The following is a 70000-nucleotide window of genomic DNA, read 5'->3' on the forward strand; positions in this document are numbered from 1 at the left end:
CTGACTGGTTGGTTGGTTGGTTGGTTGGTTGACTGGTTGTCTGACTGGTTGACTGACTGACTGGTTGACTGGTTGACTGACTGACTGGTTGACTGACTGACTGGTTGATTGACTGACTGACTGACTGGTTGATTGACTGACTGACTGGTTGACTGACTGGTTGGTTGACTGACTGACTGACTGACTGGTTGACTGACTGGTTGACTGACTGGTTGGTTGACTGACTGACTGGTTGGTTGACTGACTGACTGGTTGGTTGACTGACTGGTTGATTGACTGACTGACTGGTTGACTGACTGACTGACTGGTTGACTGACTGACTGGTTGACTGACTGGTTGGTTGACTGACTGACTGGTTGGTTGACTGGTTGGTTGACTGGTTGGTTGACTGGTTGACTGACTGGTTGACTGACTGGTTGGTTGACTGACTGACTGGTTAGTTGACTGACTGACTGACTGACTGGTTGACTGACTGACAACCAGTCAGTCAGTCAACCAGTCAGTCAGTCAACCAGTCAGTCAGTCAACCAGTCAACCAGTCAGTCAGTCAGTCAGTCAGTCAACCAGTCAACCAGTCAGTCAGTCAACCAGTCAGTCAGACTGACTGGTTGACTGGTTTGACTGACTTTTTGGTTGACTGACTGGTTGGTTGACTGGTTGGTTGACTGGTTGGTTGACTGACTGACTGGTTGACTGACTGACTGACTGACTGGTTGACTGACTGGTTGGTTGACTGACTGACTGGTTGACTGACTGACTGACTGGTTGACTGACTGGTTGGTTGACTGACTGGTTTGACTGACTTTTTGGCTGACTGGTTGGTTGACTGACTGACTGGTTGGTTGACTGACTGGTTGGTTGACTGACTGACTGACTGACTGGTTGGTTGACTGACTGGTTGGTTGGTTGGTTGACTGACTGACTGACTGACTGGTTGACTGACTGACTGACTGGTTGGTTGACTGACTGACTGGTTGGTTGACTGACTGACTGATTGGTTGACTGACTGACTGACTGGTTGACTGACTGACTGATTGGTTGACTGACTGACTGATTGGTTAGTTGACTGACTGGTTAGTTGACTGACTGACTGGTTAGTTGACTGACTGACTGGTTGGTTGACTGACTGACTGGTTGGTTGACTGACTGACTGGTTGACTGACTGACTGACTGGTTGACTGACTGACTGTTTGACTGACTGACTGGTTGACTGACTGGTTGACTGACTGACTGACTGACTGACTGACTGACTGGTTGACTGACTGACTGGTTGGTTGACTGACTGGTTGGTTGGTTGACTGACTGACTGGTTGACTGACTGGTTGGTTGACTGACTGACTGACTGACTGGTTGGTTGACTGACTGGTTGGTTGGCTGACTGGTTGGTTGGTTGGTTGACTGGTTGGTTGACTGGTTGGTTAACTGGCTGACTGACTGGCTGGCTGACTGACTGACTGGCTCCTGTGTTTCAGGAAGCATTCAGAGCTGTCAGAGCTGAATGTGAAGTTGATGGAGGCCCTGTCTCTTTATGCTAAGCTTATGAATGAGGACTATGCCATGTACACAAAGCTACAGACCCAGCAGTACTACATGCATCAATCTGCCAACACAGCACAACAGGTAGGTCACTCTCATCTCTCTCTTTCTCGCCCTCTCTCATTCTTTCTCAAAATGCGGCCCACCAATGCACGGTAGAAAGATAAAAATGTATTGCTGCTTCCCGAGTGGTGCAGTGGTCTAAGGCACGGCATCTCAGTGCAAAAGGAGTCACTCAGTCCCTGGTTTGAATCCAGGCAGTATCAAATCCGGCTGTGATTGGGAGTCCCATAGGGCGGTGCACAATTGGCCCAGCATCTTCCGGGTTTGGCCAGGGTAGGCCGTTATTGTAAATAAGAATTTGCCTAGTTAAAATAAAGGTTCAATTAAAAACACATTTTATAAATGTATTTTAAACATTGTTGAACGAAGACAGTTTTGTCTAAGGAAAAGAGGGAAAGTTGGCTACAGAACCTGTATACGAAAGGCAGTGGTAACGTGGGAGGGTTGAGACGGCCTACTTTTCTTTAGCCTCCTCAAGGGAGAGAGAAACGTAGCAAGACTGTTACTTTACTATTAAACTCAATGCTGCTATTGTTTTTAATTTGGTAAATCAGCTTGTTTCTTAACCAGGCACTAGAAGGCTGGTGGTGACTGGTTAGCTACAGGGAAGTAATTACTGACTTAGCAGACCACCACCACCAGTTTGTGATAGTAGTAAGGATGAAATACAGCTATTTGACAAGACCACCATCTTCAACTTTTTAACGAGGTAACTTCTGGTCTATACGTTTGGTATTCAGAACCCTTGACTTGTTCCACATTTTGTTACGTTACATCCTTATTCTAAAATTAAATAAAAATCCTCATCAATCTACACACAATACCCCATAATGACAAAATGAAAACAGGTTTAGACATTTTTGCACAGTTATTAAAAACAGCTTATTTACATAGGTCTTCAGACCCTTTGCTATGAGACTCGAAATTGAGCTCAGGTGCCTCCTGTTTTCATTGGCCATCCTTGAGATGTTTCTACAACTTGATTGGAGTACAAATTCAATTGATTGGACATGATTTGGAAAGGCACACAGCTGTCTATATAAGGTCCCACAGTTGACAATGCATGTCAGAACAGAAACCAAGGTTTAAGGAATTGTCCGTGAAGCTCTGAGACAGGATTGTGTCGAGGCACAGATCTGGGACGGGTACCAAAACATTTCGGCAGCATTGAAGGTCCCAAAGAACATTGTGGCCTCCATCGTTCTTAAATGGAAGAAGTTTGGAACCACCAAGACTTCCTAGAGCTGGCCGCCCGGCCAAACTGACCAATCAGGGGAGAAGGGCCTTGGTCTGGTAGGTGACCAAGACCCCGATGGTCACTCTGACAGAGCTCCAGAGTTCCTCTGTGGAGATGGGACAACCATCTCTGCAGCACTCCACCAATCAGGCCTCGGAAGCCACTCCTCAGTAAAAGGCACATGACAGCCCACTTGGAGTTTGCCTAAAGGCACCTAAAGGACTCTCAAACCATGAGAAACAAGGTTATCTGGTCTGATGAAACCAAGATTGAACTCTTTGGCCTGAATGCCAAGCATCTGGAGGAAACCTGGCACCATCCCTACGGTGGAGCATGGTGGTGGTAGCATGCTGTGGGGATGCTTTTCAGCGGCAGGGACTGGGAGACTATTCAGACCCCTTGACTTTTTCCACATTTTGCTACGTCACGGCCTTATTCTAAAATGGATTACATTTTTCCCCCCTCATCAATCTACACACAATACCCCATAATGACAAAGCAAAATAAGTTTTAGACATTTTAGCAATTTTATAAAAATACAAAAACTGAAATATCACATTTACATAAGTATTCAGACCCTTTACTCAGTACTTTGTTGAAGCGCCATCTTGGGTATGATGCTACAAGCTTGGCACACCTGTACAGTGGTTTAAAGTACTTATATAAAAATACTTTAAAGTACTACCTAAGTAGTTTATTGGGGTATCTGTACCTTACTTTACTATTTATATTTTTGGCTACTTTTACTTCACTACATTCCTAAAGAAAATAATATACTTTCTACTCCAATACATTTTCCCTGACACCCAAAAGTACTTGTTACATTTTGACAGGAAAATGGTCCTATTCTCACACACTTATCAAGAGAACATCCCTGGTCATCCCTACTGCCTCTGATCTGGCAGACTCACTAAATACAAATGCTTTGTTTGTAAATTATGTCTGAGTGTTGGAGTTTGCTCCTTACATACACTTAGGTTGAAGTCATTAACTCGTTTTTCAATCACTCCACAAATGTCTTGTTAACAAACTATAGTTTTGGCAAGTCGGTTAGGACATCTACTTTGTGCATGACACAAGTAATTTTTCCAGCAATTGTTTACAGACAGATTATTTCACTTATAACTCACTGTATCACAATTTCAGTGGGTCAGAAGTTTACATACACTAAGTTGACTGTGCCTTTAAACAGCTTGGACAATTCCAGAAAATGATATGGCTTTGAAGCTTCTGATAGGCTGACATAATTTGAGTCAATTGGCGGTGTACCTGTGGATGTAGTTCAAGGCCTACCTTCAAACTCAGTGCCTCTTTGCTTGACATCATGGGGAAATCAAAAGAAATCAGCCAAGACCTCAGAAAAAAATTGTAGACCTCCACAAGTCTGGTTCATCCTTGGGAGCAATTTCCAAACGCCTGAAGGTACCACGTTCATCTGTACAAACACTAGTACGCAAGTATAAACACCATGGGACCACGCAGCCATCATACTACTCAGGAAGGAGACACATTCTGTTTATTTTTATTTTATTTCACCTTTATTTAACCAGGTAGGCTAGTTGAGAACAGGTTCTCATTTGCAACTGCGACCTGGCCAAGATAAAGCATAGCAATTCGACACATACAACAACAGAGTTACACATGGAATAAACAAAACATACCGTCAATAATACAGTAGAACAAAAGAAAACCAAAAGTCTATATACAGTGAGTGCAAATGTAAGTTAAGGCAATAAATAGGCCATGGTGGCGAAGCAATTACAATATAGCAATTAAACACTGGAATGGTAGATGTATGTGCAAGTAGAGATACTGGGGTGCAAAGGAGCAAGATAAATAAATAAATACAGTATGGGGATGAGGTAGGTAGATTGATGGGCTGTTTACAGATGGGCTTTGTACAGGTGCAATGATCTGTGAGCTGCTCTGACAGCTGGTGCTTAAAACTAGTGAGGGAGGTAAGAGTCTCCAGCTTCAGAGATTTTTGCAGTTCGTTCCAGTCATTGGCAGCAGAGAACTGAAAGGAAAGCTGACCAAACGAGCAATTGGCTTTGGGGGTGACCGGTGAGATATACCTGCCTGAGCGCGTGCTGCTATGGTGACCAGTGAGCTGAGATAAGGCGGGGCTTTACCTAGCAGAGACTTGTAGATAACCTGTAGCCAGTGGGTTTGGCGACGAGTATGAAGCGAGGGCCAACCAACGAGAGCGTACAGGTCGCAATGGTGGGTAGTATATGGGGCTTTGGTGACAAAACGGATGGCACTGTGATAGACTGCATCCAGTTTGTTGAGTAGAGTGTTGGAGGCTATTTTATAGATGACATCACCGAAGTCGAGGATCGGTAGGATGGTCAGTTTTACGAGGGTATGTTTGGCAGCATGAGTGAAGGATGCTTTGTTGCGATATAGGAAGCCGATTCTAGATTTAATTTTGGATTGGAGATGCTTAATGTGAGTCTGGAAGGAGAGTTTACAGTCTAACCAGACACCCAGGTATGTGTAATTGTCCACGTATTCTAAGTCAGAGCCGTCCAGAGTAGTGATGCTGGACGGGCGAGCAGGTGTGGGCAGTAATCGATTGAATAGCATGCATTTAGTTTTACTTGCGTTTAAGAGCAGTTGGAGGCCACGGAAGGAGAGTTGTATGGCATTGAAGCTCGTCTGGAGGTTAGTTAACACAGTGTCCAAAGAGGGGCCAGAAGTATACAGAATGGTGTCGTCTGCATAGAGGTGGATCAGATAATCACCAGCAGCAAGAGCAACATCATTGATGTATACAGACGAGAGTCGGCCCGAGAATTGAACCCTGTGGCACCCCCATAGACTGCCAGAGGTCCGGACAACAGGCCCTCCGATTTGATACACTGAACTCTATCAGAGAAGTAGTTGGTAAACCAGGCGAGGCAATCATTTGAGAAACCAAGGCTATCGAGTCTGCCAATAAGAATGTGGTGATTGACAGAGCCGAAAGCCTTGGCCAGGTCGATGAATACGGCTGCACACTAATGTCTCTTATCGATAGAGGTTATGATGTCGTTTAGTACCTTGAGTGTGGCTGAGGTGCACCCATGACCAGCTCTGAAACCAGATTGCATTGCGGAGAAGGTACGGTGGGATTCGAAATGGTCGGTAATCTGTTTGTTAACTTAGCTTTCGAAGACCTTAGAAAGACAGGGTAGGATAGATATAGGTCTGTAGCAGTTTGGGTCTAGAGTGTCAAAGGGGATGACCGCGGCAGCTTTCCAATCTTTGGGAATTTCAGACGATACGAAAGAGAGGTTGAGAGGACTCTGTCTCCTAGAGATGAACGTACTTTGGTGCGAAAAGTGCAAATCAATCCCAGAGTAACAGCAGAGGACCTTGTGAAGATGCTGCAGGAAACGGGTACAAAAGTATCTATATCCACAGTAAAACGAGTCCTATATCGACATAACCTGAAAGGCCGCTCAGCAAGGAAGAAGCAACTGCTCCAAAACCGCCATAGAAAATCCAGACTACGGTTTGCAACTGCACATGGGGACAAATATCGTACTTTTTGGAGAAATGTTCTCTGGTGTGATGAAACAATAATAGAATTGTTGGGCCATAATGACCATCGTTATGTTTGGAGGAAAAACCGGGAGGATCGCAAGCCGAAGAACACCATCCAAACCGTGAAGCGCAGAATCAAATCTAATTGTATTTGTCACATACACACATGGTTAGCAGATGTTAATGCGAGTGTAGTGAAATGCTTGTGCTTCTAATTCCGACCATGCAGTAAAATCTAACATGTAATCTAACCTAACAATTTCACAACAACTACCTTACACACACACGTTTAAAGGAATGGATAAGAATATGTACATAAAAATATATGAATGAGAGATGGCCGAACGGCATAGGCAAGATACAGTAGATGGTATAGAGTACAGTATATATTGTGGCAAAGAAGGGGGTCGAGTGATAAATGGCAGATATGTGAGGGCAGAACTAATAAACGGGCTCTGCCCGATCACTAAAATGGCCACCCGATCAGAACTACAGATCACAAAATGGCCGACTGCCAAAACTACAATTCCCAGAAGCAAGGGGAACCCTCAGAAGGTGGAGCCGACCCACGGATAAAAGGTCAAGAAAAACCAGGAAGAGAGAGAGAGGGTGGGAAGGATCTATGAACCATAGAGAAAGAGACAATCTACATTGGCTGCATTTACCGTGTACGAGCTGGACTGTTTTGGACTTACCTGTTGGCGTTTAGACCTGGACCTACCGAGAACCAGATTTGTGTACCGAACCCTGCTATCCTTGACCTTACCTGCAGCCTGGGTGGACCAGGACAGCGAAACAAACACACAGGTACTGTCATGTTCGAAAGAACTTTCATTCTGGGCTGACTTTGGTGACAGTTTCCCACTTAATTTGTGACAAACGCTCCTAACTTTGAAGAGGTTTGCCACAATACTTATGAGATGAGTAAGGTAGAGTATGTAAACATTATATAAAGTGGCTAGTGATACATTTATTACATACATTTTTCATTATTAAAGTGGCTAGAGATGAGTCAGTATGTTGGCAGCAGCCACTCAATGTTAGTGATGGCTGTTTAATAGTTTGATGGCCTTGAGATGGAAGCTGTTTTTCAGTCTCCCGGTCCCCGCTTTGATGCACCTGTACTGACCTCGCCTTCTGGATAGTAGCGGGGTGAACAGGCAGTGGCTCGGGTGGTTGTTGTCCTTGATGATCTTTTTGGTCTTCCTGTGACATCAGGTGGTGTAGGTGTCCTGGAGGGCAGGTAGTTTGCCCCCGGTGATGCGTTGTGCAGACCTCACTACCCTCTGGAGAGCCTTACGGTTGTGGGCGGAGCAGTTGCCGTACCAGGTGGTGATGCAGCCCGACAGGATGCTCTCGATTGTGCATCTGTGACAAGCCAAATTTCTTCATTCTCCTGAGGTTGAAGAGGCGCTGCTGCGCCTTCTTCATCACGCTGTCTGTATGGGTGGACCATTTCAGTTTGTCCGTGATGTGTACGCCGAGGAACTTAACTTTCCACTTCTCCACTACTGTCCCGTCGATGTGGATAGGGGGCTGCTCCCTCCGCTGTTTTTTGAAGTCCACGATCATCTCCTTTGTTTTGTTGACATTGAGTGTGAGGTTATTTTCTTGACACCACAATCTGAGGGCCCTCACCACCTCCCTGTAGGCCGTCTCGTCATTGTAGGTAATCAAGCCTACCACTGTAGTGTCGTCTGCAAACTTGATGATTGAGTTGGAGGCGTGCATGGCCATGCAGTCATGGGTGAACAGGAAGTACAGGAGAGGGCTGCTTTGCAGCATCATGTTGTGGGGGTGCTTTGCTGCAGGAGGAACTGGTGCACTTCACAAAATAGATGGCATCATGAGGTAGGAAAATTGTGGATATAGTGAAGCAACATCTCAAGACATTAGTCAGGAAGTTAAAGCTTGGTCGCATTGGGTGTTCCAAATGGACAATGACCCCAAGCATACTTCCAAAGTTGTGGAAAAATGGCTTAAGGACAACAAAGTCAAGGTATTGGAGTGGCCATCACAAAGCCCTGACCTCAGTCCTATAGAAAAGGTGTGGGCAGAACTGAAAAAGCGTGTGTGAGCAAGGAGGTCTACAAACCTGACTCAGTTACACCAGCTCTGTCAGGAGGAATGGGCCAAAATTCACCCAACTAATTGTGGGAAGCTTGTGGAAGGCTACCCAAAACGTTTGACTCAAGTTGAACAATTTAAAGGCAATACACTCAATTAGTATTTGGTAGCATGTAAACTTCTGACCCACTGGGAATGTGATGCAAGAAATGCAATCTGAAATAAATCATTCCCTCTACTATTATTCTGACATTTCACATTCTTAAAATAAAGTGGTGATCCTAACTGACCTAAGACAGGGAATTGTTACTAGGATTAAATGTCAGGAATTGTGAGAAACGGAGCTTAAATGTATTTGGCGAAGGTGTATGTAAACTTCCGACTTCAACTGTATATATAGATATAGATGTATATATAGATATAGATGTGTAGTATTCTGTGTTCGTTCCCCAAGGTGTACCCGGGTCAGTCTGCAGGGTCCTATGGGATGAGCGGTCCAGGAGGGGTACAGCAGGGATACCATGTTTCTCTGGAGCAGCTACAGACTGGCCAGCCAGCACCCAGGTGACTGTCCTAACAACCATTCACACACACCTAACGCTAAAGCGATCTTCACAAATGGAGCTGATGGAAGTCCGTTTGCATTGTGTTCCAAAAATTCAACCGCACAAATGTACGTAGAACTACATAGAGAGCGACGCTAACAGACATCCGTCAGCTCCGTTTGTGTAGACTTTGTAGATCCTTTTACCTGCTGTGTGTGTGTTCTAGTGATGTCCATATGTACATGGGCCAGCCTCCAGTCTACAGTCCAGCTGCAGAGGGCATGTCCTACCAGCCTCCAGCCAATCAGCCATCCAGCTACAGCTCCATCCCTGGCCAGAGCCTTCCACCCCCGCCTGACACACAGCAGCACCCCTACCCCGAGAAGGCTCTTCTATAGAAAACGCCACGCTACACGCCACACTACGCCACGCTACACACTACGCTACGCCATGCTACACGCTACGCCACGCTACATGCTTTGTTACGCCACGCTACACACTACGCCACGCTACGCCACGCTACATGCTTTGTTACGCCATGCTACACACTACGCTAAGCCACGCTACACGCTACGCCACACTACGCCACGCCACACTACGTGCTTTGTTACACTACGCTACGCTACGCCACGCTACATGCTTTGTTACGCCACGCTACACACTATGCCACGCTACAAGCTAAGCAACGCTACACGCTACACCACACTACGCCACGCCACACACTACGCCACACCACGCTACGCCACGCTACATGCTTTGTTACGCCACGCTACACACTACGCCACGCTACGCCACGCTACATGCTTTGTTACGCCATGCTACACACTACGCTAAGCCACGCTACACGCTACGCCACACTACGCCACGCCACACTACGCCACGCTACGCCACACTACGCCACACTACACCACGCCACACGCTACGCTACACGCCACGCTCACACTACGCCACGCTACACTACACGCTACGCCACTCTACACGCCATGCGCACACTACACCACGCTATACCACGCTTCACACTACGCCACACACCCACACTACAAACTACACACACCCACATTGCAAACTACACACGCCACACACCCACACTACAAACTACACATGCCACACACCCACACTACACATGCCACACGCCACACACCCACACTACACACGCCACACACCCACACTACACACGCCACACAAACACTACAAACTACACATGCTACACACCCACACTACACAACCACACTACTGCTCTCTCTGTCATTTCGTCTCTCTCTGTCATTTCATCTCTCTCTCTGCCATTTAATTTCTCTCTCTCTTTCTTTCTTTCTTTCTTTCTTTCTTTCTTTCTTTCTTTCTTTCTTTCTTTCTTTCTTTCTTTCTTTCTTTCTTTCTTTCTTTCTTTTTTTCTTTCTTTCTTTCTTTTTCTTTCTTTCTTTCTTTTATTTTTATATATATATATATATATATATATATATTTTCACCCTACAAGAGCAGAACCATGAAGCCCGTGTGGAGTGTCCAGCATATGAACAGACTGAGTGATGTTCCACATCATGAAGAGAGAAGCAGCAACTTGTTTAACTTTTCTTTTTTAAAGGAAACTGAAAATGTTATGCTACTTCATTCTTTCTTATCGTTTTAGAAATACTAAAGACTGAAGCCACTTTCAGGATGAGAAAATAGTGAAACATGCAGACATTGTATAAATGTACTGTACTGGTGATATATACTCACCCACACTCTACTGGTGATGTACTACAGTGCATTCGGAAAGTATTCAGACCCCTTGACATTTTCCACATTTTGTTACGTTACAGCCTCATTCTAAAATGGATTAAATTACTTTTTTTCCTCATCAATCTACACACAATACCCCATAAGGACGAAGCAAAAACAGGTTTTTAGAGATTTTTGCAAATGTATAAAAAATAAAATAGATACTTTATTTACATAAGTATTCAGACTCTTTGCTATGAGACTCGAAATTGAGCTCAGGTGCATCCTGTTTCCATTGATCATCCTTGATGTTTCTACAACTTGATTGGAGTCCACCTGTGGTAAATTCAATTGATTGGACATGATTTGGAAAGGCACACACTTGTCTATATTAAGGTCCCACAGTCGACAGTGCATGTCAGAGCAGAAACCAAGCCATGAGGTGGAAGGAATTGTCCGTGAAGCTCTGAGACAGGATTGTGTTGAGGCACAGATCTGGGAAGGGTACCAAACATTTCGGCAGCATTGAACCTTCCCAAGAACACAGTGGCCTCCATCATTTTTAAATGGAAGAAGTTTGGAACCACCAAGACTCTTCCTAGAGCTGGCCGCCCGGCCAAACTGAGCAGTCGGGGGAGAAGGGCCTTGGTCTGAGAGGTGACCAGGAACCCGATGGCCACCCGATGACAGAGCTCCAGAATTCCTCTGTGGAGATGGGATAACCTTCCAGAAAAACTACAATCTCTGCATCACTCAACAATCAGGCTTTTATAGTAGAGTTGCCTGATGGAAGCCACTCAGTAAAATGACAGCCCGCTTGGAATTTGCCAAAAGGGCTCTCAGACCATGATAAACAAGATTTTCTGGTCCGATGAAACCAAGATTGAACTCTTTGCCTGAATGCCAAGCGTCACATCTGGAGGGAACCTGGCACCATGCCTACGGTGAAGCATGGTGGTGGCAGCATTATGCTGTGGGGATGATTTTCAGCAGCAGGGACTGGGAGACTAGTCAGGATCGAGGAAAAGATGAATGGAGCAAAGTACAGAGAGATCCTTGATGAAAACCTGTTCCAGAGTGCTCGGACCTCAGACTGGGGTGAAGGTTCACCTTCCAACAGGACAACGACCCTAAGCACACAGCCAAGACAACGCAGGAGTGGCTTCAAGGCAAGTCTCTGAATGTCTTTGAGTGGCCAGCCAGAGCCCGGACTTAAACCCAATCGAACATCTCTGGAGAGACCTGAAAATGGCTGTGCAGTGACGCTCCCCATCCAAGATTGAGAGGATCTGCAGAGAAGAATGGTAGAAACTCCCCAAATACATGTATGCCAAGCTTGTAGAGTCATACCCAAGAACACTTGAGGCTGTAATCGCTGCCAAAAGTCCTTCATCAAAGTACTGAGTAAAGGGTCTGAATACACCGTTTTTGCTTTGTTATTAGGGGGTATTGTGTGTAGATTGATGAGGAAAAAAAAATTTGAATCTGTTTTATAAAAAGGTTGTAACATAACAAAATGTGGAAAAAGTGAAGGGGTCTAAATACTTTCCGAATGCTCTGTATATTGTACTGGTGAGATATACTGTACTTGCCATATGAAATAGTATAGTACATTTATACTCTACTGGTACTATATACTATACTAGTCATATGATATAGTACATATATACAGTACTGGTACAATATACTATACTAGTCATGATATAGTACATATATACAGTACTGGTGATGTATACTGTACTAGTCATATGATATAGTACATATATTCTGTACTTGTGACACATACTGTACTAGTCATATGATATAGTACATATGTGCTGTACTATATCATGTGACTAGTACAGTATATATACATACATACATACATACATGCATGCATGCATGCATGCATGCATGCCCAAAGGTATGTGGACACCTGTTTCTCGAACATCTCATTCCAAGATCCTGGGCATTAATATGGAGTTGGTCCCCCCTTTGCTGCTATAACAGCCTCCACTCTTCTGGGAAGGCTTTCCACTAGATGTTGGAACATTGCTCCAGGGACTTGCTTCAATCCAGCCACAAGCATTAATGAGGTCGGGCACTGATGTTGGGCGATTAGGCCTGGCTCACAGTCGGGGTTCCAATTCATCCCAAAAGTGTTTGATGGGTTTGAGGTCAGGGCTCTGTGCAGGCCAGTCAAGTTCTTCCACACCGATCTCGACAAACCTTTTCTGCATGGACCTTGCTTTATCCACGGGGGCATTGTCATGCTGAAACAGGAAAGGACCTTCCCTAAACTGTTGCCACAAAGTTGGAAGCACAGAATCGTCTAGAATGTCATTGTATGATGCCACGTTAAGATTTCCCTTCACTGGAACTAAGGAGCCTAGCCGAACCATTATTCCTCCTCCAACCAACTTTACAGTTGACACTATGCATTCGGGCAACCGTTGTTGCTCCTAGACGTTTCCACTTCACAATAACACCACTTACAGTTGACCGGGGCAGCTCTAGCAGGGCAGAAATTTGACGAACTGACTTGTTGGAAATGTGGCGTCCTATGACGGTGCTACGTTGAAAGTCACTGAGCTCTTCAGTAAGGTCGTTCTACTGCCAGTGTTCACCTATGGAGATTGCATGGCTGTGTGCTCAATTTTTATACACCTGTCAGCAATGGGTGTGGCTGAAATAGCTGAATCCACTAGTTTGAAGGGGTGTCCGCATATTTTTGTATATGTAGTGTGTGTACTGTACTGGTGATATGTACTGTACTAGTAATATGATATAGTATACATACTGTACTGGTGGTATGTACTGTACTAGTAATATGATATAGTATATATACTGTACTGGTGGTATGGACTAGTAATATGATAGTGTGTATATATAATGTACTAGTGAATGATATAGTATATGTACTGTACTAGTAATATTATATAGCATGTATACTTTCCTGAGTGTTTGTCTGTCCAGGTCTGATGGGGTGTGTGTGTGTTTCCCAAACAAAACAACAAGCAGCAATTGCCCCTGCTCTCCTGGACATGTGAGCACTGGCGTAGTCCCTGGGGACATGAAGTACACTACTCTAGACCAGAGCCTTATGAGGCAGCCCAATGAAGCTCGGTACAAAGTACTGAACTATGTAGGGAATAGGTTTCCATTTGAGATCCGCCTCCAGGGATCTGACTAATTCTGCTGTTGTCTTTAAGCTTCTCTTGCCAGTGTTAAATTGATCGTTTTTTTTATAGTGCGTTTTAATTTATATTTGATTATTGTTATGCTATTTTACATGCACAGTACTTTACAGAATTTGTCATGATAGAAAATGAATGTGATGTCCTTCCTGATTTTAGGTCTATATTTAAATAGCTCATAAGAAGTGTTCTCTCATTTTAACCCTTTAGATCCAGGAGCTGCTGTTCATCTCAATGTATTTATCTAACCTTACCTACCCCTTATAGACTGGCCTGTGACTGTATTTATCTAACCTTAACTACCCCTTATAGACTGGCCTCTGACTGTATTTATCTAACCTTAACTACCCCTTATAGACTGGCCCCTGACTGTATTTATCTAACCTTAACTACCCCTTATAGACTGGCCTCTGACTGTATTTATCTGAAGTAGAACCGAGCAATAGGTCTGTGGATGAAGGTTGTGTTTATACAACTAAAGAATCCTGTCACTTCAAGTCTGGGGAATGTCGTCTACTGTGTTGTCTTCTACTTCCTCCTAGCTCTGGTCCATAATGTCACTACATTATCTACTGCTCCCTAGCTCTGGTCTATACAGTCACTACTACCCCTAGCTTTGGTCTATACTGTCACTATGTTCTCTACTACCCCCTAGCTCTGGTCTATACTGTCACTACGTTCTCTACTGCCCCTAACTCTGGTCCATGCTGTCACTACATCCTCTACTGCCCCCTAGCTCTGGTCTATACATCCCTGATACTCGGAGCATGTAACAGACCTTAAGAGGATATAAAGGCCATTGGATCAACTGACAGTATAGTGTAGCATCAACCTTGAAACTTCATGCCTGGTTTAACTGTCATTTAATAGGATCTCTATGGGTTTACCTTTCAAACATGATAGTTGTAAAGGTTCTGTTAAATGTACCCAGCTGTTAATATTTACTCTTTTAACCATGCTTATTCATTGGTATTCACAATAAAACTAAAAGCCAAATGTCCAGAATATTGTGGTTTACTATATAATTTCTGTATGACTGGCTTTTCTTTTTACACTGATCGTGTTCTAGGTTGATAGGTAATGCATTTGACATTGATAATGTTCTAGGTTGGGATACATAATCTAGTTGACACTGGTAATGTTCAACAATATTTTCCCCCTTAGTACAATATGGGAGTGCTTCTTTTTGCGACCCCATAAGAAGTTGAGCGTGACTACCTTATTGCCTTGGGAAATCATATACTTTTATTACTGAGTCGTGTGACGCTGCACAGTGATGTGTAAGCAGTGTTGGTGAGCAGAGTCCACAGGAGGGTTCACTGGTTTCTGCTCCAGTCAGACAAAACAGGAGTAGTTTCAGTCCAGACTGAGAATTGAAAGGGTTTCAGACCAGACTGAGAATTGAAAGGGTTTCAGACCAGACTGAGAATTGAAAGGGTTTCAGACCAGACTGAGAACAGGAGTAGTTTCAGTCCAGACTTGTGTTGAGAGGTTGATAAAGGAAGCGGCTGGATCTAAACCCTGGGGGACAAGGGTTAAAGGCAACATGCCATCAGGGCGGATGATCAAGCTGGTGGTGTACGAGGTGTTACAGGTCGCTTGTCTCAGTGTTCCAATATTCGTGGTGATGGAGAGGTTTGCTTCCCTGATGCTCCATGTCAGAGGAGATCTGACTGCCTATTGGTTGGTGGTAGCAGCTTCCATAGCCTACGTTACCTCTGTATCTCTGCTGGTCTGGGTTCCACTCCGGTATCTTGTCCTCAAGCAGCGCACGGTGATCACAGACATCACGCAGTGGTGAGTACATTACATTAGACAGTGCATTTGGGAAGTATTCAGACCTCTTCCTTTTTTCCACATTTTGTTACATTACAGCCTTATTCTAAAATGTATTAAATACATTTTTTCCTCATCAATCTACACACAATACCCCATAATGACAAAGCGAAAGCAGGTTTTTAGAGATTTTTTGCAAATGTATTAAAAATAAAAAAACGTACCTTACATAAGTATTCAGGCCCTTTGCTATGAGACTCGAAATTGAGCTCAGGTGCATCTTGATCGTCCTTGAGGTGTTTCCACAACTTGATTGGAGTCCACCTGTGGTAAATGCAGTTGATTGGACATGATTTGGAAAGGCACACACCTGTCTATATAAGGTCCCACAGTTGTCAGAGCAGAAACCAAGCCATGAGGTCGAAGGAATTGTCCGTAGAGCTCCGAGACAGGATTGTGTTGTGGCACAGATTCTGGGAAGGGTACCAAAACATTTCTGCAGCATTGAAGGTACCAACGAACACAGTTGCCTCCCATCATTCTTAAATGGAATAAGTTTGGAACCACTAAGACTCTTCCTGGAGCTGGTTGCCCGGCCAAACTGTGCAAACGGGGGAGAAGGGCCTTAGTTTGGGAGGTGACCAAGAACCCGATGGTCACTCTGACAGAGCTCCAGAGTTCCCCCGTGGAGATGGGAGAACCTTCCAGAAGGACAACCATCTGTGCAGCACTCCACCAATCAGTCCTTTATGTTAGATTTGCCAGACGGAAGCCACTCTCTAAAGTAAAAGGCACAACAGCCCACTTGGAGTTAGCCAAAAGGCACCTAAAGGACTCTCAAACCTTGAGAAACAAGATTCTCTGGTCTGATGAAACCAAGATTGAACTCTGGCCTGAATGCCTAGCGTCACATCTGGAGGAAACCTGACACCATCCCTATGGTGAAGCATTGTGGTGAAAGCATCATGCTGTGGGGATGTCCTTGAGTGGCCCATCCAGTGCCCGGACTTGAACCCGATCGAACATCTCTGGAGAGACCTGAAAATAGCTGTGCAGCGACGCTCCCCATCCAAACTGACGCCCCTAATCAAATAAAATTGTATTAGTCACATGCACCGAATTTAACAGGTGTAAGCCTTACAATGAAATGCTTACTATATACTGGGGGGTACCGGTACAGAGTCAATGTGCGGGGGCACCGGTTAGTTGAGGTAATATGTACATGTAGGTAGAGTTATTAAAATTACTATGCATAGATGATAACAGAGTAGGGGGGGGGGCAATGCAAATAGTCTGGGTAGCCAATTGATGAGATGTTCAGGAGTCTTATGGCTTGGTGTTGATGACCGATTTGCACACTCTTGGCATTCTCTCAGCCAGCTTCATAAGGAATGCTTTTCCAACATGATGGATTTCCCACATGCTGAGCACTTGTTGGCTGCTTTTCCTTCACTCTGCGGTCCAACTAATCCCAAACCATCTCAATTGGGTTGAGGTCGGGTGATTGTGGAGGCCAGGTCATCTGATGCATCACTCTCCTTCTTGGTCAAATAGTCCTTACACAGCCTGGAAGTGTGTTTTGAGTCATTGTCCAGTTGAAAAACAAATGATAATCCCAATAAGCTCATACCAGATGGGATGGCGTATCGCTGCAGAATGCTGTGGTAGCCATGCTGGTTAAGTGTGCCTTGAATTCTAAATAAATCACAAACCGTGTCACCAGCAACGCACCATCACACCTTCTCCATGCTTCACTGTGTGAACCACACATGCGTAAATCACCCGTTCACTTGGTTTCTTTGCAGCAATTCGACCATGAAAGCCTGATTCACGCAGTGTCCTCTGAACAGTTGATGTTAAGATGTGTCTGTTACTTGAACTCTGAAGCATTTTTTTGGGCTGCAATCTAAAACATAATGTAATTATACATTACATTATACACTGCTCAAAAAAATAAAGGGAACACTTAAACACAATGTAACTCCAAGTCAACCATACTTCTGTGAAATCAAACTGTCCACTTAGGAAGCAACACTGATTGACAATACATTTTACATGCTGTTGTGCAAATGGAATAGACAACAGGTGGAAATTATAGGCAATTAGCAAGACACCCCCAATAAAGGAGTGGTTCTGCAGGTGGGGAGCACAGACCACTTCTCAGTTCCTATGCTTCCTGGCTGATGTTTTGGTCACTTTTGAATGCTGGCGGTGCTTTTACTCTAGTGGTAGCATGAGACGGAGTCTACAACCCACACAAGTGGCTCAGGTAGTGCAGCTCATCCAGGATGGCACATCAATGCGAGCTGTGGCAAGAAGGTTTGCTGTGTCTGTCAGCGTAGTGTCCAGAGCATGGAGGCGCTTCCAGGAGACAGGCCAGTACATCAGGAGACGTGGAGGAGGCCGTAGGAGGGCAACAACCCAGCAGCAGGACCGCTACCTCCGCCTTTGTGCAAGGAGGAGCAGGAGAAGCACTGCCAGAGCCCTGCAAAATGTTCTCCAGCAAGCCACAAATGTGCATGTGTCTCCTCAAACGGTCAGAAACAGACTCCATGAGGGTGGTATGAGGGCCCAACGTCCACAGGTGGGGGTTGTGCTTACAGCCCAACACCGTGCAGGACGTTTGGCATTTGCCAGAGAACACCAAGATTGGCAAATTCGCCACTGGCGCCCTGTGCTCTTCACAGATGAAAGCAGGTTCACACTGAGCACGTGACAGACATGACAGAGTCTGGAGACGCCGTGGAGAACGTTCTGCTGCCTGCAACATCCTCCAGCATGACCGGTTTGGCGGTGGGTCAGTCATGGTGTAGGGTGGCATTTCTTTGGGGGGCCGCACAGCCCTCCATGTGCTCGCCAGAGGTAGCCTGACTGCCATTAGGTACCGAGATGAGATCCTCAGACCCCTTGTGAGACCATATGCTGGTGCGGTTGGCCCTGGGTTCCTCCTAATGCAAGACAATGCTAGACCTCATGTGGCTAGAGTGTGTCAGCAGTTCCTGCAAGAGGAAGGCATTGATGCTATGGACTGGCCCGCCCGTTCCCCAGACCTGAATCCAATTGAGCACATCTGGGACATCATGTCTCGCTCCATCCACCAACGCCACGTTGCACCACAGACTGTCCAGGAGTTGACGGATGCTTTAGTCCAGGTCTGGGAGGAGATCCTTCAGGAGACCATCCGTCACTTCATCAGGAGCATGCCCAGGCGTTGTAGGGAGGTTATACAGGCACGTGGAGGCCACACACACTACTGAGCCTCATTTTGACTTGTTTTAAGGACATTACATCAAAGTTGGATCAGCCTGTAGGTGGTTTTCCACTTTAATTTTGAGTGCGACTCCAAATCCAGACCTCCATGGGTTGATCAATTGGATTTCCATTGATTCTTTTTGTGTGATTTTGTTGTCAGCACATTCAACTATGTAAAGAAAAAGTATTTAACCCCTGTGCGGCCTGTATGCGGGACGGACATCCAGCGAAAAATCCTATCGCCATTAGCATAACAAAATGTAATGCTTTTTTTTATTTATTTTTTTATTCAAATTATATCGTTTTATAGATACACCTCTCCTGAATCGAACCACGTTGTCCGATTTCAAAAAGGCTTTACAGCAAAAGCAAAACATTAGATTATGTTAGAGGAGTATATCGTAAAAGTAGCCACATAGCCATTTTCCGAACAACCACATGCATCACAAATAACCAAAAAACAGCTAAATGCAGCACTAACCTTTGACAGTCTTCATCAGATGACACACCTAGGACATCATGTTACACAATACATGCATTCTTTTGTTTGATAAAGTTCATATTTATATATAAAAACAGCATTTTACATCGGTGCGTAACGTTGACTAACTATTTTCCCTGAAATGCATCCGATGAGACAGCGCTACAATTTACTAAATTACTATTCGAAAAAATTTTTAAAATGTAATATTATCATTCTAAGATTTATAGATGAATATCTCTTGAAAGCACCTGTAATGCCAGATTTAAAAATAACTTTACTGGGTAATCACACTTTGCGATAAAAGGGGATGCCATACTCAGAACAATATGCTAGCAATACAGTTCCGCGCCATCTTGGAACAATCGCATATCAAATCTAGTCTTGTATACTATTGTCAATAATCCCTTACCTTTGATTATCTTCATCCTTAGGCACTTCCAGGATTCCCAGGTCCACAACAAATGTATTTTCGTTCGAAAAAGTTCATCCTTTATGTTCCATTAGCTTGTTGTTGTTAGCGCGTTCTGAAGGCTGCACCAAAAGCTCCGTGGCCGCGGGACTATTCTTTCAACAAAATGCATTTTTTTCTTATTTAGGTTCGTTCAAACATGTCAAACGTTGTATAACATAAATCTTTAGGGCCTTTTTCAACCAGAGCTCCAATAAGATTCAAAGGGGGACGATTGCATTGTCTTTATAAACGTTTCGAAAGGGGAGGGTAGCCAGGGGCGCCGGCGTCATAATGGTGATGGCCCTCTCCGTGTGACCACGTTCCACAGCGTGTCATTCTGTCAGTTTTCACAGTAGGAGACTCAAATCACTTTGTAAAGACTGGAGACATCTAGTGGAAGCAATAGGAAGTGCTCAATGAACCATAGCTCACGGTGTGATTAATAGGCAACGTGATGAAGTTGAGTCCGCAATTCAGAATTCCACTTCCTGTTTCGATCTGTCTCTGGGTTTTGACTGCCATATGAGTTCTGTTATACTCACAGACAGCATTCAAACAGTTTTAGAAACTTTAGGGTGTTTTCTATCCACAAGTATTAATTATATGCATATCCTAGCTTCTGAGTTTGAGTAGTAGGCCGTTTTAAATGGGCACACCGTCAAGAGGTTAATAAGATTATTTCTTTCATTCAGATCTAGGATGTGTTTAAGTGTTCCCTTTATTTTTTTGAGCAGTATATATTGTGTTATACATTATACATCACATTCATAAATTAGAACATTGCATTATACATTACATTTTACTTTATACATCACATACATTATATAGTATACATCACACTTTACATTATATAGTATACATCACACTTTACATTATATAGTATACATCACACTTTACATTATACATCACGTACATTATATAGTATACATCACACTTTACATTTTACATCACGTACATTATATAGTATACATCACACTTTACATTATACATCACGTACATTATATAGTATACATCACACTTTACATTATACATCACATACATTATAGAGTATACATCACACTTTACATTATACATCACGTACATTATAGAGTATACATTACATTTTACATTATACATCACGTACATTATAGAGTATACATTACATTTTACATTATACATCACAGACATTATATAGTATACATCACACTTTACATTATACTTTGCGTGACACATTATACATGACATATTATACATTATATTAGACATTACATTATACATGACATATTATACATTACATTATATTAGACATTATTTATTATACCTTATATTAAATATTACTTTATACATGACATTACATTATACATGACATTATACATGAAATTGTTATATACATTACATAATATTATACATTACATATTACATTATACATGACATTATGTTATACTGCACATGACATATGACATTATACGTCACACTTTTTATGATATATTACATTACGCATTACATTATACATCACACTTTGCATGATACAATATATTACATATCATATTATACATTTCATTATACATCATATACATTATACAATCATATTATACATTATTTTGCATATTACATTATACATCACATACATTATAGAGTATACATCACACTTTACATTATACATCACGTACATTATAGAGTATACATTACATTTTACATTATACATCACAGACATTATATAGTATACATCACACTTTACATTATATAATATACATTATACTTTGCGTGACACATTATACATGACATATTATACATTATATTAGACATTACATTATACATGACATATTATACATTACATTATATTAGACATTACATTATTTATTATACCTTATATTAAATATTACTTTATACATTATATTAAACCTTACATTACATATTACGTTATACATGACATTACATTATACATGACATTATACATGAAATTGTTATATACATTACATAATATTATACATTACATATTACATTATACATGACATTATGTTATACTGCACATGACATATGACATTATACGTCACACTTTTTATGATATATTACATTACGCATTACATTATACATCACACTTTGCATGATACAATATATTACATATCATATTATACATTTCATTATACATCATATACATTATACAATCATATTATACATTATTTTGCATATTACATTATACAGTACACATTACATTATACAGTACACATTACGTTATACATATATTATACATATGATATTATACATTACATTACATTATACATATCATATTATACATTACATTATACATATCATAATACATATCATATTATACATATATTATTCATTATATTATACATATCTTATTACATTATACATATTATACATTACATATCATAATTCATTATACATATATTATACATATCACATTATGTTATACATATCATATTATACAAATCATATACATTATACATATTATACATTACATTACAGTAAACATTACATTATACAGCACACATTGCATTATACAGTGGTGGCCAAAAGTTTTGAGAATGACACAAATTTTAATTTCCTCAAAGTTTGCTGCTTCAGTGTCTTTAGATATTTTTGTCAGATGTTACTATGGAATACTGAAGTATAATTACAAGCATTTCATAAGTGTCAAAAGCTTTTATTGACAATTACATGAAGTTGATGCAAAGAGTCAATATTTGCAGTGTTGACCCTTTTTCAAGATCTCTGCAAACCACCCTGGCATGCTGTCAATTAACTTCTGGGCCACATCCTGACTGATGGCAGCCCATTCTTGCATAATTAATGCTTGGAGTTTGTCAGAATTTGTGGGTTTTCACAAGTTCTCAATGGGATTAAGGTCTGGGGAGTTTTCTGCACATGGACCCAAAATATCGATGTTTTGTTCCCCGAGCCACTTAGTTATCACTTTTGCCTTATGGCAAGGTGCTCCATCATGCTCGAAAAGGCATTGTTCGTCACCAAACTGTTTCTGGATGGTTGGGAGAAGTTGCTCTCGGAGGATGTGTTGGTACCATTCCTTATTCATGGCTGTGTTCTTAGGCAAAATTGTGAGTGAGCCCACTCCCTTGGCTGAGAAGCAACCCCACACATGAATGATCTCAGGATGCTTTACTGTTGGCATGACACAGGACTGATGGTAGCGCTCACCTTGTTTTCGCCGGACAAGCTTTTTTCCAGATACCCCAAACAATCGGAAAGGGGATTCATCAGAGAAAATGACTTTACCCCAGTCCTCAGCAGTCCAATCCCTGTACCTTTTGCAGAATATCAGTCTGTCCCTGATGTTTTTCCTGGAGAGAAGTGGCTTCTTTGCTGCCCTTGACACCAGGCCATCCTCCAAAAGTCTTCGCCTCACTGTGCATGCAGATGCACTCACACCTGCCTGCTGCCATTCCTGAGCAAGCTCTGTACTGTTGGTGCCCCGATCCCACAACTGAATCAACTTTAGGAGATGGTCCTGGTGCTTGCTGGACTTTCTTGGGTGCCCTGAAGCCTTCTTCACAACAATTGAACTGCTCTCCTTGAAGTTCTTGATGATCCGATAAATGGTTCATTTAGGTGCAATCTTACTGGCATCAATATCCTTGCCTGTGAAGCCCTTTTTGTGCAAAGCAATAATGACGGCAAGTGTTTCCTTGCAGGTAACCATGGTTGACAGAGGAAGAACAATGATTCCAAGCACCACCCTCCTTTTGATGCTTCCAGTCTGTTATTCGAACTCAATCAGCATGACAGAGTGATCTCCAGCCTTGTCCTCGTCAACACTCACACCTGTGTTAATGAGAGAATCACTGACATGATGTCAGCTGGTCCTTTTGTGGCAGGGCTGAAATGCAGTGGAAATGTTCTTTTGGGATTCAGTTCATTTGCATGGCAAAGAGGGACTTTGCAATTAATTGCAATTCATCTGATCACTCTTCATAACAATCTGGAGTATTTGCAAATTGCCATCATATAAACTAAGGCAGCAGACTTTGTGAAAATTAATATTTGTGTCATTCTAAACTTTTGGCCACAACTGTACATATCATATTATACATTACATATTACAAGACATATTACATTATAAATATCATATTATACATTACATTACACATGACATATTTCATTATACATTACATTATACATCACACTTTGCATTATACATTATACATATCATATTACACATTACATTACGCATATCATATTATACATTACATTACGCATATCATATTATACATTACATATGACATATTATACATTACATTATATATTATGCATATCATTTACATTACATTATACATATCATATTATACATTATATATTATGCATATCATTATACATATCATATTACATATCATATTATACATATCATATCCATTATATTATACAGTACACATCACATTATACATATTATATTTTACCTTACATATTACAATACATATCTCATTATACATACAGTGAGGGAAAAAAGTTTTTGATCCCCTGCTGATTTTGTACGTTTGCCCACTGACAAAGAAATGATCAGTCTATAATTTGAATCGTAGGTTTATTTGAACAGTGAGAGACAGAATAACAACAACAAAAAATCCAGAAAAACGCATGTCAAAAATGTTATAAAATTATTTGCATTTTAATGAGGGAAATAATCAGACGGGCATGTATATGTGCTTTCTTGAGCAGGGGCACCTTGCGGGCGCTTCAGGATTTCAGTCCTTCACGGCGTAGTGTGTTACCAATTGTTTTCTTGATGACTATGGTCCCAGCTGCCTTGAGATCATTGACAAGATCCTCCCGTGTAGTTCTGGGCTGAATCCTCACCGTTCTCATGATCATTGCAACTCCACGTGGTGAGATCTTGCATGGAGCCCCAGGCCGAGGGAGATTTGACAGTTCTTTTGTGTGTCTTCCATTTGCGAATAATCGCACCAACTGTTATCACCTTCTCACCAAGCTGCTTGGCGATGGTCTTGTAGCCCATTCCAGCCTTGTGAAGGTCTACAATCTTGTCCCTGACATCCTTGGAGAGCTCTTTGGTCTTGGCCATGGTGGAGAGTTTGGAATCTGATTGATTGATTGCTTCTGTGGACAGGTGTCTTTTATACAGGTAACAAACTGAGATTAGGAGCACTCCCTTTATGAGTGTGCTCCTAATCTCAGCTCGTTACCTGTATAAAAGACACCTGGGAGCCAGAAATCTTTCTGATTGAGACGGGGTCAAATACTTATTTCCCTCATTAAAATACAAATCAATTTATAACATTTTTGACATGCGTTTTTCTGGATTTTTTTGTTATTCTGTCTGTCACTGTTCAAATAAACCTACCATTAATATTATAGACTGATCATTTCTTTGTCAGTGGGCAAATGTACAAAATCAGCAGGGGATCAAATACTTTTTTCCCCTCACTGTATCATTTTATACATTACATTATACATTACATATTACATTATGCATTACATATTGCATTGTACATCACATTTTGCATTATACATATCATATTATACCTTACATTATACAATATACCTTACATTATAGGTCAGACTTTGCATTATGCATTATACATTACATTATATTATATATTATACATTACATTGTGCATCACACTTTACATTACATATTACATTATATTATACATCACACATGACACATTACATATTACTTTATACATTATTCAATGTACATAACATATTATACATTACATTATACCTTACATTACACTATTATACATTATATTATTTATTACATTATACCTTACATTATACATTATATTATATTACATTACATTATACCTTACCATAAATTGCATTACACATTACATTATACATATAATACAGTACATATTACATTATACATCACACTTTGTATTATACATTACATTATACCTTACATTATATCTTACATTTGACATTACATTATATATTATACATTTATATATTACCTTGAATATTACATTACATTATACCTTGCTATACATTACACGTTACATTATACATATTATACACTACATATCATATTATACACTACACATCATATTATACATTACATATTATACACTACATATCATAATATACATTACATTATACAGTACACATTACAATATACATGACATTACATTATACATGACATTACATTATACATGACATATTACATTATATTATACATGACATATTACTTTATACATTATATTATACATTATTCATTGTACATAACATATTTTACTTTATACATTACATTGTACATGACATTGTGCATTTCGTTATACTTTACGTTATACTTAACATTATAAATTACATTATATTACATACATTACATTATACCTTACATTACATTATACCTTACATTATACCTTACGTTACGTATTATATTATACATTGCATTATATACCTTTATTGTATACCTTACATTACGTTACATTATACATTATATTATACCGTACATTACATTATACATTATATACATTACATTATACAGTACACATTACATCTTACTATACATTAAATTATACATTGCATTATACATTACATTATACATGACATTACAATATACATCACACTTTGCATTATACATTACACATTACATTATACATGACATTACATTATACATCACACTTTACATTATACATTACGCATTATATTATAGATTATTCAATATACGTTATACATTACATTATTCATTATACATTACATTATATATTACATTTTCCTGTGTAGCTCAGTTGGTAGAGCATGGCACTTGCAACACCAGGGTTGCAGTATTGGAGGATTTGGGTTGTAGTATGTAGTATAGTATTTGGGTTGTAGTATAGTATTTGGGTTGTAGTATGTACTATAGTATTTGGGTTGTAGTTTGGCCTATGTCATTGACTAACATGCTGTTTTTCAGGAGACCAACAACATTGGCCTATGTGATTCTGTGCACGTTACCATGCTTCTCTATTCTGATCGCCGGTTCCAAGGTAAAACAATTTTTTTTTAAATATATAAATGTCAGTGCATGTGTCACTTGACTTTTTGACTCTCTCGTGAGTGGAGTATGTGTGCACAGTGACCACACACACACATTTACATTTACGTAATTTAGCAGATGCTCTTATCCAGAGCGACTTACAAATTGGTGCATTCACCTTATGATATCCAGTGGAACAACAGTACATCTATCTTATTTAATTTTTACTTTTATTTTTGTATTTTTTTTTGGGGGGGGGGGGTTAGTTTATCCTATCCCAGGTATTCCTTAAAGAGGTGGGGTTTCAGGTGTCTACGTAAGGTGGTGATTGACTCCGCTGTCCTGGCGTCGTGAGGGAGCTTGTTCCACCATTGGGGTGCCAGAGCAGCGAACAGTTTTAACTGGGCTGAGCGGGAACTGTGCTTCCGCAGAGATAGGGGGGGCAGCAGGCCAGAGGTGGATGAACGCAGTGCCCTTGTTTGGGTGTAGGGACTGATCAGAGCCTGAAGGTACGGAGGTGCCGTTCCCCTCACAGCGAGCTTCAACTGGAAGCCAGTGGAGAGAGCGGAGGAGCGGTGTGACGTGAGAGAACTTGGGAAGGTTGAACACCAGACGGGCTGCGGCGTTCTGGATGAGTTGTAGGGGTTTAATGGCACAGGCAGGGAGCCCCGCCAACAGGGAGTTGTAGTAATCCAGACGGGAGATGACAAGTGCCTGGATTAGGACCTGCGCCGCTTCCTGTGTAAGGCAGGGTCGTACTCTGCGAATGTTGTAGAGCATGAACCTACAGGATCGGGTCACCGCCTTGATGTTAGCGGAGAACGACATGGTGTTGTCCAGGGTCACGCCAAGGCTCTTAGCACTCTGGGAGGAGGACACAATGGAGTTGTCAACCGTGATGGCGAGATCATGGAACGGGCAGTCCTTCCCCGGGAGGAAGAGCAGCTCCGTCTTGCCGAGGTTCAGCTTGAGGTGGTGATCCATCATCCACACTGATATGTCTGCCAGACATGCAGAGATGCGATTCGCCACCTGGTTACACACACACACACACACAAGTACAGGGTGTGACGGGGAGTCAGGTACTCACTAACAATCCTAAATACAACAGGTTGACTATTAACCTGATCCACGGTGGAATGAAGTAGGAATTCAAACACAAGGTTATGTCATTACATTTTCACCCTAACCGTCTCACCCTAACCGTCTCACCCTAATAACCAACACTTGGTCACAAAATATACCAGCTACATTCCTGTTTCATAGCATCTCCTTCGCTGATGTTCAGGACATTCAATGAGATCTTACTGGGTGTTATGACAGTTATATGGAATGTTGTATAATATGGAATGTTGTTTTAGCACTGCCAAAATCTTTAACTTCTCTTTCTCAATGAAGACGTTTTCCTGACAGTGTCTCTATGAAGACTTTTTCCTGACGTTTTCTATAGCTAGGTATAGGTTATAGGTTTCCACCAAACTGAGTTGTTGCAGATGAAAATCAGTGTGATGATGTAGTGCACACAAAATATACTTTTTTTGCGTAAGTTTTCATGTACCGAAAAAAATCTAAAGTTCAATGTGTTTATTGCATTTTCAACTCTACCATTTGCTTTTGTCACAAAAACTGTTGCATTAAATAGATAAGTGAGAATATTTTTCTTTGTCAAACGGCAATCAAGCATGGGTCATCATGTCACCAGAATCAGCCCTTGAATATTTATTGGAAAGGAGCACCAAGCTCATGACCTTTCACCAGCCTGTGAAGTTCATAAATTATTTCATCTGTAGCCTAATAAACTCTTTTCAGAGTTGTAGTAGGAGGACCACACACCATATCATCACATTACTCCATATGATGCTTATTAAATCAATATTTCCGCATGGTGTTTCCACTGCCATTTCTTGCAAAAATGATTTACAAAAATATCCCACCATGTCGAACGAACGAAATATCTGTCAGCATTTATAAAACTGTACCAAAACTTTCTGTTTCCATCAGACTTTTATGGTATGACATTACTTGAATAAAAATTGGATGGAAACTTTAATAACTCTACCTACAGTTGAAGTTGGAAGTTTACATACACTTACGTTGGAGTCATTAAAACAAATTTTTCAACCACTCCACAAATTTCTTGTCAACAAACTATAGTTTTGGCAAGTCGGTTAGGACATCTACTTTGTGCATGACACAAGTAATTTTTGCAACAATTGTTTACAGGCAGATTATTTCACTTATAATTCACTGTATCACAATTCGAGTGGGTCAGAAGTTTACATACACTAAGTTGACTGCCTTTAAACATCTTGGAAAATTCCAGAAAATGTCATGGCTTTAGAAGCTTCTGATAGGCTAATTGACATCATTTTAGTCAATTGGAGGTGTACCCGTGGATGTATTTCAAGGCCTACCTTCAAACTAAGTGGCTCTTTGCTTGACATCATGGGAAAATCTAAATAAATCATCCAAGACCTCAGAAAACTAATTGTAGACCTCCATAAGTCTGCTTAATCCTTGGGAGCAATTTCCAAATGCCTGAAGGTACCACGTTTATATGTACAAACAATAGTACGCAAGTATAAACTCCATGGGACCACGCAGCCGTCATGCCGCTCAGGAAGGAGACGTGTTCGGTCTGCTTGAGATTAACGTAATTTGGTGCAAAAAGTGCAAATCAATCCCAGAACAACAGCAAAGGACCTTGTGAAGATGCTGGAGGAAACGGGTTCAGAAGTATCTATATCCACAGTAAAAAGAGTCCTTTATCGACATAACCTGAAAGGCCGCTCAGCAAGGAAGAAGCCACTGCTCCAAAACCGCCATAAAAAAAGCCAGACTACGGTTTGCAACTGCACATGGGGACAAAGATCATACTTGTTGGAGAATTGTCCTCTGGTCGGATGAAACAAAAATAGAACTGTTTGGCCATAATGACCATCATTATGTTTGGAGGAAAAAGGGGGAGGCTTGCAAGCCTAAGAACACCATCCCAACCGTGAAGCACGGGGGTGGCAGCATCATGTTGTGGGGGTGCTTTGCTGCAGGAGGGACTGGTGTACTTCACAAAATAGATGGCATCATGAGGCAGGAAAATTAAATGGATATATTGAAGCAACATCTCAAGACATCAGTCAGGAAGTTAAAGCTTGGTCGCAAATGGATCTTCCAAATGGACAATGACCCCAAGCATACTTCCAAAGTTGTGGCAAAATGGCTTAAGGACAACAAAGTCAAGATATTGGTGTGGCCATCACAAAGCCCTGACCTCAGTCCTGTAGAAGATTTGCCGGCAGAACTGAAAAAGCGTGTGCGAGCAAGGAGGCCTAATGTACAAACCTGACTCAGTTACACCAGCTCTGTCAGGAGGAATGGGCCAAAATTCACCCAAATTATTGTGGGAAGCTTGTGGAAGGCTACCTGAAACATTTGACCAAAGTTAAACAATTTAAAGGCAATGCTACCAAATACTAATTGAGTGCATGTAAACTTCTGACCCACTGGGAATGTGATGAAAGAAATAAAATCTGAAATAAATCATTCTCTACTATTATTCTGACATTTCACATTCTTAAAATAAAGTGGTGATCATAACTGACCAAAGACAGAGAATGTTTACTAGGATGAAATGTCAGGAATTGTGGAAAAACTGTGTTTAAAGGTATTTGGCTAAGGTGTATGTAAACTCCCGACTTCAACTGTAGTCGTGGCCAAAAGTTTTGAGAATGACACAAATATAAATTTTCACAAAGTCTGCTACCTCAGTTTGTATGATGGCAATATGCATATACTCCAGAATGTTATGAAGAGTGTTCAGATTAATTGCGATTAATTGCAAAGTCCCTCTTTGCCATGCAATTGAACTGAATCCCCAAAACATTTCCACTGCATTTCAGCCCTGCCACAAAAGGACCAGCTGACATCATGTCAGTGATTCTCTCATTAACACAGGTGTGAGTGTTGACGAGGACAAGGCTGGAGATCACTCTGTCAAGCTGATTGAGTTCGAATAACAGACTGGAAGCATCAAAAGGAGGGTGGTGCTTGGAATCATTGTTCTTCCTCTGTCAACCATGGTTACCTGCAAAGGAAACACGTGCCGTCTTCATTGCTTTGCACAAAAAGGGCTTCACAGGCAAGGATATTGATGCCAGTAAGATTGCGCCTAAATCAACCATTTATCGGATCATCAAGAACTTCAAGGAGAGCAGTTCAATTGTTGTGAAGGGCGCCCAAGAAAGTCCAGCAAGCACCAGGACCATCTCCTAAAGTTGATTCAGTTGCGGGATCGGGGCACCAACAGTACAGAGCTTGCTCAGGAATGGCAGCAAGCAGGTGTGAGTGCATCTGCACACACAGTGAGGCGAAGACTTTTGGAGGATGGCCTGGTGTCAAGAAGGGCAGCAAAGAAGCCAATTCTCTCTAGGAAAAACATCAGGGACAGACTGATATTCTGCAAAAGGTACAGGGATTGGACTGCTGAGGACTGGAGTAAAGTCATTTTCTCTGATGAATCCCCTTTCCGATTGTTTGGGGTATCCGGTAAAAAGCTTGTCCGGAGAAGACAAGGTGAGCGCTACCATCAGTCCTGTGTCATGCCAACAGTAAAGCATCCTGAGACCATTCATGTGTGGGGTTGCTTCTCAGCCAAGGGAGTGGGCTCACTCACAATTTTGCCTAAGAACACAGCCATGAATAAAGAATGGTACCAACACATCCTCCGAGAGCAACTTCTCCCAACCATCGAGAAACAGTTTGGTGACGAACAATGCCTTTTCGAGCATGATGGAGCACCTTGCCATAAGGCAAAAGTGATAACTAAGTGGCTCGGGGAACAAAACATCGATATTTTGGGTCCATGTGCAGAAAACTCCCCAGACCTTAATCCCATTGAGAACTTGTGAAAACCCACAAATTCTGACAAACTCCAAGCATTAATTATGCAAGAATGGGCTGCCATCAGTCAGGATGTGGCCCAGAAGTTAATTGACAGCATGCCAGGGTGGATTGCAGAGGTCTTGAAAAAGGGTCAACACTGCAAATATTGACTCTTTGCATCAACTTCATGTAATTGTGAATAAAAGCCTTTGACACTTATGAAATGCTTGTAATTATATTTCAGTATTCCATAGTAACATCTGACAAAAATATCTAAAGACACTGAAGCAGCAAACTTTGTTGAAATTAAAATTTGTGTCATTCTCAAAACGTTTGGCCACGACTGTACATATGCATATTACCTCAATTACCTCGACACCGGTGCCCCCGCACACACTCTGTATCGGTACCCCCTGTATATAGCCCCGCTATTGTTATTTACTGCTGCTCTTTAATTATTTGTTGTTCTTATTTCTTAAATGCATTGTTGTTTAAGGGCTTCTAAGTAAGCGCTGAATACCTGTTGTATTTGGCGCATGTGACAAATAAGATTTGATTTGAAACGTGGTTACAGAAGACATTTTCTCTGTTGATGCCGGTGGACAGATACTCTGAGCTTCCTTAACCCTAACCCTTGAACTCTATCCTTAACCCTTAACTGTCTCTAAGTTGCTCCATGCAGGTGCAGGTGGATAAAGGATCACAGTACAGATAGGACCACTTCTCTGAACTGCCTTAACCCCTGACATCTAACCCTAACCTTAACCCCTAGCCCTAAACCCTAACTCAATCTCGCTCTACGTTGGTCCATTCAGGTGCAGGTGGATAAGGGACCACAGTACAGACAGGACCACTTCTCTGAGCTGCCCAACTCTCTTGTGCTCTTCTCTCTCATCTGTGTTGATATCATCGAGAGGATCCGGCCGTGCAGCCTCACAGGGCAAGGTACCATTGTTACTACCTCACTGGGCATTGTACCGTTGTTACTGCCTTGACTGGGCATGGTACCATTGTTACTACCTCACTGGGGCATGGTACCGTTGTTACTGCCTCACTGGGCATGGTACCGTTGTTACTGCCTCACTGGGCATGGTACCGTTGTTACTGCCTCACAAATTGATCAGAAACTTGGTGTAGACATTGTTAATGTTGTAAATGACTATTGTAACTGGTAACGACTGATTTTGAATGGAATATCTACATATGCGTACAGAGGCCCAATATCAGCAACCATCACTCCTGTGTTCCAATGGCACGTTGTGTTAGCTAATCGAAGTTGATCATTTTAAAAGGCTAATTGATCATTAGAAAACCCTTATGCAATTATTTTAGCACAGCTGAAAACTGTTCTGATTAAAGAAGCAGCAAAACTGGCCTTTAGACTAGTTGAGTATCTGGATGAAAACTGTTAAAACTGTTGTCCTGATTTAAAGAAGCTATACAACTGTCTGCCTTTAGACTAGTTGACTATCTGTAGCATCAGCATTTGTGGGTTCGATTACAGGCTCAAAATGGCTAGAAACAAAGCAGTTTCTTCTGAAACTCATCAGTCTATTCTTGTTCTGAGAAATGGAGGCTATTGCATGCAAGAAATTGCCAAGAAACTGAAGATCTTGTACAACGCTGTGTACTACTCCCTTCACAGAACAGAGCAAACTGGCTCTAACCAGAATAGAAAGAGTGGGAGGCCCCGGTGCCCAACTTAGCATGCTGACAAGTACATTAGAATGTCTAGTTTGAGAAACAGATGCCTCACAAGTCCTCAACTGGCAGATTCATTAAATAGTACCCGCAAAACACCAGCCTCAACGTCAACAGTGAAGAGGCTACTCCGGGATGCTGGCCTTCTGGGCAGAGTTCCTCTGTCCAGTGTCTGTGTTTTTTTGCCCATCTTAATTTTTTATTTTTATTGGCCAGTCGGAGATATGGCTTTTTCTTTGTAACTCTGCCTAGAAGGCCAGCATCCCGGAGTCACCTCTTCACTGTTGACACTGGTGTTTTGCGGGTACTATTTAATGAAGGACTTGTGAGGTGTAGACTGACTAGTTTCAGAAGAAAGTGCTTTGTTTCTGGCCATTTTGAGCCTGTAATCAAACCCACAAATGCTGATGCTCCAGATACTCAACTAGTCTAAAGAAGGCCAGTTTTTTTTATTGCTTCTTTAATCAGGACAACAGTTTTCAGCTGTGCTAACATAATTGCATAAGGGTTTTCTAATGATCAATTAGCCTTTTAAAATGATCAACTTGTATTAGCTAACGCAACGTGCCATTGGAACACCGGAGGGATGGTTGTTGATAATGGGCCTCTGTAGATATTCCATTCAAAATCAGCCGTTACCAGCTACAATAGTCATTTACAACATTAACAATGTCTACACTGAATTTCTGATCAATTTGATATTTTAATGGACAAAAAAAAATAGGCTTTTCTTTCAAAAACAAGGACATATCTAAGTGACCCCAAACTTTTGAAAGGTAGTGTATATTTCCACATTGAGGTTGGAATGATAGTGTGAAATTGATGATAATTCCCCTTTACTGTTAGGCGGTCTTTTCAAACAGCTCTGTTTTTGTGGGATGGAGTTTTGGCCTGCCTGGTGACATCACCAGGCGGTACATTAGTTAATAGACCAATAACAAAGATGGTTCCAAACCTTTGCCAATAACAGCTAGTTTTCAGTTTTCCTCTCCCCACTCATACCACTCCCAGACAGTCCTTGGGAAATTGCTTGTTGCTAAGAACTATATTTGACCATTTTGATTGAAAACGATCACAGTAAGATACTAAATTCTTACCCAGATATTTTTATTTCACCTTTATTTAACCAGGTAGGCCAGTTGAGAACAAGTTCTCATTTACAACTGCAACCTGGCCAAGATAAAGCAAAGCAGTGCGACACAAACAACAACACATGGAATAAGCAAACATACAGTCAATAACACAACAGAAAAAAAAATCTATATACAGTGTGTGCAAATGAGGTAAGGCAATAAGTAGGCCGTAGTGGCGAAGTAATTAGAATTTAGCAATTAAACACTGGAGTGATAATGTGCAGAAGATGAATGTGCAAGTAGAGATACTGGGGTGCGAAGGAGCAAAAATAAATAAATAACAATATGGGGATGAGTTAGTTGGATGGGCTATTTACAGATGGGCTATGTATAGGTGCAATGATCTGTGAGCTGCTCTGACAGCTGATGCTTAAAGTTAGTGAGGGTGATATGAGTCTCCAGCTTCAGTGATTTTTGCAATTCGTTCCTGTCATTGGCAGCAGAGACCTGGAAGGAAAGGCGGCCAATGGAGGAATAGGATTTGGGGGTGACCAGTGAAATATACCTGCTGGAGCGTGTGCTACGGGTGATTGCTGCTATGGTGACCAGTGAGCTGAGATAAGGTGGGGCTTTACCTAGCAAAGACTTATAGATGACCTGGAGCCAGTGGGTTCGGCGACGAATACGAAGCGAGGGCCAGCCAACGAGAGCATACAGGTCACAGTGGTGGGTAATATATGGGACTTTGGTGACAAAACGGATGGCACTGTGGTAGACTGCATCCAATTTGCTGAGTAGGGTGTTGGAGGCTATTTTGTAAATGACATCGCCGAAGTCAAGGATCGGCAGGATGGTCAGTTCTACGAGGGTATGTTTGGCAGCATGAGTGAAGGGGTCTTTGTTCCGAAATAGGAAGCCGATTCTAGATTTAATTTTGGATTGGAGATGCTTAATGTGAGTCTGGAAGGAGAGTTTACAATCTAACCAGACATCTAGGTATTTGTAATTGTCTGCATATTCTAGGTCAGACCCGTCCAGAGTAGTGATGCTGGACGGGCGGGCAGGTGCGGGCAGCGATCGGTTGAAGAGCATGCATTTAGTTTTACTTGCATTTAAGAGCAATTGTAGGCCACGGAAGGAGAGTTGTATGGCATTGAAGCTTGTCTGGAGGTTAGTAAACACAGTGTCCAAAGAGGGGCCAGAATTATACAGAATCAAACATTATTTGATAGAGATAAAAAGACAGCTGCATTGGACCTTTTAGAAATGACTAAATCCAAATGGAAACTGTAGTACCGTAATTTCCGGACTATTAAGCGCTCCTGAATATAAACCGCACCCACTGAATTTAAAAAATATATATATTTTGAACATAAATAAGCCGCACATTTCTATAAGCCGCAGGTGCCTACCGGTACATTGAAACAAATTAACTTTACACAGGCTTTAATGAAACACAGCTTGTAACAAAAATACATAGGCTTTAACGAAACACGACTTGTAACAAAAAATAAAAAATTAGCAGTAAGCTTTAGTTGTCTTTTTGCACTGAGTCAATTCCTCACGCTGCTGTTTCCAACGTCTTATCGACTCATTAAGACCAAGCTCCCGTGCAGCAGCTCTATTTCCTTTTCCAACAGCCAGATCAATCGCCTTCAACTTGAAAGCTGCATCATATGCATTTCTGTGTTTTTTGCCATGATGAGGGTGACAAAATGACTACCGTAATCAGAATGATGGGAAGTTTGAGAGCGCTCGATTTAATCTAAACAGTAAACAAAAAAGTTGTTTGACCTTAACCCATTCGGCAATTTCATTGGTCTAATGAAAGCTTCATGCCGCCAAAAAACTGAGCACGTCACAGAATGTGTTTTTTTTTTTTTTTTTTTTTTAATTAAGCGGGAAAAATCCATATATTAGCCGCATCATTGTTTAAGCCGCGAGGTTCAAAGCCTGGGAAAAAAGTTGCGGTTTATAGTCCGGAATTTACGGTAATGATGATGGACCTACATTCATATTGTTTCTTGACTGTGTCCAGCTCGCTGAAAAAGCTCAACAGTCAGAGAGCATCGAGAATTCCCAAAAGAATGGATTGAGATGATTTTTTTTCCACACTTTGTCAACGAGGAAATATAACACATTTTCAATGTGGCCCTCCAGACCTCATTGAAGACCGAATGCGGTCCCTGGGCAAAATGAGTTTGACACCCCTGATGTAGACAATATTGCCATAGTCTGTAACTGGTAAGAGTGTCGACTGAATGATCTGTTTTCTGCTATTTGATGAAAGGCATCAATTCTATAAAATAAGTATTCTTCTAAGCAGAGACACGATCAATGTGGGCACCACTGATACTACTATATAATGATGTCCTGTTGTCTCCTCCAGCAGACCGTATGGAAATGGGTCTGGACATGCCGGGTCCTGTTCTGACCCACCTGGAGCAGGTGAACAGCGTGTCGGGCCAGCTATACTATGAGAGGGGGCAGAACGGGGTGTTGGGGAACGGTTCGGCTACAGGGAGGTGGAGGGACCAGGAAGCAGTCGGCTCACGACCAGCCAGCGCGACCTACCTGTACTCCTCGTCACACTCCCACTCTGGCCCGCTCCGTGTCCTGTGGTCCCAGGATATGAGGTCAGAGGTGTTTGTTCACAGCTTCCTGTTCTGGATGGATGTGGTGGAGCTGGTGCGCGTGGCGGGGATTCCAGACGTGTTTTACTCTGGCTGGGTGTTTGCTGTCTACATCCTGGCATTTCTGTCCTGTCTCCGTCTGGCAGTGACGCCTCACAGCGCTTTACTGCCATCAGCTGGCTTTTTCCTGCAGGACCTGCCTTTCCTGCTGCTGCGCCTCGCTCTGATCTCTGTCCACGGCTACATCACACCGCTGCTTTACCCAATGAAGAACCTGTTGGTCTGCCTGACATTCACCTACTTCAACTTCCTGACCAAGCTCCGCCTCTTCCGCAGAGAGAGCATGTTCTAGTCTTGCCCACCAGCCAGCTCTCTCTCTGTCGAGACGTCTGGTTTCACAGCGCCTCAGAACTGGACTTGACTGGGAGTCTATGGCAGGAGCAGTGAAAACAGGAGTGGTGTAAAGTACTTTTTGGGTATCTGTACTTTTCTTTAATATTTATATTTTTGACAACTTTTGCTCCACTACATTCCTAAAGAAAATAATAAAATTTTTACTCCTTACATTTTCCGACACCCAAAAGTACACATCACATTTTGAATGCTTAGCTGCAGAGGATAATTGTCTAATTCACACACTTATCAAGAGAACATCCCTGATCATCCCTACTGCCTCTGATCTGGCAGAATCACGAAATACAAATGCTTCGTTTGCAAATTATATCTGAGTGTTGAACTGTAAACCTGGCTATCCGTAAATTAAAAAAAAAAACAAGAAAATCGTGTCTGGTTTGCTATTAATAAGGAATTTTCGATTATTTATACTTTTGATACTTAAGTACATTTAATACCAAATAATTTTAGACTTTTACTCAAGTAGTATTTTATTGGTTGACTTTCACTTTTACTTGAGTCATTTTCTATTAAGGTACCTTTTTACTTTTGCTCAAGGATGAAAATTGGGTACTTTTTCCACCACTGGAAAACAGTCAGTTTTAATTGGCTGATCGCTCAGTCCATCACCATCTAGCAGAACCCTTAGAACCTCCCCCCTACATTGTGGAGTTCAATGTGCCAAGCAGAGCAAGTGATTTAAACAACGAAGTGAGTTAGGAAAATCTGAAAGTATGCATCTTTTTTCACATATAAACTGTATATGCCCGAACACAGAATCAGTTGAGCTTCCCAAAAATAATATGGTTAATGTGATCGAACACGTCGCCATTTCTCAAATTCCCATAATACAGCTGTAACCGGCTCGCTCCCTCTCACGCCTCGATTTTAACTACACCCCTTTCAAGTCTTTGTAGCACAGTGTTACCAGGCTCTATATGTCAGGAAATCGAGCCTGAGGACAAGGTTAAGCATGTTCTAAAGAGGTTACATCAGGATTCACTGAGTTATTGGTTTTGATACCATAGTTGAGGAAGACATTAGGGCTAGCCCATGTCCCCTGGTGCTAGGGAGTGGACATTATTTATAATAAGTGTTACATGGGGAAAATTGGACCTCTCTGAAATGAAAATGGATGGCCCTGCCTGAACCCTCCCCTATACCCAAAATAATAATTTAAATGAAATGGAAAGCAGAGAACATGTCTACAATTTACCCTCACTTCTTGGACAGACCAAAACATGTTGTTTTAAAAACTGTTCTTTGTCCTGTAAACTTTACATGGCATGGCGATGATAGTGCATGGGGTTGCAGGTCAGGAGTTTGTGGGTTTGCAGACCACCGTAGACAAGAGTAGGGGGGGAAAGATTTAATTTATAGTAGAAGCTATCAAATTAATCTATCATCGTATTTGCAGCACCGAGAAAGAATTGCGTTTCATTAACATTTCATGCAATTCTATGTAATTTAACATATTAGCATAATCTTTTTGTAATACCACAAATTACTGAAATTACAGACTGAGAATGGACAGAGATAGGCCTATGTGTTCATCTTAACATATTTCTCCAATGCCAAAGTGTCTTGTTTGCAACAAAATGATCCCCATTTGAAAATAGTTAAATCTGAGACGTCATTAGGAATCTGAGCATGGTACTTTCAAAAGTTAAGCCTACCTTTCCGCCCCTGACAGAGTAGACCTACCGATTCAGAAAATGTAAGCTTTAACTGCTGGCTACTCTTCTTCCGTGGCTTAACCTAATGAGAGAAGGTAATACGTGTTTCCCTAAAAATGGTCTGGGTTAAACATCTTCTATTGTATAGATAGTCACTATCTTAATCAATTGATAGTGACAGAATTAGATTACTTCCCAAGCAAAGTCAGCCTCTGAATGTCAAAGAAATGAAACAATGATATCCCCATAATGTATCACAGACACGTCTTTCCCAGGTATTTTACAGCTTGTTTCTTGTATAAGGTATTGCATACCCCCTAGAGTTAGCCCATATAACTACAAACTACAATACAGTGAGCCATCACTTTTTAGATGTAAGTTACGTATTTATTCCTATTCCATCGTACTCCATATTTGTTCATATTACATGACTGGAGAGAGACTTTAAGGATGTTAACATTTTTCCAAAAGGACTTTGTGGGTCAATTACAACCAACACTCAACACCAGGTGATCTCCATTAAACCAATAATATGCGCTAAGATTACCCGCCCAGCTGATCTCAATTTCAATCACAATTGGCCACTATTACCACTCCCTAAAGCTGATGTCCATGTTAATAAAACACCCACATCCACAGAAATCCACTTATTCAAGCTGAACGATGATGGCCAGAGCTTACCCATGGTGTTGTACAATGATTTACATCAACAATCATTTTTGTCTGAAGTATGATATAGTCTACCATTCAAAAGTTTGGGGTCACTTAGAAATGTCCTTGTTCTTGAAAGGAAAGCACATTTTTTTTGTCCATTTAAAATAACATCAAATTAATCAGAAATACAGCGTAGACATTGTTAATGTTGTAAATGACTATTGTAGCTGGAAACGGCAGATTTTTTTTTTTTATGGAATATCTACAGAGGCCCATTAACAGCAACCATCATTCCTGTGTTCCAATGGCACGTTGTGTTAGCTAATCCAAGTTGATAATTTTAAAAGGCTAATTGATCATTTGAAAACCCTTTTGCAATTATGTTAGCACAGATGAAAACTGTTGTCCTGATTAAAGAAGCTATACAACTGTCTGCCTTTAGACTAGTTGAGTATCTGTAGCATCAGCATTTGTGGGTTCGATTACAGGCTCAAAATGGCCAGAAACAAAGGACTTTCTTCTGAAACTCGTCAGTCTATTCTTGTTCTGCCCAGCTGAGCACGAGGACAAGTACATTAGTGTCTAGTTTGAGAAACAGATGCCTCACAAGTCCTCAAATGGCAGCTTCATTAAATAGTACCCGCAAAACACCAGTCCCAAGGGGGGGCGCCAATCCGGACAGGAAGATCACGTCAGTGACTCAACCCACTCAAGTGACGCACCCCTCCTAGGGACGGCATGGAACTATACTAGAGTTTACTGTACTCAAGTTTCTTACAATTCACTGGGTCTATATTCTTATGATAAATATTTTTGATTACCAGCCTTGCTATTTTCAATGTTCCTGATACATCGATATTTCATTGGGCCAAGAGTAGAGAACCTAGATGCGCAGCTGTCTGGTATCTAACTCGTTTGACTCAATAAAAGCGGAAGTTCAACTGATCTGCTGGTTTATTTTTTGGGTTTTTTGGTTCCAAGCAAGTTAACATGCAGGTGCATGTAATTTCTTCAGAAGTAGCATTTGAAGAAATCCAGTGCTAAGCAGCAGCTGCCCAATAAGTTCTGCGTGTATGGCCAAATCTATTGAAAACAGGATTTACTTTGTTGTACTATTTTAAATATTACATCAATGTCTACAAAGTGATCCTCAGAGATGTCTTTACAGCAATGTCGTACTTCTTGAATTTGTTCTTAACTGACTTGCCTAGTTAAATAAAGGTTTAAAAAAATAATAATTAAATGTGGAAACAGATGGATTGGGATAATATTAGAAACAGATGGTCAGATCACTGTACTAGAGTAATGTCATGTGTAATGTATAATTAAGCAATAAGGCACGGGTGGGTGTGGTATATGGCCAATATACCACGGCAAAGGGCTGTTCATGGCACGACACAACACGGATACAGACCTTAGCCGTGGTATATTGGCCATATACCACAAAGCCCTGAGGTGCCTTATTGCAATAATAAGCTGGTTACCAACCTATTTAGAGCAGTAAAAAGAAATGCTTTGTCATACCCGTGGTATACTGTCTGATATACCACAGCTATCAGGCAATCAGCATTCAGGGCTCAAACCACCCAGTTTATAATGTAATTTATGATCTGAGTGGTTCGAGCCCTGAATGCTGATTGGCTGACACCCGTGGTATATAATACCGTTGTCGTGTCTTTGGGGGTACCATTAAACGGAAGATATGTTTATCAATTAGCTCCCTGTAATTATTATCACGCGATTAAACTGATTAATCGTTTAATTGTAATTAACTAGGAGATCGGGGCACCAAGGAGAATATTCAGATTACAAAGCTATAATTTTCCTAATATAACTTTCCTGTACTATAATATTATATTCTATTATAGTATAGGCAGATTATATTAGGAAAATTATAGCTTTGTAATCTGAATATTCTCCTTGGTGCCCCGATCTCCTAGTTAATTACAATTAAACGATTAATCAGTTTAATCGCGTGATAATAATTACAGGGAGCTAATTGATAAACATATCTTCCGTTTAATGGTACCCCCAAAGACACGACATTTGGAGCCCCCGTGCGAGGAATCTAAGATAGAATTGGACTTTGCTGTGAAATTCTATATATCAATTGTGCAAACAGAATTGTACAAACAGCCTGCTATGTAAACAAAGTGATTGTGCATTTTCCATTGAGAGAAGCTATTTAGAGTAGCTCCGGTCTTATGTCGATAGCAGTGAGGAATAAATTCCAGATTTAGTCCGTTAGGCCAAACGGTACTATTTCTGTCGGTCAATATTAACTTCTAGAGTAAGGTTAGAAATTAGAAGTTAACTGTCCGGTAAACCGAGCCGAATAATTTGCCTACCGCACTAAAACAGTGTGGGCAGACCGTATGCGTATCGATATTTAACCTGTTAGGGCTAGGGGGCAGTATTTACACCGCCGGATAAAAAACGTACCCGATTTAATCTGGTTACCACTCCTACCCAGTAACTAGAATATGCATATACTTATTACATATGGATAGAAAACACCCTAAAGTTTCTAAAACTGTTTGAATGGTGTCTGTGAGTATAACAGAACTCATATGGCAGGCAAAAACCTGAGAAGATTCCTTACAGGAAGTGGCCTGTCTGACAAGTTCTTGTTCTTCTTGACTCTCTTTATTAAAAACTGAGGATCTTAGCTGTAACGTGACACTTCCTACGGCTGCCATAGGGTCTCAGAAGGCGGTAAAAAGCTGAATCATGGCTTTGCAGGCTCTGGCTGAAAAAAAGTAGCGCGTTTGGGTAGTGGCTGGTTACAGTACTGTGAGACTCAGGCTCGTGCCCGCGTCGACCGAAAGCTTTTACTTTCCTCTGTTTAGCTAAATGGACATTCCCGGTCGGAATATTATCGCTTTTTTACGAGAAAAATGGCATAAAAATGGATTTTAAACAGCGGTTGACATGCTTCAAAGTACGGTAATGGAATATTTAGATTTTTTTTGTCACGAATTGCGCCATGCGCACGACCCTGATTTACCATTTCAGATAGTGTCTGGGACGCACGAACAAAACGCCACTATTCGGATATAACGATGGATTATTTTGGACCAAACCAACATTTGTTATTGAAGTAGCAGTCCTGGGAGTGCATTCTGACGAAGACAACAAAAGGTAATCAAACTTTTATAATAGTAAATATGATTATGGTGAGTGCTAAACTTGCCGGGTGTCTAAATAGCTAGCCCGTGATGCCTGGGCTATGTACTTAGAATATTGCAAAATGTGCTTTCACCAAAAAGCTATTTTAAAATCGGACATATCGAGTGCATAGAGGAGGTCTGTATCTATAATTCTTAAAATAATTGTTATGCTTTCTGTGAACGTTTATCGTGAGTAATTTAGTAAAATGTTAGCGAATTCCCCGGAAGTTTGCAGGGGGGTATGCTAGTTCTGAACGTCACATGCTAATGTAAAAAGCTGGTTTTTGATATAAATATGAACTTGATTGAACAAAACATGCATGTATTGTATAACATAATGTCCTAGGGTTGTCATCTGATGAAGATCATCAAAGGTTAGTGCTGCATTTAGCTGTCTTCTGGGTTTTTGTGACATTATATGCTAGCTTGAAAAATGGGTGTCTGATTATTTCTGGCTTGGTACTCTGCTGACATAATCTAATGTTTTGCTTTCGTTGTAAAGCCTTTTTGAAATCGGACAGTGTGGTTAGATTAACGAGAGTCTTGTCTTTAAATAGCTGTAAAATAGTCATATGTTTGAGAAATTGAAGTAATAGGATTTTTAAGGTTTTGAAAATCGCGCCACAGGCTTAAACTGGCTGTTACGTAGCCCATAGAGGTTAAGTACCGTGTCTCTCCGGTCAGCATAAACGCTAGCAGAATATGCTGAATGGGGTTAAGGTGAGACATCACTAGAAAACCCACCCTTTCCTATTTTGGTGCTTGGAAGGATACTCCTGAACCAAGTAGCAATAGCTTAGCATTACGGGTAAGCTAACAGAGAGGGAACATTTTACCCTCCACCGTAACACGTTTAAAATTTCTCCGCTAGCGCGACGGAAGTCCGACCTTTGTACTTCCATTTAATTTCAGCATTCTGCACCCTGGTGGGGAAGAATTGCCAGTACATCTCTAGGGGAAATTCAAACGTGGAGCACGGTAACATATCCAGACAATCACAATTGACTGGATATGGCGTCTCATTCAATTTAACTAACAAGTGAAATTGCCAGATTTACCTTTTCAAGTGGATCTTTCAAATAATATCCAAAATTGATTGGGCGTCTACAATGAGACATGATTAACTTTTTCCAAACTTAACTTAGATGAAGCAATGCTCTCAGGTTAATTGAAAGTTAATTCCCAGATAGCCTATACAGGTTTGATATATCATAAATAGATTAATCAGTAAAATCTGCTTTAGCAAGGCACAGTCAGTAAAACCCCTTTACTGACGTTCAGCCCCAGGGAGGAGCGTACCCTAGTGGTGAAGGGTCCCAACATTTGAACTACGGTTTACACTTATGATATCCAATCAATGGAGATTGTATGGATTATCGTCTCATTCAATTTATTTATTAAATTGTCGAACATACCTTTCTAGGTTCTTCCAATTAAATGAGACAACTTAAACTTTGCATATTAACCAGGATGAAGCAACCTCTCAGGTAATTCAAGTTTAATACCCAGATAGCCTACCCAGGTAGGACTAATCATTGGCATTGATTAATTCAATTTGCTTTTGCAAATTCATTCACGTCCAACTTCCACAGTACTGTACAGTACTGATGGTTCATTAACGTCTATAAATAGATTAAAATCGTCTTTGCAGCTCCCCACATTCCAAAATTTTGGAAAATGAGGAAAAAAATTTTCCTTTCAAATGTTCTAATAATGTGCAGGCTATCAGAGGGGGTGGTCCCCACTCGCCCGCTAATTAGTGAACCTCCACCCGTAAATGGATTGATCTCTGACCTCAGCAGCGATAACAACCCTAATTATGCCATTAGTGGAAAAGCAGACAACAATGTTTTCCAAAATCAACCATCGGGCGCAGGCCTCGTAAAGGTTCTCTCCAGTCTAGCTCTGATGTCTTGCCATCCGAGATTGCCATCTGTCCAATACCGCAGTGCACAGCTGAAGCACGAGCAGGTAACGGTAGACATAAAGGGACAGGTGGAGAGAACCGGGAAACCAATGACCAATGCAGACAAGGGAAAAATTCTGCTAGCTATGGAACTGCGTTCAAAAACTGAACAATTAAATGTAATTGCAAAAACGTATGACGATGAACAAGCACAAGCTCTTCAACAAAATCGTTTTCTACAGGAACAAAATCATATGCTACAGGAACAACTCGATTTAGCCAAAACTAAATACGATGATGTCCACGCCAAACTAGATAAATCTGAAGAGTTATCTACAAACAGGAGCGCTCAACTTGACAACATGCATGCTGTTTTGTTGAATGTTACTCAAAATAACACGGTACTCCTCAAAGCGCTGCAGACCAAAGACGATCAGTTAATGAACACAATGACAAAGTTGGATGATAAATCAGCAGAACTTATTGAAGTCGCTGACCAAATGAATGATGAGAGAACTCAGGTGATGAGGTTGGAAATATTGATTTCTAAGCAAGCAGAGGAAATCTCATCACTGAATCTCTCGCTCCGTACTCAAGACCTCTATCTGCAAACCGTGACAGATAAGTTTGAGACCGAAAGGAGCAGGTGTGACACTCACGTGTCCAAAATCGGTACTCTAAGCGCTCAAGTGGACTCTGCAATGCAGCAGAATTCCACCCTTAGGTACCATCTGGAGGAAATCCAGAATGGTCACGCTCTACAGCGCGACTACCCATCCAAGCAACCGGAGCCCTGTACTCACAGGAGTGAAGACAATAGGTTTCAGACCTTGCCTCCCTCATGTGTCCCTCAGTCTTCTCCTCTTGGCCCTTCGGCACTGAGTAATATTGTGCCTCTTGGCCAACAACAACAAGGCTTGGCTTCCTCTCTTGGCCTTTCGGCCCCAATTTCTCCACAGGATGAAGCCAACCCTCTCCGCCCGCTTGGCGCAGAATACCTTGACAAACTCGTCAAGAATTTCCCCACCTTTGACCCCGTTCCAGGTCAGCCAAATGATACTGAGACGTTCCTAGCTGACATAGAGGACGCGTTGGGTGGCTACCCGAATGCTACGGGTTCTGACAGGGTTTACCTGTTGAAGCGAACGTCGAATAGACACGTGACGAGGTTCATTCGCCTACAACAGCAACACGTGCTAAATGACTACGCTAAACTTGCCACAGCTTTGAAATTAGAATTCAGTGGTTCTGCGACTCGCAAACACGATAGCTCACTGGCTAACACCGTCAAACAAGCTCGGAACGAACACCCACAAGCTTACTATCATAGGCTTTGTTCAGCTTACTTTGGCCTACTCACAGAAACAGGAATGGAAGAGCTGTTACCATTCAAACAAATGTTTCTGTCAAACATGTATCCCACCTTCATTACCTACTTGGGCCCTGCAGCCCACGTTGGCTTGCCTATCTTACAACTCAGAGAGCTTGCAAGCACAGCTTTTGAGGCATCAAAAGTTCACAACGCTAAGAGCCCTGACCATTCAGTTTTGAAGTTTAACCAGGAGCACTCACTCCAGTTAGAGGGTGCATTATCAGGAATTGGAGCGTCGAGAGATGACGCACAACAACAGTTTCTACCATGAAACCATGATTCCAATAACCTCCGCGGTCGAAATAACTGTAAAATACGTAGCCATCAACATGACTACCGCTACAATCGACCCGTTCGCTACGTTCCTGCACCCAACCCACCAAAAGTGTCAGAGCACAAGGGTAACAAAGGGTTGAAGGACGATCAAAACGTAGACCAATGTTCTCCAGAAGTCCCACTACGGGAAGAACTTAAGCGAGAACAATTTGAGAAAAGGGTAAAAGATAAGTCACAAGGACTAGACGGGGAATTACCGGACACCAGGTCCACAGGAATTAACACCCATAGCATGGACGTTAAAGTTCAAATTTCTCCCGCTCTCATTCAAGACCCTATCCAGGGCCCGCTTGATCAAGAAACAAGCCCCCGGGCTCTGTCTATAGACTCTGATACAAAAGTTGCGAAGAAAAAGGGCAAACGCTTCGTTAAAGCCAAGCCCACTCAAAATCGGAAAAGTCAATCTGCTTCCATCTTGAACAGACATGGCACATCACGTCGTTGCGAACGACCACTCCACTTTGTGGGGAATATGTCCACTAACCACGAATCTAAACGGCCATACCTGGAAACAGTCCTGGAGGACTGCTTAGCTTGTCATGCGCTAATTGATTCGGGTGCGACAATATCACTCATCTCTCAAACATTGTTTGATGATCTCAAAAGGGCTTTGAAGCCAACTAAACGTTGGTTAAAAGTGGAACGATGCGACACTAAACTTCGAGGGGTCACTCAGACTACCTCGCCTCTCACATTGAGAGTCATGCTGAAACTACACTTCCAGGACGTATCGCTCGTTCACCCTGTGTATGTTACCAGCCTCGAAACTGTAACCCTGCTACTTGGAGCAGACTTGATGGATCGGTTACTCCCATTGATGGATTGGAAAACCAACCAGCTATGGTCACAGGCCACAGTGCCTTCTCCACTGACCACACCGTCTCCCCCTAACGCTAGCTGCAACGCAGTCCTTCACGAGGGGTATCTGTCAAAAGCACCCCTTGAGAAAAAGACGTTTAGAAACCTCTTGGTACAAAATCCGATCCACGGAGATAGTACGATATCTCGACACATTCCATCAGCCAACCTGATTGACCATTCTTTTCATGATTTCGAGCCAGCTGTCTCTGTGAATAAGCAACTTCCCTCCTCCTTGCAGTCATGTAATACGGTAGTTGAGATGAACTTTTCTTTCCCTTTGGACACTTCCGCAAGCACTGCGGCCGTCCCAGCAAGAAAAACATTGATGCGCAGAGTATACTCTGCTTCCGATGATACACCTTCCGCTTTGTTGGGGACTGTCACCCCTTACAATGACACTAATGGCGTCAGTCCAGCAACTGACCCGATGACTCCCACTTGTGAAACACTTTGCGATATCACAGACCGATATCCTCGTCTCAGTTCGCAGGTAATGAAGAGGTTGCCACACGCGGACGCGGTGGTGACTGACATGCCTCGACAGCCACTGAGCGTTTTGAAGCACAAACACCAGGAGATTTGGTTGAAAGGTTACAGCCATTCTCATAACAACGCGGCCGCTGACAACTCGTACATAGGGTCCGACCTTTTCATTTGCGCATCGGACACCAACACCACCCGCTGGTGGGGGGGTCCCGAGGCACAAAGGGGGGGAATAGTAGCCCAGACCCATGATGAGCCTCATCGAGGCCGGTGGGGGGGGTCAAGACTACGGACAACACCGTACGAGGCCGCCAGAGCATAAATCAAATCTAGTTGTAAACTCTCCTATGAGAACAGTGAGGGGCAGACAGGCCCCTAGATGGGGATTATCTTAGAAGACATCTAAGATAGTACTGAGGTGTACCACACTGGTTGTAAAGGAAGTCCAGTGGACTTGTCCACCTCCAAAACAAATGGCAACAATAATCATTCTTTGCCATGCGTAGGTTCAACTACAATACAACTAGTAAAATGCTCCAATCATGTGTCCAATCTGCTAAATGACTTAAATGTAATGTAAATGTAATGTGTTCCGGTAGATAATATTTCAGAATAATCGGTAGGATAACTGGTCCCCTTGAATACCAGTACCAATACCGCAGTCAGTCCAGCAACACTCAGTAAGAGGATTAGTAACCTCAAAGTTAAATTGCTATTGATAATAGCGACATAGGAGTCACTCAGAGTGCAACACGTGGAGGGGAATCTCCAGTGCACTCTTCCAATGGTTAACACACATGTCACTAATAAATAGGACCCTCCATTCAGGAGTAAAATTATTAGAAGTCATGAACCATGATCACACCACGTATGACTGGTCCAATACTTAAAGAGTACTTCCGTCGTGAGGTTAGCTCCTCCGTGGATAACATAGCTATGAAATAGACTTCATACCTATCGCCACTACAATAGTGGAAGACAGTGACTTGTAGAAAAACTACTACAGACTCCCTTGATACCAATTCTGACTGACCTCCAGGCATTGACCTGAAAATTACCTGACTACGTCACTCATTCTGAACAAGTTGTAATCTGCCCGGATACTTGGTTTTCTTCCCTTGACATGCACGCTTGTGTAAGCATAAGCGCACATGCACAACGGAACATCCAATTAGGATTTATGCTAGGATCACTTAAGGGCCCAAGCAATATACCAGCCTTAGTAAAGTTGAACATTTACTTCTAGGCCTTTGACTCTACAGCACTCACCAGTTTTCTTCCCAGAAGTCCGTAGGTCATACCTGTAGACTGCCCAAAACTGGTGCATTACAGCTGTAGACTTATCATATAGTTATCAACTTAGGATAGCGCCTAAGCAACACACCAAGTAGGAAAACCCTAGATATGGAATTAGAGACAATGCCATGATAATCATTTTGCCAGAACATTGGACGGAAATAGAATACAGTCCAATTAGATGATTTTTTTTTTGTGTGAGAACTATATTTTGTATATTTTTGTTTTGTTTATGCTTTCATTCCTTTTCGGTTCAGTTCCTTTGACACTTAGGAAGTGATAGAGCCATAAACAAAGTCCCCATACAACCATCACTTAGTGCCACAACGCCGCTCATTGGGGAATGAATGTAATTATATATATTTCATGAGTGTGTGTGCGTTGTTAACATCTGCCTAAGTTACTGCCCAGATCTTCCAGTCTGGACGACGGGTCCAGAACCGCGACCCCAAATCCGGACACCCACAGCCTATCCTTGTGGCGGCATGCCCGCTGTCAGAGAGACTACCAAGGTAAACCACCAGAGGGGGGGACCGCAACGGCGATCACCAACCAGGACATCCCCTGGCCCTTCCTGGGGTACTTTACAGCTTCCAGGGAACCTACCAAGGTACACCAATTGAGGAGACCGCAACGGCGATCACCAACCGGACATCAACTGCCCATCCTTGTGGTGGACGGCTCCGCTTTCAGAGAGCCTACCAAGTTCAACCACCAGAGAGGACTGCAACGATGATCTACCAATGGGACATCACGTGGTCATGATTTTATGTTGATTTGTAACTTGCCGGATAAACAAGATCCAAACCACCAGGGGGGGTATGTCATGACGTTGGCCTCTTTTGGTACAGGGAGGACAGTTGACCCCTCCCTTTTGCACACAATCCACCCTGTGTGTAAAGGGTCGTAAAAACTCTAAAATTCCAGGAGAGTCTCTGGCCACATGGCCCATAGAGAGACAAAGGAAATTCTTCCACCTCATAGAATTGGAGAGCCAAGCGACATTTTGTGTTCTGGAGAAGGTATGGAAGATTGGTGAAGAATCCAGCTACGAACTGATCCGCTTAGTACAATTTTGTGATACTCAGAAGAGACAATATAGCCATATTACCATAAAACTGTTTATATAATAGCATCATAATGGTTGTATAGAATGCATCATATGGGGTATGGAATGTATTAACCTGTTGGGGCTAGGGGGCAGCATTTGCACGTCTGGATAAAAAAAATGTACCCGATTTAATCTGGTTACTAATCCTACCCAGTAACTAGAATATGCATATACTTATTATATATGGATAGAAAACACTCTAAAGTTTCTAAAACTGTTTGAATGGTGTCTGTGAGTATAACAGAACTCATTTGGCAGGCAAAACCCTGAGACATTTTCTGACAGGAAGTGGATACCTGATGTGTTGTATTGACTTTAAACCTATCCCATTGAAAAACACAGGGGCTTAGGAATATTTTGGCACTTCCTATTGCTTCCACTAGATGTCACCAGCCTTTACAAAGTGTTTTGAGTCTTCTGGAGGGAGATCTGACCGAACAAGAGCCATGGAACGATGATGTCCCATTAGACACCTGGCGCGCGAGTTCATGTTGGGTACCCTCGTTCCAATACGTTATAAAAGAGTATGCATTCGTCCACCTTGAATATTATTCATGTTCTGGTTAAAAAAGGCCCTAATGATTTATGCTATACAACGTTTGACATGTTTGAACGAACGGAAATATATTTTTTCCCCTCGTTCATGACGAGAAGTCCGGCTGGCTTACATCATGTGCTAACTCGACGGAGATTTTTGGACATAAATGATGAGCTTTTTTGAACAAAACTACATTCGTTATGGACCTGTGATACCTGGAAGTGACATCTGATGAAGAGAATCAAAGGTAATGGATTATTTACATAGTATTTTCGATTTTAGATCTCCCCAACATGACGTCTAGTCTGTATCGCAACGCGTATTTTTCTGGGCGCAGTGCTCAGATTATTGCAAAGTGTGATTTCCCAGTAAGGTTATTTTTAAATCTGGCAAGTTGATTGCGTTCAAGAGATGTAAATCTATAATTCTTTAAATGACAATATAATATTTTACCAATGTTTTCTAATTTTAATTATTTAATTTGTGACGCTGACTTGACTGACGGTTATTGGAGGGAAACGATTTCCTCAACATCAATGCCATAGTAAAACGCTGTTTTTGGATATAAATATGAACTTGATAGAACTAAAAATGCATGCATTGTCTAACATAATGTCCTAGGAGTGTCATCTGATGGAGATTGTAAAAGGTTAGTGCATCATTTTAGCTGGTTTTATGGTTTTGGTGACCCTGTCTTTGACTTGACAAAACATTACACACAACTCTTGTAAATGTACTGTCCTAACATACTCTAAATTTATGCTTTCGCCGTAAAACCTTTTTGAAATCGTAAAACGTGGTTAGATTAAGGAGATGTTTATCTTTCAAATGGTGTAAAATAGTTGTATTTTTGAAAAATTTGAATTTTGACATTTATTTGGATTCAAATTTGCCGCTCTTGAAATGCACCTGCTGTTGATGGAGTGCACCACGGGTGGCACGCTAGCGTCCCACCTAGCCCCAAGAGGTTAATAAGGATAAAGCTTTTGTAAGACATTGAGATGCTATGTACTGATGTAATGTGATAGAATTGTATTTCTGTAACCAAATCTAACTCAGTCATAGGCATGCCCCCAGGGACCCATACAGGACCAGGCGTCATTTGACAAGCTGTTCTATGGGCACTATAAAACACCTCCGGATTTACATTTCTTCAGACCAGGCCTACACTCCGTTGGCTAATAGGTTTTACCTTCCAATTCCTCTACTGAAAGTGAACCATACCACGTGGTTAACTTTTAGACTATCGATACTGACAGAATAAGAACAAGTCTTTGATATTAATTATTAGTCTGCAGCTAAGTAAATTACATCATTGAACGCGAAGACCAACGAAGCAACCATTCGATGATGACATTAATGAATGTCGCTCTGATAGATCCATTCTAACCGAGAGAGAGAGAACGTGTACAAAACTCCCCAACAGAACTACTCTCCAACAAGAATCATAACGACACACTGAGCGTAAATATATATTGATTGCAATTGTTCCCGAATGAGTGAGCCTTCAATTGTCAATTGTTAATATTAAATCACCCTGTGTAACTTCTCAGCCGACCTTTTATGATCCATTGTTCAACAGGCCGACCTGCCTGTTTAGCCAGTAGGGCACATTCCGATACCAATCCTTTGTGACGATAATGACTGTTTCTATGTTTTTCTGTTAATTACTTAGTGTAGTAAATAAATGATTTTAAGACAATTGATGTATGGATGATTTTAATAAAGACTGGGTTCGTGCAGATACAACAATTTACGATGTTTTGGAATGAGACTGGACTAGAGGTAAATACACCAATTAAACTAGAAGATAATCTGCCTATACTATAATAGAATATAATATTATAGTACAGGAAAGTTATATTAGGAAAATTATAGCTTTGTAATCTGAATATTCTCCTTGGTGCCCCGATCTCCTAGTTAATTACAATTAAACGATTAATCAGTTTAATCGCGTGATAATAATTACAGGGAGCTAATTGATAAACATATCTTCCGTTTAATGGTACCCCCAAAGACACGACACCGTATACCACGGGTATGACAAATTACAGTGGTAACCAGCTATAATTACAGTGGTAACCAGTTTATAATAGCAAAAAGGCACCTCGGGGGTTTGTGGCATATGTGACTGATCTCCTTTGTTCGGTCTTATGAGGAACTTCCGGTGCCGATAGAGATGGCCGCCTCGCTTCGCGGTCCTAGGAAACTATGCTGTATTTTGTTTTTTTGTGTGTTATTTCTTACATTGTTACCCCAGAAAATCTTAGGTTTTATTACGATACAGTCGGGAGGAACAATTGGATATAAGAGCAACGTCAACTCGCCAACATTACAACCAGGAATACGACTTTCCCAAAGTGGATCCTCTGTTTGACCTACCACCCAGGACAATGGATCGGATCCCAGCCGGCGACCCAAAACAACGACGTCGTAGAAGGGGCAGACGGAGCGGTCTTCTGGTCAGGCTCCGTAGATGGGCACATCGCGCACCGCTCCTGAGCATACTACTCGCCAATGTCCAGTCTCTTGACAACAAGGTAGACGAAATCCGAGCAAGAGCTGCCTTCCAGAGAGACATCCGAGACTGTAACGTTCTTTGTTTCACGGATACATGGCTCACTCGAGACACGCTATCTGAGTAGGTACAGCCACCTGGTTTCTTCACGCATCGCACCGACAGAAACAAACATCTCTCTGGTAAGAAGAAGGGTGGGGATGTATGCCTTATGATTAAGGAGACGTGGTGTGATCATAACAACATACAGGAACTCAAATCCTTTTGTTCACCTGACTTAGAATTCCTCACAATTAAATGCCGACCGCATTATCTACCTAGAGAATTATCTTCGATCATAATCACAGTTGTGTATATTCCCCCCAAGCAGACACATCGACGGCCCTGAAAGAAATTAATTTGACTCTATGTAAACTGAAAACCACATATCCTGAGGCTGCATTTATTGTAGCTGGGGATTTTAACAAGGCTAATCTGAAAACAAGGCTCCCCAAATTCTATCAGCATATCGATTGTGCTACCAGGGCAGGCAAAACCCTGGATCACTATTATTCTAACTTCCGCGACGCATATAAGGCCCTCCCCTGCCCTCCCTTCGGAAAAGCTGACCACGACTCCATTTTGTTGCTCCCAGCCTATAGACAGAGACTAAAACAGGAAGCACCCGCGCTCAGGTCTGTTCAACGCTGGTCCAACCAATCGGATTCCATGCTTCAAGATTGCTTCGATCACGTGGACTGGGACATGTTCCGCATAACGTCGAACAACAACATTAATGAATACGCTGATTCGGTGAGCGAGTTTATTAGCAAGTGCATCGGTGATGTTGTACCCACAGCGTCTATTAAAACATTCCAACCAGAAACCGTGGATTGATGGCAGCATTCGCGCAAAACTGAAAGCGTGAACCACTGCTTTTAATCAGGGCAAGGTGACCGGAAACATAACCGAATACAAACAGTGTAGCTATTCCCTCCGCAAGGCAATCAAACAAGCTAAGCGTCAGTATAGAGACAAAGTGGAGTCGCAATTCAACGGCTCAGACACGAGAGGTATGTGGCAGGGTCTACAGTCAATCACGGACTACAAAAGAAAAACCAGCCCCGTCGCGGATCACGATGCCTTGCTCCCAGACAGACTAAACAACTTTTTGGCTCGCTTTGAGGACAATACAGTGCCACTGATACGGCCCGCTACCAAAACCTGCAGGCTCTCCTTCACTGCAGCGAGTAAAACATTTAAACGTGTTAACCCTTGCAAAGCTGCAGGCCCAGACGGCATCCCTGGCCACGTCCTCAGAGCATGCGCAGACCAGCTGGCTGGTGTGTTTACAGACATATTCAATCAATCCTTATCCCAGTCTGCTGTTCCCACATGATTCAAGAGGGCAACCATTGTTCCTGTTCCCAAGAAAGCTAAGGTAACTGAGCTAAATGACTACCGCCCTGTAGCACTCACTTCCGTCATCATGAAGTGCTTTGAGAGACTAGTCAAGGATCATATCACCTCTACCCCACCTGACACCCTAGACCCACTCCAATTTGCTTACCGCCCCAATAGGTCCACAGACGACGCAATCGCCATCACACTGCATACTGCCCTAACCCATCTGGACAAGAGGAATACCTATGTAAGAATGCTGTTCATGGATTATAGCTCAGCATTTAACACAATAGTACCCTCCAAACTCGTCATTAAGCTCAAGACCCTGGGTCTCGACCCCGCCCTGTGCAACTGGGTCCTGGACTTCCTGACGGGCCGCCCCCTGGTGGTGAGGGTAGGTAACAACATCTCCACCCCGCTGATCCTCAACACTGGGGCCCCACAAGGGTGCGTTCTCAGCCCTCTCCTGTACTCCCTGTTCACCCACGACTGCGTGGCCATGCACGCCTCCAACTCAATCATCAAGTTTGCAGACGACACTACAGTGGTAGGCTTGATTACCAACAACGACGAGACGGCCTACAGGGAGGAGGTGAGGGCCCTTGGAGTGTGGTGTCAGGAAAATAACCTCACACTCAATGGCAACAAAACAAAGGAGATGATCGTGGACTTCAGGAAGCAGCAGCCCCCTATCTACATTGACGGGACAGTAGTGGAGAGGGTGGAGAGTTTTAAGTTCCTCGGCGTACACATCACGGACAAACTAAAATGGTCCACCCACACAGACAGCGTGGTGAAGAAGGCGCAGCAGCGCCTCTTCAACCTCAGGAGGCTGAAGAAATTCGGCTTGTCACCAAAAACACTCTCAAACTTTTACAGATGCACAATCGAGAGCATCCTGTCGGGCTGTATCACCGCCTGGTACGGCAGCTGCTCCGCCCGTAACCGTAAGGCTCTCCAGAGGGTAGTGAGGTCTGCACAAAGCATCATCGGGTGCAAACTACATGCCCTCCAGGACACCTACACCACCCGATGTCACAGGAAGGCCAAAAAGATCATCAAGGACAACAACCACCCGAGCCACTGCCTGTTCACCCCGCTATCATCCAGAAGGCGAGGTCAGTGTACAGGTGCATCAAAGCAGGGACCGAGAGACAGCTTCTATCTCAAGGCCATCAAACCATTAAACAGCCATTACTAACATTGAGTGGCTGCTGCCAACATACTGACTCAACTCTAGCCACTTTAATAATGGAAAATTGATGTAATCAATTTATCACTAGCCACCTTATATAATGCTTCCATACCCTACATTACTCATCTCATATGTATATACTGTACGCTATAACATCTACTGCATCTTGCCTATGCCGTTCGGGCATCACTCATTCATATATTTTTATGTACATATTCATTCCTTTACACTTGTGTGTATAAGGTGTTGTGAAATTGTTAGGTTATATTACTTGTTAGATATTACTGCATGGTCGGAACTAGAAGCACAAGCATTTCGCTACACTCACATTAACATTTGCTAACCATATGTATGTGACAAATACATTTGAATTGATTTGATGCAAAATATGAAATTGTGTTCTTTACATTGGATAAAAGTAGAGACTCAGAGCTACGAAATGGTATATCATACGCTGCATTTGAGGAACAATGGGAAAGTCATTCTGCTTTGAAATTTGAGAAACTTGTAACCCCACTTTTTGAGAAAATTGCCCTTGAATGTTTTGGTACATCTATTGAAGAGCTCTTCTGTCTACACCCATTCAACATTGTTCACACCCTCTTAACCTGTTGGGTCTAGGGGGCAGCATTTGCACGTCTGGATAAAAAAAATGTACCCGATTTAATCTGGTTACTAATCCTACCCAGTAACTAGAATATGCATATACTTATTATATATGGATAGAAAACACTCTAAAGTTTCCAAAACTGTTTGAATGGTGTCTGTGAGTATAACAGAACTCATTTGGCAGGCAAAACCCTGAGACATTTTCTGACAGGAAGTGGATACCTGATGTGTTGTATTGACTTTAAACCTATCCCATTGAAAAACACAGGGGTTTAGGAATATTTTGGCACTTCCTATTGCTTCCACTAGATGTCACCAGCCTTTACAAAGTGTTTTGAGTCTTCTGGAGGGAGATCTGACCGAACAAGAGCCATGGAACGGTGATGTCCCATTAGACACCTGGCGCGCTACTTCATGTTGGGTACCCTCGTTCCAATACGTTATAAAAGGCTATGCATTCGTCCACCTTGAATATTATTCATGTTCTGGTTAAAAAGGCCCTAATGATTTATGCTATACAACGTTTGACATGTTTGAACGAACGGAAATATATTTTTTCCCCTCGTTCATGACGAGAAGTCCGGCTGGCTTAGATCATGTGCTAACGAGACGGAGATTTTTGGACATAAATGATGAGCTTTTTTGAACAAAACTACATTCGTTATGGACCTGTGATACCTGGAAGTGACATCTGATGAAGAGAATCAAAGGTAATGGATTATTTACATAGTATTTTCGATTTTAGATCTCCCCAACATGACGTCTAGTCTGTATCGCAACGCGTATTTTTCTGGGCACAGTGCTCAGATTATTGCAAAGTGTGATTTCCCAGTAAGGTTATTTTTAAATCTGGCAAGTTGATTGCGTTCAAAAGATGTAAATCTATAATTCTTTAAATGACAATATAATATTTTACCAATGTTTTCTAATTTTAATTATTTAATTTGTGACGCTGACTTGACTGCCGGTTATTGGAGGGAAACGATTTCCTCAACATCAATGCCATAGTAAAACGCTGTTTTTGTATATAAATATGAACTTGATAGAACTAAAAATGCATGCATTGTCTAACATAATGTCCTAGGAGTGTCATCTGATGGAGATTGTAAAAGGTTAGTGTATCATTTTAGCTGGTTTTATGGTTTTGGTGACCCTGTCTTTGACTTGACAAAACATTACACACAACTCTTGTAAATGTACTGTCCTAACATACTCTAAATTTATGCTTTCGCCGTAAAACCTTTTGCAAATCGTAAAACGTGGTTAGATTAAGGAGATGTTTATCTTTCAAATGGTGTAACATAGTTGTATTTTTGAAAAATTTGAATTTTGACATTTATTTGGATTCAAATTTGCCGCTCTTGAAATGCACCTGCTGTTGATGGAGTGCACCACAGGTGGCACGCTAGCGTCCCACCTAGCCCCAAGAGGTTTTAAGCCAGCCCCACCCATCTCTTTAAGGATTCACATGTGAGGTCGTGCTAAAGGTAACGTAGTGTGGTAAAGATTAAGACTAAAAGTGGTAAAAGTAGTAGCCTATAATAAGGAAAAATTCCACATAAACAGGAAGTGTAATATTTTATAAATATTAGATGATGCTTACCCAGAAACACTTTGCTAAATTGTGAAAGAAATGCTATAACCCCCATCCACATCTTGCCAAGTGGATGGGTCTCTACAGAAGGTGTAAACGGTACAGCCAAATGGTTACTTGCATAGTAGCAATATCAAAAATAGATAGTGTCAATGTAAAGAAAAAATAACAAGTGGCAATGCCATTAGAGAAATAACAAAGTAATATACAGTATGCATAATAACAATAACAATATCATTGATACTGCTGATAGATGAGGTAGTTATATGCATACAATCAGGGGTGAAGTGAATGAGCAGCAGGATAAATAAAAAAATAGTAGCAATGTATGGTGTGTGTTAGGAGAGAGTCATGTGAATGTGCATAGAGGTACTGTAGATAGTCCAGATGACTGGGAACTCTCCCCCAGTGATGAACTGATCCATCCGAACACCGCATGAACAAGGAAATCTATGTTCGGAGAGCCTGTTTCTGTCCTGCCCTTGACTTTGGTGCAGGGCATGTGATGTCCTTAGCCTCTTCGTCACAAAACTCCTTGGTTTTCTCAAAAATATGTGCTTGTCTAGCTGTGTCCAGTCCAGGTGCTGCTTGTACAGGCAGACCATCTATAGGAGGAACGGTGTCTTGCTGTGTCCAGTCCAGGTGCTGCTTGTACAGGCAGACCATCTATGGGAGGAAGGATGTCAGCGTTACGCAGCAGCTGAGACCTGGTCCCGACTGAGTCCGGGCACTCCTTGGCGACAACACCACTGCTTTTGTCACGTGAGGTGGCAGAAACTTTCCACCAAAGTGTTTGTGTCCTGGGTGGCGTCCTGGTAATACTATTGCATTATCCTCTGCGTAGTTGTTGAAGTTCATAACTCGCTGCAAGTCCTCATGTTTCAGGTGTAACATGTGCTTGCTTGGGCCAGCTCTTTTTGATGGGACGCATTAGAACATTCTCCTTGTATGACTGGTGGTGGAGAGTCAGATGTGTTCTACTGATGAGACATTCCAGACAAATATTTTAGCATTATTTTACGTAATCACCATCAGACATACCTGGCTAGCTTCATGGGTTAGGGATAACCCTAATCACCCGGCTAGCTTCATGGGTTAGGGTTAACCCTAATCACCTGGCAAAGTGGAGTCTTTTATTTAATTGTTGCTTACTGGAAAATACTCTTTCAAAATGAATGGAAGAGACAGCATTCAGAGGTCAAGACTGCACTGCTCTGAGACAAGCATGGGGACTGGTCTTGATAAATCAATTAGATTTTTATTTTCACTGAATCTCTGTTTGGGTATTGGTTAGACTAATTAGTGTGGAAATGTTAGGATTATTTTGCTCATACTGTAGCCCACTCCCGACCGGTCACGTTGTATAGCACCATTATGGGCTATTAGCAGGACAATAGATACTTTGTGCTAGGCAATTGATCAGCATTAAAAACTTTGTGGATGGGGCCTCCAGAGTGGTGCAGCGGTCTAAGACACTGCAAACTGCATTGCTACAGATGCTGGTTCGATACCCGTGCCGGCCGCGACCAGGAGACCCATGAGGCGACAGTGGGATTTTGGTTTCTGTCCCCCTAAAAACAGGAATAAATAATTCTAAATAACAAACTGACTTTACTTACAAATTAGTAAGACTGTCTCACTCCATGTTCAAGAATGGCCTTTTTCTCGCTCACTTTAGGTTATTTGAAAACGAAATCGCCAAAATATACAGTTGAAGTCAGAGGTTTTCATACACTTACGTTGGAATCATTAAAACTAGTTTTTCCACCACTCCACAAATTTCTTGTTTACAAACTATAGTTTTGGCAAGTCGGTTAGGACATCTACTTTGTGCATGACAAGTAATTTTTACAACAATTGTTTAGGCAGATTATTTCACTTATTATTCACTGTATCACTAACCCTAACCCTTCATTCTCGTGTGTGTATTTATATAAGAGCTGTGTAAAACTCTAAGGAAAGAGAAAAGTACAAATAAAATAAAAAGTAGCCAAAAAGAGACCCCTCTGACATCTGTGTGGGACCTGCCTTCCTTACCGCAACACTACAGATCAAGAGGAGCCCCAGCCACAACGCGTTTCTGCCTTACTCGGCTTCATCAGGTAGCAGAATAAAAATGCTGTAAGTTGTAATAATGTGTATATATCTATATGCGTAGTGCGGTGTTCTGTGTGATTTACTTACCTTTGATGTAGTCCTGGTTAACCTCTATGGGCTAGGTGGGACGCTAGCGTGCCACCCGTGGTGCACTCCATCAACAGCAGGTGCATTTCAAGAGCGGCAAATTTGAATCCAAATAAATGTCAAAATTCAAATTTTTCAAAAATACAACTATTTTACACCATTTGAAAGATAAACATCTCCTTAATCTAACCACGTTTTACGATTTCAAAAAGGTTTTACGGCGAAAGCATAAATTTAGAGTATGTTAGGACAGTACATTTACAAGAGTTGTGTGTAATGTTTTGTCAAGTCAAAGACAGGGTCACCAAAACCATAAAACCAGCTAAAATGATGCACTAACCTTTTACAATCTCCATCAGATGACACTCCTAGGACATTATGTTAGACAATGCATGCATTTTTAGTTCTATCAAGTTCATATTTATATCCAAAAACAGCGTTTTACTATGGCATTGATGTTGAGGAAATCGTTTCCCTCCAATAACCGGCAGTCAAGTCAGCGTCACAAATGAAATAATTAAAATTAGAAAACATTGGTAAAATATTATATTGTCATTTAAAGAATTATAGATTTACATCTCTTGAACGCAATCAACTTGCCAGATTTAAAAATAACATTACTGGGAAATCACACTTTGCAATAATCTGAGCACTGCGCCCAGAAAAATACGCGTTGCGATACAGACTAGACGTCATGTTGGGGAGATCTAAAATCGAAAATACTATGTAAATAATCCATTACCTTTGATTCTCTTCATCAGATGTCACTTCCAGGTATCACAGGTCCATAACGAATGTAGTTTTGTTCAAAAAAGCTCATCATTTATGTCCAAAAATCTCCGTCGAGTTAGCACATGATCTAAGCCAGCCGGACTTCTCGTCATGAACGAGGGGAAAAAATATATTTCCGTTCGTTCAAACATGTCAAACGTTGTATAGCATAAATCATTAGGGCCTTTTTTAACCAGAACATGAATAATATTCAAGGTGGACGAATGCATACTCTTTTATAACGTATTGGAACGAGGGTACCCAACATGAACTCGCGCGCCAGGTGTCTAATGGGACATCATCGTTCCATGGCTCTTGTTCGGTCAGATCTCCCTCCAGAAGACTCAAAACACTTTGTAAAGGCTGGTGACATCTAGTGGAAGCAATAGGAAGTGCCAAAATATTCCTAAACCCCTGTGTTTTTCAATGGGATAGGTTTAAAGTCAATACAACACATCAGGTATCCACTTCCTGTCAGAAAATGTCTCAGGGTTTTGCCTGCCAAATGAGTTCTGTTATACTCACAGACACCATTCAAACAGTTTTAGAAACTTTAGAGTGTTTTCTATCCATATATAATAAGTATATGCATATTCTAGTTACTGGGTAGGATTAGTAACCAGATTAAATCGGGTACATTGTTTTTTTATCCAGACGTGCAAATGCTGCCCCCTAGCCCTAACAGGTTAAGCGTGTGGAGCGATGTGCTGTCCAGTTGTCTCCCTGTAAAGTTATAAGGTGTGCTGCCTCTCTGGTGTTTGGTGGGTGTAGCCCAGGTGGTAAGGATTATTTTGATTGGTCCGTACTGTTACTAAGCCTGGCAGCAGAGAACAGGTTTTGGGGTGAGGAGTTCAGATTAAGGTGAGAATGGAATAGGGATACGGTTGAAGTGGATATGGAGTTAGAATAGAGGTCAAGCACACCTGACAACAATACAATGGAGACCCAATATGACAAAAGTACAACCCTGTGGTAACCCAAGGTTTGTAAAAATGCCATATGGTATGGATGAAACATGGAATGTGACAAAATAGCGATCACAATACATTATAAGAGACAGACAAGGTTAACAACATAAGGTCAGACACAGATCCATACACACACATACATACCAGAGAGGGGCTAGGACTGCAGTTGGGGTTAGGGTTAGAGTTAGTGTTAGGAATGGTTAAGTTTAGGGTTAGAATGGTTAAGGCTAGGGTTAGGGTTAGAATGGTTAAGGTTAGGGTTGTCAGAGTTAGAGGGTTAGGGTTTAGGGTTACGGTTTAGGGTCAGGGGGGTTAGGGTTAGGTTAGGGTTTGTGTTAGAGGGTTGGGTTAGGGTTAATAATGACAGATGAATCTGATGTGCACTGGCAAAACTTTTAAAATAAATGGTAAAACTTTTGTATAAAAATACTTTAATGACAAAAAAAAGGGGGGAGGGTGGGAGAAGACTACTAAAAGAGAACCAGGATCATAATTTAAAATAAAACCTGGGTTAAGAACCAGGAATACAATCCTAAGGATTAGAGACCAGGGGCCAAGGTCAGAGCGATAGTCCAGAAGTTAGGGTTGGGTATGAGGGTCTAGGGGTTAGAATTACGTATATGAGCTCCAAGGGTTAAGGTTAGATAAGGGGGTATAAGGGTTATAAGGTTAGGATGGGAAATTAGGGTTAGGATTTAGGAACTGGGGGTTAGGGTTAGTATTAATGGTAGGGTTAGGGTTTAGGGATAACGGACAAATCTGATGTGCACTGGCACAACTTAAATAAATGGTAAAACCATGGTATGAAATACCTTAATTACTAAAAAAAAGGAAAGGGGGGTGAAGAAATAATAAAAAGAGGACCCGGATCATAAAATAAAACCTGGGTTGACTACCAGGGATACAATCCAAAGGAATAAAAGCCAGGAGCCAAGGTCAAAATAATAGACCAGAAATTAGGGTTGGGAATGAGAGTCTAGGGATGGAGTTAGGTATGTTGGCTCCTAGGGTTTGGGTTAGGGTTAGGATTGGGGTTGGGTTGGGATTAGGGTTAGGGTTGGGGTTAGGGTTAGGTTTCTAGTTTTGAGTCGGTTGATCCACTTCCATCTCTGACACGTGGAAGCCGAAGGGGGGGAAAGGGAATGGGTGCACTCCACAGCATTGACGCGCTGGCCAGAGGGGTCCGGGCGCACCCGGCCAAAGTTGTAGACCCCATGGTTGCCCACTTGTAGAAGTGCCCTGGGTTGCATTGGTTGGGCTTAGAACCGTCCGTCCGTCGGGTTAAGGGATGGTTAAGGTTAAGGTTAGGGTTAAGGTTTAGGGTTAGAGTGGTTAGGGTTAGGTATTAGTTTGGTGGAGCACACAGAGACACACACACACACACTCGGGAAGGCAGGAGAGAGAGAAGCTATGAGCGGCAGACTAAGACGTGACTGTGGGCTTTGTTCCAAGCTGAATATCGCGCGGATAGACCGACATATCAAGTCTGTCCATGCACTTAAGCCTGGTACTATTAAATGGAAGCGTGCTTTGCAATCTTGCCGGCTTTCAGCCGAGAGACAGCGGCCCGAATCATGGAAGTGTACGCAGCCTAACAACGATGTTGCACCGCGGCTGGAGCCCTGGGAGAACCGTGTATTTCCAGTGTGTGGGAAGTGAGTTGTCCGTGGATCAGCAGCTGTTGGACGAGAGTGAGCAGGCGGTGGCGACTGCGCCGGTGCAGTCAACCAGTCAGATCGGTGGTGAACCACGCTCGGAACCGAGTGAGCAAGGCTGCGCGGAGGCGACTTCCACGGAGAGCGAGAGCGATGAAGGCGGCGGTGTGGATTCCGGAATTGAAGGTTGGAGAAATGTAATTTTGACTGAATATGAACACTTTGCTACGGGTAGAAACCCTTCAGTTAAACGAATTGACAATTGTCGCACCAGTCTATCCCGAGTACGGAAATTCCTCCGCTATATGTCAGAGGGCAAGGCCGATGAAGGACTGTGTTCTCTGGATAACTACAGACGTGCGTCTGAGTGGTACGGTCAATGTGAAGACCGTTGTTTGGCACCATCCACGTTAAAAATATACCGATCCGATGTTCGAAGTTTCTTGAACTATCTTATTCAGTTCCGGCCAGAAGGTCTGCAGGCTAGAGCCAGTAAAATTCGAAAGTTGTTACTCTGCTTGGCAAAGATGGACAGGGATTCGCGGCAGAGCCAGGCAACACACAGGGCAAAATTCCGCAAACGCTGCAGGGGCGAGGTGCTCAGCGCTGCGGAGTTAAGCCGATTTGTTGAGCTAAGCAATCAAGCTATTCCTTCGGTTCTCAGTAGGCTGGAGGCCCGAGCCACCTGCGCTGATAGACGTAGGTTTGCGGCTCTAATGTCCAGCCGGTTGGCCATCTTTAATGGCACTCGACGATCCCCAGTCACCATCTTCAGTGAGAGGGAATTTACTGAAGTAACCCCGGAAAGTGGGGGTTATCAGATGTCTATTTCAAGCCACAAAACGAACTATAGCTTCGGTGAGTGCAGAATTGTTCTATCTGTGCAGGAATACACTTGGCTTAAACGATTCCATCAGATCAGGCCTAATCTGAGTGGAATCACCTCAGACACAACACTCTTCTTTTTCACGTCCTGCGGTCAACCGTACGGCAATCTCTGTGAGTATGTGGGCCAGCAATTTAAAGAATTTGGCATTGGAAGTAAAGTCACCTTCGGTACAATTCGACGAAGCGTTGCTACATTGAACTTTAATCAAGGCTCGGTTACAGACCGGGGGACTGTGGCTGACCATATGTGTCATTCTCTGGAAACCCAGGCACAGTACTACCGGTACCATCATTTGCCTCGTAACGCCAGCCGAGCGCGGACACTAATTGAGGGACAAATCAACCCATGATTCACTGATAAATAAAGACTATTTATTTGAAACTCACCCATGTCTTTGTGTGTGTCATTTGGTCACGGTTGAGAATGTATGATAGAGGGCAGGCAGGTGGGCAGGCAAGGTAGAGAGAGTAAGCCCAGAGGAATGGAGATATGGAGCTCCCCTGGTAACCCAAAATAAAACACAGCCGATTTTCTGAGATATTTGGACTTAGTCGTTTTTCTGACCAGTTTGGACTTGGCCATTTTTCTGAAGATTTTTTAAAACTTCCATAAATCAGCCAGGCCGGCCCCCATTGACTTGGGCCCGTAGTAGGGTGCTCTCAGGGTGGGTATGTAGGTATGTATACCCTTTAAAAGTATTTAAAACCGTTATAAAAATTTCGACCTGGTAACCCAAAATAAAACCAGGTGCATATCCTACTGACACGTCCCCACCGTACCTTAAAACTTCCATAAAACACTCATTCTTCATCCCACTGACTTGGGATCAACGTGGGGTGCTCCCACGGTGGTGAAGGAGGTGGTTATGGCCTTTAAAAGTATTTAAAACCGTTTTTTTTAAATGGTCCTGGTAACCCAAAAATGAAACAGTGCAATTTCTGAGATTTTTGGACTTAGTCATTTTTCTGAAGATTTTTTAAAACTTCCATAAATCAGCCATGCCGGCCCCCGTTGACTTGGGCCCGTTGTAGGGTGCTCTCAGGGTGGGTATGTAGGTATGTATACCCTTTAAAAGTATTTAAAACCGTTTTTATAAAATGGTCCTGGTAACCCAAAATAAAACCAGGTGCACGTTTGGACTTAGTCTCTTGAGCGAAATGAAAAGTGGGCACTTTGTAACTTTTTTGACCAAAATCTGAAATTTTCAAATAATGATTAAAAATACTTCCTGAGGGGCTAGAGTTCCCAAATTTCGCATGCATAGGAACTAATTTCTTTGGTCCCGGGAACTTTTTTTTCGAAAACATAAAACTCGATTTTCTATTATACATTTTTATGGAAAAACGGTTTAAATTATATGGATATGTTCGTTTATATGTGCCCTTTCGTGCAAAAAAACCCCCATCCGGATTGGAGTTGTACTTTCCCGATTTATTCAAGTTTTTAGTTTTTTTTTGTGGTCCGGATTTTCATACGGGAGAACAGGGGGAAAAAAATACTGTGTGAGTAACACAGTGGAGATCGGTAGTTTCTGTATTCCCGTCTTTACACAGTCATGCCCGTGTGGGGCAGACAGGTACCGGCGCGAAATCAGAAACCTGGTTTTTGTTAACAAGACTTCCATGTCCTAGAAGCTCAGTGATAGTGGCAAACTACTAGTCCAATATAATAAATGCGAAACGGACACTTCTGAGGGTTGCTTGTCCCTCGGAACCATGGTAGTTCGATCCATATCCCTTCGGCGACCGATTAATGGCTACTACTCAGGCCGAATAGATAGAGCTTTATGGACACTTTTGAGGGTTGCTTGCCCCTCAGAACCATGGTTCCTTTGGTCCATATCCCTTCGGCGCCCGATTGGTTGTTACTACTCAGGCCGAATAGGGAGAACTTTATGGACTCTTTTGAGGGTTACAAGCCCCTCAGAACCATGGTTCCTTTGGTCCATATCCCTTCGGCGACCGATTGGTCCTAAGTATTGATCCAATTTTCCCAGCTTGGTGGTGGGAGGATATTGAGCTCTGTCCTGGGCAGGTGCTCTATCCCAGCTATCACCTTGTGGGTTTGGGTCCTCCATGACCATGGTTCTTGTCCCAGCTTGCCACACGTTGCGTATCCATGGTTGTCCTTTGTTGTCGAGCCTGTTTTACATCTTCTGACCGATTTGCATTCTATTTCCACCTGGGAGGGCCCCTGTCGGCCGGCCTTTGGTCGGTGTTCAGACGGACGGTTCCTCCCGCCCCACGTGGAATTGCCTCTATCGGGGGAGCCCCTGTCGGAGACGGTTATCCCCGCCTTGATGACAAGCTTCAGCCGCGCTCCGTTCGTGCGAGATCTAGCCGACCCGTCTGTCTGTGGCCCTACATTGGTGTTCCGGTTCGGGGAGTGGAGTACCCAGGTAGGGATGCCTGCAGATGACGTTCACCCATGCCGTACCGGCGCCAGAAACACATGTATTTCTCAAACCCTGTCTTTTATCCACGTTGATGGCGTTCCGAATAAACCCTCCAGCTAAGACAAGATACCTGATTAAGCGGTGCTCCGGCACCTGTGGCTCCGGCCACGGGCAGTTCAGGGCCTCCCGCTGGGCGCACGGTGGATTGACCTAGGGCCTCCTCCCCTCACGGGATAGGAGTGGTCCCTGGCTGTTCTCCGCTTAGTGTGCCCGGGTACAACCTCTATGTTGTGAGTGGCTACCTGGTTGATCCTGCCAGTAGCATATTCTTGTCTCAAAGATTAAGCCATGCAAGTCTAAGTACACAGGGCCGGTACAGTGAAACTGCGAATTACTCATTAAATCAGTTATGGTTCCTTTGATCGCTCCAACGTTACTTGGATAACTGTGGCAATTCTAGAGCTAATACATGCAGACGAGCGCTGACCTCCGGGGATGCGTGCATTTATCAGACCCAAAACCCATGCGGGCCAATCTCGGTTGCCCCGGCCGCTTTGGTGACTCTAGATAACCTCGAGCCGATCGCGCGCCCTTTGTGGCGGTGACGTCTCATTCGAATGTCTGCCCTATCAACTTTCGATGGTACTTAATGTGCCTACCATGGTGACCATGGGTAACGGGGAATCAGGGTTCGATTCCGGAGAGGGAGCCTGAGAAACGGCTACCACATCCAAGGAAGGCAGCAGGCGCGCAAATTACCCACTCCCAACTCGGGGAGGTAGTGACGAAAAATAACAATACAGGACTCTTTCGAGGCCCTGTAATTGGAATGGGTACACTTTAAATCCTTTAACCTGTTAGGGCTAGGGGGCAGTATTGACACGGCCGGATAAAAAACGTACCCGATTTAATCTGGTTACTACTCCTGCCCAGTAACTAGAATATGCATATAATTATTGGCTTTGGATAGAAAACACCCTAAAGTTTCTAAAACTGTTTGGTGTCTGTGAGTATAACAGAACTCATATGGCAGGACAAAACCTGAGAAGATTCCATGCAGGAAGTGGCCTGTCTGACAAGTTGTGTTTAATCTTGGCTCTTTTTATTGAAGACTGAGGATCTTTGCAATAACGTGACACTTCCTACGGCTCCCATAGGCTCTCAGAGCCCGGGAAAAAGCTGAACGATATCGAGGCAGCCTCTGGCTGAAACACATTATCGCTTTTGGCAAGTGGCCGATCAGAGTACTATGGGCTTAGGCGCGTGCCCGAGTCGACCGAATGCTTTATTTTCTTTCGTCTGTTTACCTAAACGCAGATTCCCGGTCGGAATATTATTGCTTTTTTATGAGAAAAATTGCATAAAAATTGATTTTAAACAGCAGTTGACATGCTTCGAAGTACGGTAATGGAATATTTAGAATTTTTTTGTCACGAATTGCGCCATGCTCGTCACCCTTATTTACCCTTTCGGATAGTGTCTTGAACGCACGAACAAAACGCCGCTGTTTGGATATAACTATGGATTATTTTGAACCAAACCAACATTTGTTATTGAAGTAGAAGTCCTGGGAGTGCATTCTGACGAAGACAGCAAAGGTAATAACATTTTTCTTATAGTAAATCTGACTTTGATGAGTGCTAAACTTGCTGGGTGTCTAAATAGCTAGCCCTGTGATGCCGGGCTATCTACTGAGAATATTGCAAAATGTGCTTTCACCGAAAAGCTATTTTAAAATCGGACATATCGAGTGCATAGAGGACTTCTGTATCTATAATTCTTAAAATAATTGTTATGCTTTTTGTGAACGTTTATCGTGAGTAATTTAGTAAATTCACCGGCAGTGTTCGGTGGGAATGCTAGTCACATGCTAGTCACATGCTAATGTAAAAAGCTGGTTTTTGATATAAATATGAACTTGATTGAACAAAACATGCATGTATTGTATAACATAATGTCCTAGGGTTGTCATCTGATGAAGATCATCAAAGGTGAGTGCTGCATTTAGCTGTCTTCTGGGTTTTGGTGACATTATATGCTGGCTTGAAAAATGGGTGTCTGATTATTTCTGGCTTGGTACTCTGCTGACATAATCTAATGTTTTGCTTTCGTTGTAAAGCCTTTTTGAAATCGGACAGTGTGGTTAGATTAACGAGAGTCTTGTCTTTAAATAGCTGTAAAATAGTCATATGTTTGAGAAATTGAAGTAATAGGATTTTTAAGGTTTTGAAAATCGCGCCACAGGCTGCAAGTGGCTGTTACGTAGGTGGGACGCAAGCGTCCCACCTAGCCCATAGAGGCTAACATAATGTCCTAGGAGTGTCATCTGATGGAGATTGTAAAAGGTTAGTGCATCATTTTAGCTGGTTTTATGGTTTGGTGATGCCTGTCTTTGAATTGACAAAACATTACACACAGCTATTGTCAATGTACTCTCCTAACTTAAAACCTCTTCAGCGTCTCATCCCGTCACCGGGATCAAAATCCAGCGAAAAATCATATCGCCAATTAGCATTAAAAAAAAATCATAATTTAAAAAAAATATATATATATATATTTTTTTTATAGATACACCTCTCCTGAATCGACCCACGTCGTCCGATTTCAAAAAGGTTTTACAGGAAAAGCAAATCATTAGATTATATTAGATGAGTCCATCGTAAAAAGCAGCTTCATAGCCATTTTCAGACCAACCACTTGCATCACATATAATCAAAAAACAGCTAAATGCAGCACTAACCTTTTACAAACTTCATCAGATGGCACCCCTAGGACATCATGTTATACAATGCATGCATTCTTTTGTTCAATAAAGGTCATATTTATATATAAAAACAGCATTTTACATCTCTGTCTGAGGTTGACTACATAATTTCCCCTCAAAAGCGTCCCGGTAAACAATGCTACATTTCCCTAAATTACTATCCTATAACGATTTTTTAAATGTATATTGTCAATCTAACATTTATAGATGAATATCTCTTGAGAACACCCGT

At 42.1% G+C, this 70000-nt stretch overlaps 2 protein-coding genes across 4 annotated transcripts in view; both read left to right on the forward strand.

The window, feature by feature from the left end:
- Positions 1-10858, forward strand: part of stam (signal transducing adaptor molecule (SH3 domain and ITAM motif) 1) — a 63620-nt gene extending 52762 nt beyond the window's left edge. The window contains exons 12-14 of one of the 2 annotated variants that reach the window (XM_045694581.1): positions 1473-1620; positions 8889-8998; positions 10457-10858. In XM_045694581.1, the coding sequence (XP_045550537.1) occupies positions 1473-1620; positions 8889-8998; positions 10457-10469 (271 nt within the window). In that variant the 3' untranslated portion in view covers positions 10470-10858. Of the gene's footprint in view, positions 1-1472; positions 1621-8888; positions 8999-9205; positions 9454-10456 lie in introns of those variants that run through there. The other variant, XM_045694580.1, reaches the window with a different exon arrangement.
- A 4284-nt stretch (positions 10859-15142) lies between these two features.
- Positions 15143-37827, forward strand: tmem236 (transmembrane protein 236). Of its 2 annotated transcripts, none has more exons than XM_045694583.1 (4): positions 15143-15656; positions 26700-26772; positions 32456-32585; positions 36807-37827. In XM_045694583.1, exons 1-4 carry the CDS (start codon positions 15406-15408, stop codon positions 37397-37399), a joined length of 1047 nt encoding a protein of 348 aa, XP_045550539.1. In that variant the 5' UTR covers positions 15143-15405; the 3' UTR covers positions 37400-37827. The 2 variants fall into 2 exon arrangements, with proteins under 2 accessions (XP_045550539.1, XP_045550538.1); XM_045694582.1 differs by having other exon boundaries at positions 15146-15656; positions 36804-37827.
- Positions 37828-70000: the final 32173 nt, after the last annotated feature.

This window comes from Salmo salar, chromosome ssa14 (genome assembly GCF_905237065.1).
Source record: "Salmo salar chromosome ssa14, Ssal_v3.1, whole genome shotgun sequence".
Lineage (NCBI taxonomy): Eukaryota > Metazoa > Chordata > Actinopteri > Salmoniformes > Salmonidae > Salmo > Salmo salar.

What these genes read in the sequence shown, in the direction of transcription:
- tmem236 (XM_045694582.1), top strand. Translation starts at nt 15,406, where the DNA reads ATGCCATCAGGGCGGATGATCAAGCTGGTGGTGTACGAGGTGTTACAG. An exon ending in ATCACAGACATCACGCAGTG is followed by an intron (nt 15,657 to 26,699) that starts GTGAGTACATTA and finishes GCTGTTTTTCAG; the next exon opens with GAGACCAACAACATTGGCCT. An exon ending in TTCTGATCGCCGGTTCCAAG is followed by an intron (nt 26,773 to 32,455) that starts GTAAAACAATTT and finishes TGGTCCATTCAG; the next exon opens with GTGCAGGTGGATAAGGGACC.